The sequence below is a fragment of the Nicotiana sylvestris genome, chromosome 6, assembly GCF_000393655.2.
Source record: "Nicotiana sylvestris chromosome 6, ASM39365v2, whole genome shotgun sequence".
In the NCBI taxonomy this organism is placed as follows: Eukaryota; Viridiplantae; Streptophyta; class Magnoliopsida; order Solanales; family Solanaceae; genus Nicotiana; species Nicotiana sylvestris.
The window spans coordinates 20186441-20258529 of NC_091062.1; the positions used below are offsets into that span (position 1 = coordinate 20186441).

The 72089-nt window shown below is 38.2% G+C and overlaps 3 protein-coding genes across 3 annotated transcripts; 2 read left to right on the forward strand and 1 right to left on the reverse strand.

Moving 5' to 3' along the window:
• The first annotated feature begins 5198 nt into the window (after positions 1-5198).
• On the forward strand, positions 5199-8328 carry LOC104217468 (septum-promoting GTP-binding protein 1-like). The gene is made up of 5 exons (XM_009767737.2): positions 5199-5705; positions 6350-6473; positions 6622-6718; positions 6942-7065; positions 7949-8328. The coding sequence occupies exons 1-5, from the start codon at positions 5343-5345 to the stop codon at positions 8111-8113; spliced, it is 873 nt and encodes a 290-aa protein (XP_009766039.1). The 5' UTR covers positions 5199-5342; the 3' UTR covers positions 8114-8328.
• A 6998-nt stretch (positions 8329-15326) lies between these two features.
• Positions 15327-16410, forward strand: LOC138870343 (uncharacterized). Its single transcript, XM_070148140.1, has 2 exons — positions 15327-15677; positions 16273-16410. The coding sequence occupies exons 1-2, from the start codon at positions 15327-15329 to the stop codon at positions 16408-16410; spliced, it is 489 nt and encodes a 162-aa protein (XP_070004241.1).
• A 37730-nt stretch (positions 16411-54140) lies between these two features.
• LOC138870344 (uncharacterized) lies at positions 54141-54641 on the reverse strand. The gene has a single exon (XM_070148141.1). It carries the CDS (start codon positions 54639-54641, stop codon positions 54141-54143), a length of 501 nt encoding a protein of 166 aa, XP_070004242.1.
• Positions 54642-72089: the final 17448 nt, after the last annotated feature.

The window sequence follows — 72089 nt, forward strand, 5'->3', positions numbered from 1 at the left end:
GCGAACATCTCGCCTTTTCCGTTATCAGGCTATGTTGATGCCACTCGAGGTCTGCCTCTTTCTGGTTGCAATCGATGTCTACTTCGATCCGGACTCGACGTCCCAGCTCCTCGATATGATGTTCCTACCCCGACCAAAGAGTGAAATCGGGTAACTCCGATTTCTACCATGTACACATAGGTTTAAATAAACTAAATGAAAGAATTTTGTTAATCAAGAAATATATTTAGTCAAATTTAATAAATGCATTTACAAACAAGCAATGTAGGAGCATATATATAATACGTTAAATATCTGTGCTGATGGATGGGCCAAGAGAAACCCAAAGAGATCAAATAGAAGAAATAAGAGTTTTTAACATATTTGGACGATCGGTCAAGAATAACTACAACCGCTAGCTAAATTTATAAAATCTGCACATTAATTATATAATGATCAAATAAACTTCTTGATAAAGAAGATGAGAAAATGATCAAAAAGATCATAATAAGGAGGTAAGTGTTCTAGAAGATCACATGAATAACACTTCATAAAATCTCAGGAGAGATTTAGGTACCTGAATATATGAATGAAGAGATCTCTATGTTATGTCTTTATGAAAAATAAGGAGATTGGAAACGATATATAATATTCGCCGACGACATCTATAATAGCGCTAAATATATATATGAGAATCTTAAGCCTGGAGAAACAATTCAAGTAGAATTTAGTTTCATATGAAATACATGTAATTTTGGACATGTAGTTCAAACACTAGAAAGTATAAAGTCAATGGTGTGTGCAATCACTTTCATGTATCTTAGGCATGACATAAAAAATTGATGCAAATCTAAAGTCTATTTAAATGGCTTATTTGACTATACTTATATGATAATCCCTGAAGGATATAAATTGCTTGAAGCATATACAATTCTTGATCTTGAAGTACCACATCCTCAGTGCAATTTGTGCATATATGTATCTTGCTATAACTATAAGTATGATAATGTGATAGCGAAAATACCTCTATGGAGATATTAAAAAGGCTATTCCACGACATTATATGAAGACATTACATATCAATCAAGAATGATGATTTGAAGGTTTAACATATTCATTCAAGTTACTATGGCTGATTTGTTTATCAAATCTCTATCAATGATCTTTTGAAGATGGTGCACAAGATTGGAATGCAAATGCTTAAAGATGTGAATTGATGCTCTCATCAGGGGTGTTAATACGCATTGTACTCTTTTTCCCTTATAAGGTTTTGTCCCACTGGATTTTCCTTGCAAGGTTTTTAACGAGGCAACCAAAAGGCGTATTATTAGATATGTGTACTCTTTTTCCTTTACTAGAAGTTTTTTCCCATTGGGTTTTATTTTAGTTAAGGTTTTAACGAAGCACATTATTTGTTGAATAGACATTCAAGGGAGAGTGTTATAAATAGAATTCTATTTAAGGTGAATGCCTATATTTTAGAGAGATTGTAGGGATTTTACTTGGTGGCTAAGTCACTATTTTCCTATAAATAGAGGGGTCTTATTCCATTGTAATTCATCCCAAAATCAATAAGAATTCTCTCTCTCCACGTTTCTCTGCAATGTTCTTCTTCTTTTATTGTTCCATAACAATACAAGTAGAGTTAAGCATATTCTGGAGGAAAATATTATTGAAAATACTCATCAAGTACCAGTACGTACTATACAGTTTCCTTTTTTAAAAAATTATTGGAATCGCTGATTAAATTATTTTAGGAATATATTTGTTATTTAAATGCTAAAACGATTATAAGCTCCATGTTTTGTCTTATTAAAGTGGAAATTTGTTCAAAAAGAAAATTAGAAAACAGCTTTTGTAAAAATAAAATAATTCTAATTTTTGCAAAAGCTGGGTTTCAAACAAACTTCATCAAATTTTCTTATTATTTTTCTAAAACGTCAAAAACTTTTCTTTGGTAGAATTTTGTTGAAACATAGTTTCAGAAAAAGGAATGTTTTTATTTATTTATAAAAACTGTTTTCTAATATTTTTTGAAGCAAATGCCACCTAGTTGCTGATACCTAATAACATAAGGAAGAAGCAACGAGCTTTCTTTTATTTATTCAAAAATATAACTCACAATGAAACATCTACATGTGTGCACGCACATGGGACATTATTAGCTACATGCAAAATTAAAATTCCACCTTAGTATATATATCTTTTTGGTTTTCCCTTTAATGTCCAATACTCGTATTAAAGTCACGATTAATTCAAATTTACATTGCTTTAGACCAATTAAAGAGGGAAATATTACCTATTAGGATTTTGTCTATTTCTAGGGCTCGTACCCGATGCTCTAATTAGGGTGAAGATGTCATATCCATCTAACCACAACCCTTGACTGACCACCTTAGCATGTTTGCTATACACAGGGGTGGAGGCACAAGCCGAACTAGGGGTAAATTCGATAGCTTTTGTTCAAACAATGTATTTGGTCTTTAGAATTTATTAAATATATATAAATATTAAATTTAGAACAGAGTTCTGTAAGGTTGAAATCATGACTCCTCCGCAGGGGCCTTGTGCAGTAAACCCCCTACGGACGGTCGTCCGTCGTCCTAAAGTAGTCTCCGCGAAGCTTTCGGGAAGAGGGGTAGTCTTGTGTGTAAGCATAGCATTTTTGGTTGAACCCGCCTTGAGCTACACAGGATATGAAAAAGGTCATTTTATAAAATTTGGTAGAAAAAGATAAAGTTGAGCAGAGATATAGATATATTTTCGAATCAATGACCCTCACATGCTATATATATTTTTTTAAATGGAAAATTATTAGATGGCCTGCCAATTTGTTAACGGTTAAGTTTTCTAATGTCAAATTGCCTAACAATTCCCAAACCAAACGAATATCGTCCAATAATTTTAATCAATAAAATCAGTTCAATGTCTCCTTCATTAGGTTTTGCGGGCCACCACAGAGAATCATTAAACACGCTCTCAATTGATAAACACGTATGTTTGTGGGGTCCAATAGTTTATTTCTCTTTTTTAAATCTTTTCATATTATTTTAAAGAAGAATGACATTATTACTCTTTTTTAAAGAAGTTCATAGTACAAGTATTAAACCTTTTAAATTTTTATTTCGGCCAATGATCTCTTATTATCTTTTATAAATAAAATGTACATCATTAGAAACAAGATGAAAAGGAGTACAAACAATTGTAAATTCTTATGATTAGAAAATTTTAAAATTTGATAAAATTTGGTTAAAGAAAAAATTATTTGACTCTTTAAAATTACAATAATGTCGTGTAAAGTGCAATGAGAATAATATTTAAAATGTTCGTAGAACATTTAGTTGCAATTCTAAACAAATTTATTTTAACCTTGATTTATTTTTATAACATTTATATATGAATATGTAAATTTAATTTCAAGATAATTTTAAAGTTAAAAGTGCAAAATCTAAACTTTAAATTAGATGAGTTGATTTGTATACTTCAAATTTTATCATTACCTTTCTGGAAGAAGCGATGATTTTTTAACCACCAAAATATTGCAGTGGGGTGGTAAGTAGACGTTCACCCTTAATCAGCAGTTGAGATGTAAGTGTTGAGGATAAAATTACTTTTATTATGGAGCAGTTTACTTTAAAGTAAGATTTTTAGGTGCGAATTTAAATTAGTTGGGCCACAAAACGGATAGTTGAACCGAGTTAAAAACCAACAAGTTGGAGTTCTGAGGATGAATGTCGCTTTTGTTATGGAGTGATTTACCTTTAAAATAGAATTTATTTTTTTTACGCAAATTCAAATTAGTTAAGCTCAAAGCGGATAGGATAGGGGAACCAGGTTAAAAACCAAAAAAAAAAAAAAAGGAGGGAGTTATTGTTTATAACGACTAACATGAGTGGGGCTCCTCTCACCTTACATGGATGCATGATTATTGGCTAACTAATTTGCTACACGTGAAAATTGACTCTTTCCTCTCACACTTGTCGGTTTTCTCTGAAATTTGAATTTTCAATATAAGCCTGACCTGATTGACTTATGATTTGTCTTTGTTGTGATTATTTAATTAATTACTACCACAATAATCCCTGGATAATTCATAGATTAGTGCAACATTATTGGGACTGATAAATGCTAATGTGGAAGAGCGTCAAAGGATGTATAATATTCTGATAAAACCCAATTGAAAGAATATAAAAATAAAAAATGGTTTTGGATTAATCCTTAAAGCCTCAGAAGAAAACAAAAATAATTGCCCTATTTATCCCGATTTGCTTAATAATATCACTCAAACACGTGTTTTAACATTCAATGAGGTGGGATGAAAATCGTGAGAGTTCATAGGTCGGATTCCAGCAATGCAAATAATTACAAGTAATTTTTTCTTATCTGTCAAATCGTTGATAAGTATTATTCGATATTTGTAAAATCAAAAAAGAAATGGCAAAAGAATATGCTTTAGAATATTAGCCAAAATATGTTTACATAAATAGAATATTAAAAAATGAGTAGTGTACAGAGTAAGTACAAAGCTAATTTGGTGAACTTGAATTTTTTACGTGTAACAATTCTCGCGGTTAAGCAATATACTTGTTCTTAAATACAACTTTTTAACAAAAAAATATTAAAGAGTAAATTTTATTTCACCATCTTAACCTTTAATGTTTGGAAAATAATACCCCATTTACTTTTTGAATGGACATAATAACCTCCTTGAACAATAATTGTCGATAAGAGTTTGAATTTTAATAAGAAGAAAAAAGTATTTTTGTTTTTTTTTATTATTTTCTTCCAAAGTTAGTCAAAAATCAATAAATAAAAGCACCAACGCAAAGTTTCCAATAAAAAACTGAAAATAAATGGCAACCAAAAACTCAAAAAATAAATGTGGATCTTCCCTTTTAGTAGGAATAATAACTAAAGCTCAACAAACATTTTGCTGATCCCTAAGATGAACCAAAACAGAAAAAAAAAAAATCTCTCACCAACCTATAGGCAACCATATTTGAAATTAATTAAAAAACAGAAGGAAAAAAATGACAACCACATTTGAACAAAAATTCTGATATTTTAAACCTATTAAAACGGTCAACCGTCCCTCAATACACGGCCATAGTTACAATGCTAATAGCCGTTAACCACACAAAATATTAAAACAAGAATTAAAAAAATTGAATGGTAAAAATTCAAAGTAAATCCCAAAAAACACTTTTAAAAAAAGAAATATGATTAATATTCCAAAAGAGACTTCCCTTTACTTTTGAGGCCAAAAGAAGAAGCTACTAGCATTTAGCAGCTCCCTCTTTAGGCCATTTTCTCTATAATTCCCTCTCTTAAAACTCAAAACAAAACAAACCAAAACCAAAAAAATGACAAAACGTTTGCTCCTTTGTTATAGAAGAATGCTTCATTTGAATATGAAAAGGAAAATCATTTGCAAATTCACAATCCTAAACAAATATTTTAGTTCATTTTGGAACAAAATTCTTGCTTGTTGGATAGGTAAGTCTATTAATTATAGACAATTGTCACATAATCAATCTTTTCCGAGCACCACCACCGGGAATATGGCTTCTCCGCCGTCGTCCGCCGTCACGAGTTCGGAGAGTGGATTTTCGGGGAGTTTAGCATCTACATGTTGTTGTGACCATTCTAAGGATTCGTCTGAGGATGTTGTTGCGTTGAAGATTAGCCTTTTGGGTGATAATCAAATTGGAAAGACAAGTTTCTTGGTTAGTTTTTTCTCTTTCTATTCTTGATTTTATTGAATCTTGGCCTCATTTCTGAGGCGAATCCCAAATTTAAATTTGATGGACTCAATTTTTAGATTTTTATTATTGAACTCATTATACTTCTAAAATTATGATTTCAAAATTTAATATTTATTGAAATTTTGATGATTTTTGTCGTATATATCTATAATCCGTGTCGAAATACTAGGCTCTGCCCATGTCGAGCTGATTACCTCCAGATGCCTAGTTTTGGGTATCTAGGCGGATCCAGGATTTAAACCATGTGAGTTCAACTTTTAAAGTTTTTAGAATGGATTCCTATGGGTTCATATCTACTATTTTTACAATTTTAATAAATTTTTACATAAAAATTTTTCGCTCTGCGTCGAAAGTTATGGATTCAGTTGAACATGTGGGTGATACAGTACATCCGCCTCTGCAATTGGCCGAGGAATGAGTTGTTGTTTTATATTATCTTGGATTTATAATTTTCGGTTCATGAGCTAACTTTTGGATTTGAGTAACGCAATATGTCAATTTTATAAACAATAATTAGGATTCTCTCAATTTCTAGTTTATGTATTTATAATTTTCCATTTTTCAAGCTTGGTTTTGACTTTTCTTGTGTGTATTTTCAATTGAAGACAAAGTATGTAGGAAAAGAGAAAGCAGCAGATGAAGACTTTTCAACAAAAGGGTTAAATCAGATGGATAAAACTTTGTGTGTGAGAGGGACAAGAATCTCATATAGCATTTGGGAAGTTAAAGGTAATATATGCATTCGATCTTCTTTTATTTTCTTTTAATAGAACAGAGAAAAGGGTATTAGAAAATACCAATTTAGATCTAAAACGATGTGAATTTAATCAAAATATTTTATTTTCGATTTTTTCTGAAATGATTATTAATAATGCAGATGATGTTTCTGCCCCAACTAATATTCCAATGGCTTGCAAGGATTCGGTTGCTATGTGTTTCATGTTTGATCTCACAAGTCGATGTACACTCAATAGGTATGAGTTATTATTATTTTTTTTTTTTTTTTGAATTAGAAGGTAGGATTTTTTTTTAAGTTTACATTTCCTTTATAATCGATCCCAATTTGCTTAGAGAGAACAAGAAGCTAAGGATGATAATTCTAAAGTTTACGTTTGCTTTATAGTCGACTCCAATTTGCTTAGAGTTAACGCGGCGTTTTTTTTTATTGTCTAAAATTATTTTGGTGTTGAATTGCAGTGTCATTAGCTGGTATCAACAAGCAAGACAATATAATCAGACAGCAATTCCTGTAATGATAGGAACAAAGTTTGATGACTTTGTGAAATTGCCATTGGATCTGCAATGGACAATTGCAAGTCAGGTATTTTTCTCATTCTTTCTTGACTCTCCGAATACTATAATTCTGATAAATAAACAGACGAGAAATAAAAAACATTAATAATAGTACTTGATTAAGAGAGACATATTTTGAATTGATCACATTCTGGAACTGAAAGCGAAAATACCAGATTTATAGCCTTTTGGCCAAGCAGCAAAAATCAGTTTTTTTTTGGAAGTGTATTTTTTAAATGGTTTTCTCAAAAATACTTTTCATAATAAGCAGTTTGTGTTTGACTAATTAATTTAAAAATTACTTTTGAGGAGCAATTAGTATTTAACCAAGTTTTTAAAAACTGTTTTAAGTCTATTTTTCCCAAAAATGTTTTTGGAGAAAAACTACTTTTTTCTGCTTCTCCAAAACTGCTTCAACTTCTACTTAAAAGCATTTTTTGTCCTTCTAAAAGCTTGGCCAAACACTTTTTTTTTTTTGATTTCTCACTCGGTATCCAGTACGCACATTGGGGCCCGACTAATCCGGATTCGCGCCGGAAAGTCTCACATTGGGGTGTAAAGTTGGCCAAACACTTCTACTTTGAAAAATAAAACACTTTCTTTTACAAAAAAATGTTTTTTGCTTTGTAGAAACTTGGCCACATAGGTTATTAAAACTCTATGGAGTTCTATTTTAAATTTTCTGCCTCGAACCTATTATATTTTTAAAATTATTAGTTCATATCTATTTGGAGTATATGTTACAATTTTTTTTTCTTTTAGAATTTTCAGTGTGAACTCATGTTCATGACTCCAAGATTTTATAATATATTTTTGCATCTGGTTTTTTTTATGTCCTCATATCTTCTTTTCCTAATCACATGTCTTGGAGATTTTTGATATTCATAGTGTTCTAATATCATTTTCAACAGGCAAGAGCATATGCAAAGGCAATAAATGCAACACTATTTTTCTCAAGTGCAACCTACAATATCAATGTGAATAAAATCTTCAAGTTCATTACAGCAAAGCTCTTCAATTTGCCATGGACATTGGAGCGTAATCTTACCATTGGAGAACCAATTATTGATTTTTAGGTTTTTTTTCTTCTATTCTGTAATTAAGGGAAAAAAAAAGAGTTTGCGTTTTTATATTATTTGTAGATATGATGAGAGAATCCAAAAAAACCAGAGAGAAAGAAATGATTCACATAGTCAACCGGTCACTGGAAATTGTTTCAACCAGTGAAAATTCGGGTTGTCTTCATATGACATTTTTATGCATTGGAGAAATTTCAATTTTCTTTTTCTCATTTCCTTTGAACTACACAATGGCAGTTTTAATTTCTATTTATCATTTCCTTTCAAAGGTGTGATCCAACGAACAATGAAGTGAGACAAAAACTATAGTAACGCCAGAGTTCAAGTCTCAACATAGGCAAAAACCTAGGTGATTGTTTTCTAGGTGACTTCTTTCGATTTGTCTAAACCTTGCAGGCAAAGTTATACAATATCTATATTGGTAGAAAGTAACAATCATACGGTGAAATAGTCAAGTGTGAGCAAGTTAGCTGAGAAAGCTGTGGGAAGCTCAATTACTAAAGGAGCAACAACTATAAAAAAATATGCTAAAAAATTAAGGGATCGTTTGGTTTGAGAACAAGTTATGCTGGGATTAGTTATCCTGATATTATTTTTTATTGATTGTTTAGTATGTTGTATTAATCATGAGATTGTCAATTTTACTGCTTTATCCCGGGATAACTTATCCGGGAATTACTATTTCACCTGCTGACAAATATAAGTTATCCTAGTACTATTTTCAATCCTGAGATAATTTATCCCAAAATTAATAACCAAACAAAGAATAAGACGGTACTAAATTTTTATATTTTTGCTTATCCATCATACCAAATGACCCCTGAGAGGTTAAATTAACTAGGACTGAGCTTATCCAAAGAGGGATGAAAGACCATATCAAACTCTTCTCAGAAAACCAACAGACCATTTAAACAGGATAAAACACAGCGTTCCCATATGGAAAAGTTACTAGAAAGTGAGTATTACATCTTTAAGCAATACAATATCGTCAAGAATCTGCATTCTAGAAAATCATACTATGTATCTTTAATAGAAATCAAAAGTAATCCAGTATTTAAATTGTGATGACCCAAAAGTCATCACTTGATTTACAAGTAAATTATGTGTTTCCAGGTCCTAAAAACTTCCTTTTATTTTACATCAATTTGCGTGCGCAATCTGGGCGTATATCCGGAACGCTTTTATGTGAACATTTGATGAAAATGCTAATTTGGCCTTTAAAATTGAATTTAAGTTGACTTCGATCAACATTTTGGGTAAACGGACCCAGACCCATGATTTGACAGTCCCGGAGGGTCTTAGAAAAATATGGAACTTGGGCGTAGCCCGAAATTGAATTTCGAGGTCATAAGCCCGAGAAATGAATTTTTGAAGAAAATTATTTAACTGAAATTTTAAGAGTTTTTGGAAATTTGAATGTATTTGAAATTGATGGTATCGGGCCCGTATTTTGGTTCCGGAGCCTGGTACAGGTCTTATATGGTATTTAGGTTGAGCCTGTAAAATTTGATAAGAAACGGACTTGAAATGACGTGAATCGGACCCTCAGTTGTTAAAATTTGAACTTAAGAGTTCTTGGGATTCTTCTTTGATTTTAATGCTAAATTAGCTGTTAAAGGTGTTAATTTGGAGATTTGATCGCATGAGTAAGTCCATATGATGTTGTTAGGTTAGTATGCATGTTTGGTTTGGAACCCCGAGGACTCGGGTGAGTTTCGGATAGGTTTCGGGATGTTTTTACACTTAGAAAAGTTGTAGGTTTTGCTGTCTCAGGTGCACAAAAATTTTGTTCTTTGCGTTCGCGTGGCTTCACTCGCGAACGCGTAAGGCAAGTTTCCTCATATGCCAGTTTGGTCTTCGTGAACGCGGAGTTCAGGACGCGAACGTGAAGCTGGGGGGGGGGGGAGTCACCCTACGCAAATGCGTTCAGGCTCTCGCGAACGCGTATGATTAATGGGCCTGGGGGAGGGATTTCAAATTGCTCTACGCGAATGCGGCCACTTGACGACGAACGTGAAGGCTTGAGGAGCTAAAGCTCCGTGAACGCGATGGCCATCTGGGCCTAACCCATCGCGAACACGCCAAGCCCATCACGAACACGATGAAGGCTTGCCCAGTCATTTTTAAAACATTAGCAAAAAAACGGGCAGAACCCATTTACTTCATATTTTCAAAACTAGAGAGCATTGAGGCGATTTTCAAGAGACAAGTTCTTCCCTAAAGCATTGATATATGATTCTAAACCTTTTTCTTGCGATTTCCCATTGCATTTCAGCAATCTTCACCCAAAAATCTAGGGTTTTTATGGTAGAAATTGGGGATTTGGGTAGAGTTAGGGCTTTTTGAATAATTGGAATTTAGACCTTGTTTTGGGGTCGAATTTCAAAACTAATTGCATATTTAGGCTCGGGGGTGAATGGGTGATCGGGTTTTAGTCCAAACCTCAAGTTTTGACCAACCGTGCCCGGGGTCGATTTTTGACTTTTTGGGGAAAATGATAGAAATCATATAATTAAGCATTGGTTATGAATTCTTTAGCATTTATTGATGTTGTTAAATTAATTTGGAGGCGAATTCTAAAGGAAAAGCAGTGTTTGAGGCTTGAGTTGGTTGTGGAAGTTCGAGGTAAGTGTTTGGTCTAACCTTAGCTTGAGGGAATAGGTATTGTGCTATATTTGCTAAGTGCTAGTGTAGTGTACGACGTATATGTGTGGTGACGAGTATCTATACGTCATTGTCAATCATGCTCGTGAGTCTTAAATTGTAATCGTTGTGTTTCTTAATAAGTACTAAAAATGCCTAAGTTGTTGATTCTTCGTGTCAGACAAGAATTATGGCTATTCTCGTGGTATTTGATTATGGTTGAGTATTGGTTCTAGTTGAGGTTTCTTTTGTGAAGTTAAATGTTGGAACAAAATTGGTTATAGCTGACTCCTTTACCGAGATGTGTTTATTCTTATTGATGATTCCCTTGTCGGGATATTATTTTGTCCTTATTGTTCAATTGCCGGGATTCTTTGTGATTGGTGTTGATTTGTGTATTGGGATCGGGTTGCACGCTGCAACAACATTATATGAGATCGGGTTGCACGCCGCAACATGAAGTAACAAGGGAGGACATAAGGGGTCGGGTTGCACGCCGCAACAGTGATATATGATTGGATGGGGTGGCATGCCGCAATAATAATATATAATTGGATCAGGTTGCACGCCGCAATAACGTTATATGATTTGGATCGGGTTGTGTGCCGTAACAATAAATAATAAAAGTGGATATTTATTTATTATTGTTTCCTTACTCTTACTGATGCAATCCTTAAGATGTTCTTTATGTTTTTCTCCTGAGTTACTGTTGTTACTTGATATTCCCCCGTAGCATGTTCCCCTTCCCAGCTTTAACTACTAGTTTCCGTTATTACTGCTTGTCGTATATGCTTTAACTGCATAGGTTTATTTGGTAGTCTCGTCCTAGCCTCGTCACTACTTCACCGAGGTTAGGCTCGACACTTACCAGCACATGGGGTCGGTTGTGCTGATACTACACTCTGCACTTTGTGCAGATCTCGGTACTGGAGCATACGAACCTTAGCTAGGGGTTGCTGCCTTCAGTCCATCAGGAGATCCGAGGTAGACTTGCAGGCGTCCGCAGGCCTTGGCATCCCCTCCTTATCTAGTTTCTTTCTGTTCTTTATTATTCCAAAGACAGACATGTACTTTATTTGTAGTTTTTTTAGATAGTCCGTGAGATTGTGACACCTGTTCTGGGTAGTTTATGTTATGAATTTGTATCGGTATTTGCTTCAATTATTACATTTTATTCTTTCGCTTTAATATTTATGCTATTTATAAAGTGTTAATTTAAAACTGTTAAGGGATTTAAAATGAAAAGGGTTAAATAAATGGAATAATCGGCCTGCCTAGCTTTCACTAGTAGGCGCCATCACGACTCTCGGGGGTGGAAAATCTGGTCGTGACATAAATAGCAAACATAACTAACAAGAAAAAATGAAACGACGACTTTTCTGAAATGGTTATTTTCTCTCTCGGTGTATGTTAGCTTAACCTGCGCCTACCATGGGTAAGAGAGCTTGTATCCCATCTCAAAAAGCACTAATGGCGAAGGAGGCAGCTGATTCACAGAGTAACGCTCAACGAGGAACCAAAGGAAGGATAACAACAACTGAAAATTCTAGAAGTAAGCAATCGAGCACTAATGTCAATGAAACAGTACCAAAAATTCCGGAAAATGAGAAACTTAAGCAAATTGAAGCAATTCAAGTATGGAATGAAGTTCAGCAAGCATCAACAAGCACCAATCCAATGGTGCATGTGAGCATTGGAAGGAAATCATGGGCAGATGAGGTCAATGAGACGAATTAAGTGTAGGGGAAGAAGAGCTCATTGTGGGATAACTTTGATATTATAAAAATATCAAATGTTGGGTACAAATTGGAGTTTGTTCAACCTAAATCAACAGATGAGTCTACTTTTGTTGAAATTGAGCTGGATGACATTAGTACATAAATTGATTACTGGGGAAATGTCGTGATCTGCTATGTGTTTGGGGCTCGTCCATTGTTTGCAGTAATTCAAGGCTACATATAGATACTGTAGGGTAAACATGGTATAGATAGAATAACAATGTTAAAAAATAGGGTAATTGTTGTACGATTTGATACTGCAAGAGGAAAATAGGAGGCAATTGAGGGTGACATCTATCACTTTGACAACAAACCTCTCATTGTCAAAGCTTGGACACCTGATTTAGAGTTCACTCTTTAGGAGCCCCTTACAGTACCAATTTGGATCAAATTGCCAGCATTGGACTTCAAATATTGGATTCCAAAAGGGCTAAGTAAGATAGGGAGTCCAGTTGGTAAACCCCTAATGGTTGACCAGAACAGAGAAAAGAGGATTAGTCTGAATTTTGCTCGACTGTAGTGGAGCTTGAAATGGATGCTAAACTACCTGATGTGGTGATATTTAGGAATAAGAAGTGCAAGATAATAGCGCAAAGAGTTAGCTATGATTGGAAGCCAACTCTTTGTACCCATTGCTTAAAGTATGAGCATGAAGGAGTATGCAGACTAAAGAATTGAAGAAAGCTCCAAGGAATGAACAAATGAACAAAGAACAGACAGCAGACACTCAGGTGGAGAAGCAAGGTAAAGTACAAAGGGAGAAGAACCATGAAGCTCAGAAAACAAATTTAAATGCAATAAGGATTACTGCAGGAAAAGGAACTCTAGGAAAAACATAGCAATATGTAGCAAAGTAGTAGGTGGTAACAAAGGAAAGAAATGCAGAACAAGGTTGGCAAACACCTAATAGATATGGAAAGACTGTGGTAAGGCAGAAGGAAAAAATGGAGAAATCCAATTCATTCCAGATTCTTAATAAGCATGAGGTTCTCAATCTGTCCAAGGAGGGGGGAAAAGGAAGCGGTGTGAGTGGTATAATTATCCCGCATAATGGGGATGGTTAGTATACTAAGTTGGAACACTATGTGGCTTAATTCTCCTAATAAGCAAAAGGAGATTAAGCTCCTTTGCAATGAGGAAAGAGTAGGTTTAATAGGCCTGCTAGAAACAAAAGTTAAAAAAGAAATGATAGATCAGTTAGCAGAGAAGATGTTTGTTGGATGGAAGTTTGTAACAAACCTTGAATATCATTACAATGGGAGAATCTGGATCACCTGAAGGCCAGATTACTACCAGATAATACCTAGACAAAGGACTGCTCAACTAATAACCTGTGAAGTATTGTATGTTCCTCTCCAACTATCATTTGATGTAACCTATGTATATGCTTTTAATACAAAAGATGAGAGGAAGAGACTGTGGGAAGATTTAATTACTCACAGTAAATGATGTAGAAAACCATGGATGGTAATATGTGATTTTAATTCAGTTCTGAATGCAGAGGATAGAATAGGAGGAAATAAAGTGACATGGGCTGAAGTGGTAGATTTCTATAATTGTGTAGTGGAGTATGGATTGATGGAATTACCTGCACAAGAAAATAGATACACTTGGAGTGATAAATATGAAGAGCACAGAATCTTTTCAAAAATTGATTGGATTGTTTTAATGAGCAATGGTTTGATACCATTCCAGAATGCAATGCAAGATTTTTTGACAGAAGGGATTAATGATCACTGTCCTGTAAATGTGACTTTTGTGGAGGAGAGGCAGAGGAGTAGGCGATCCTTTCAATTTTGTAATATGTGGACTCAACATCCACAATTCATGAGCATAGTCAATGAGGGTTTGAAATATAATGTGGAAGGGTGCAAAATCTTTACAGTAGTGAGAAGATTAAAAATGTTAAAGAAGAGCTTGAAATCTTTAAACAAACAGGCATTTCATAACATAATAAATGAAGCAAATGAGGATAAGAACACACTAAAGCAGACCCAAGTTCAACTGCAGAGATGTCCTACTAATTCAGAATATTAACAAGCTGAAGTTAGTACATATCAAAAGTTCAGGCAGTCATCTTACCTAGCTAAAGTGTATTTACAACAAAGGAGTAAAGCAACATGGATTAGATTGGGAGATGATAATACCAAATACTTCCACTCAGTAATCAAGCACATGAAACTAAAGCATGTTATTGTTGACTATTGTGAAAATTTACTAGGGAGGAAAGCAACAGAAATGGTGCAAGCTTTTAGTAGTATAATCAGAAATGGGAACAAGCTATCAGAAGCTCAACAACAAGAGATAATGCAACCTCTTTTGGAAAGAGAAGTAAAGCAGGCTATGTTTAACAGTAATAAGAGTCCTGGTCCTGGTAGATTTGGGAGTGGATTTTACAAAGCAGCATAGCCAATTGTGGGAAGAGATATCATTACAGCAGTCCTGGAATTTTTTCAGAATGGTAACATGCTCAAGCAGATAAATGCCACTAACATTGCCTTGATATCTAAAGTGGAAGTTCCAGAAAATGCAGCTCAATACATGCCTATCTATTGTTGTAATATTCTGTAAAAGTGTATATCTAAAATGATATGTTCCAGGTTAAAGCCAGCAGTCAGTCAAATAGTAGCAGATAACTAGTCAGCTTTTGTACAAGGAAGGTCCATGATGCATAATGTTTTGATATGCCATGACTTACTAAGGCACACAATAGGAGGATAACTCCTAGATTCTTAACTCTTAGATGCACAATAGGATGACTTACCAATTATGGCTCAATAAATGGAGTAATGGAAACTCTTGATCACTTCAGTAAAGTATATGGTCTGATAGCCAATATGGAAAAATCTAGCATCTTTATAGTTGGGGTTGAAGATGGTATCAAGGATAAATTGCTGGAAAGAACAGGTTTTACTTTTGGAACATTTCCTATCAGATACTTAGGATTGCCTCTATCTTCAAGGAAATGGAACAAGATGGATTGTCAAATGTTGATTAGGAAGATCACTCACAGAATCAATGTTATATATGCTAACCAATTGTTATATGCAGGAAGGCTTCAAATAGTTAATGATATGCTCTTCTCTATACATAGCTTCTGGGGGAATGTCTTCATTTTACCACAAAGTGTAGTGAAAGGAGTAGATAGGCTATATAGGGAGTATATGTGGGCAAAAATGAGGGACAGAAGAAAGTGGCTCTAGTTGCATGGGATAAGGCATGTTGTCCAAAGAATTTGGGGGGTCTAAATATCAAAGGGTGTAAAGAATGAAATATAGCCTCGGTAGGTAAACTAATATGGCAGTTGGTTTTGAATAAGGAATCCCTATGGGTAAGGTGGGTTCATGGTGTATACATGAAAGATGATCATGACATATGGGCTTATACACCTCCAATAGATAGTAGCTAGTATTGGAGGAAGCTAAACTCAATTAAAGAACTGATGAAGGAATGGTACTCCCAGGGCAGATATACATTAACTCCAGAAGGGAGTTGCTCAATCACTCAAAGCTATCTTGCAATAATTGGTCGACAACAGAAACTGAAGGTTGCAGACTTAATCTGGACATCAGTAGCACAACCTAAACACAGGTTTATTGGTTGGCTTGCAAAACTTGGGAGGTTGCTAACTAAGGAGAGGTTGATTGGGATGCAATTATAAGTTAAAAATATTAATTTTAATTTGTGTAGTGAGGATAAGCTTGAAACACAGGACCACCTGTTTGTTGAATGCAGCTGGATCAATGCAGTAAGGCAAGAGTTAAACCTATAACTAGGGCAGACAGTGCAAATTGCAGGAATCAAACAAATGCTGGAACTGATCAAAAGAAAGCATTGGAAGCAATTCAAAAAGGAAGTGATAGTTGCAGCTAATATAGCAGTGATATACCATATATGGAAAGCTAGGAACATAAAAAAAATTCAAGGAAGAATTGTTAATAGAGCAGAGGTAGTTGAACAAATTAAGAGAGCAGTTATAGAAAGGATAAAATTACTTCAGAAGTCAAAGAAAGCATAGAAATGTAGAAGTTTAGTTAGACAAATTATCTATAATTAGTTATTTTTTCTGTTTGTTGGAGGCCTAAAAGTCTGTGGTCAGATATTTAGGTGCTCTATAAGTGTAATTTTTTTATGTTGTCAATGGTAATATTCACATTGTTACCAAAAAAAAGAAAAAAAATGAAATAATATGCACAATCGACCAAACTGTGTATTCCCGACATAAAAGACAATCTAGATTCTTAGGAAAATACAATATCACTACAAGTTTAAATACATTTATAGAAGCAAGGCTGTATTCTGGTTGAACTTCTCTATTAGGGGGATCCAGCTACAAGTAATAAAATGGCTCAGGAGGTTCCTCCCTGACCCTGCACACAGGGGCTGATGTAGAGTAGCAGCTATGGGTTCATTTGAAACCATAAATTTAAAGATATAATGGGTTCAATGTTAAGAGGCTTAAAGGTTAGAACCCATAAAGTTTAAATCCTGAATCCGTCTCTGCCTGCACATTGATTAAGCAGGTGAAACATGTTATCAAAACAAGCGGGAAAATTAACAAACTCAGCCTTTTGAAAAGAGAAGATGAACAAGTATAACATGCATATGATGCACATGTCATGTTGATGGTAGGCTATAATTATGTATTTTAATCGCTTATCGTACTCTAATTCACTACACTTTAATTGTGTTTGAGCTTTAATCGCTAGTGTTTTGCACTTATTGTGTGTTTTATACCTTGTAGGAGCAATTTTGAGTTATGTAGATGTTGTGGAACTAATTCAAGCTATTTGGAGCTTTGAAGTCTGAGTAAAAGCCCAAGGGATTAAGTCGGGATTGTGTTTGGGGGTCGAGGATCAATTCTGGACGTCAAAATTCAAGGAAGAAGCAACTGCTGAAGAAATGCACTAGTGCGAGGTACTGTGCGACGCATTAGTGCAAATTTTTGTTAGAAATTTTCAAAGTTCAGAGACTAGATTTTTTGTGGTCTGAGAGGAAAAAGCATTAGTGTGACGCATGGAAAGCATTAAGTTTGCAAGTTTTTTCTATTTCGGCTAGGAAAGGGAGATTTCGTCTAGGTCCGACCCTACTTGGTATAAATACATGGAAAGATGTTATTTTCTGGACTTTTGACATACTTTAGACCCAAGGAAAACACACCACACTTGGAGGAGGCTTCTAACTAGTTTTTCTTCTCTTCTCTTCCTTGAATTCATAGTTTATTAGTTTTAGAGACGTTGTTGGGTGCTACATGAACGTTGTTTTTGAAACTTGAATTGTTTTTATTAGTTTATCATACTGGTTTATTTATTCAATCTTGCGCTTAATTATTTGATTGTTTGATCACCAGTTAAATACTATCTACAAATCTAGGATCGAACTCGGGAGAGAGTATTTTAGATTACATGTAAGATTGAGTAGAATGAGATTTTGAACTCGAGCATCGAGAACGAATTTGCGGTTAGGATAGGGATACACCTAATCGCCTTGCTTGGTTATTATTCAAGAATTATTAATGCGTTCTTGTTAATCCTAATTCCATAGGAATATAGGCGTTAGGTTAGCTAGCTTGAATATGCGAGTAGTACTTCGGGAGAAGGCTACGAGTAATATTAACCCTGTCAATCAATAAACTAGATAAATTAATTAATTGATAGTTAATCACAAGTCCCTGTGGGTACAATATCTGGACTTAATCCTATATTAATAGTCGATCACATACTCTTGCGTGTGCGTTTTGGAGCAACACATGTGCTGAGAGATATTGATGCATCGGCTCCGGGGAGAAACCCATACATCGAAAAGACTTATGAATTGGACTGCGAAGAAGGAGATGGTGTAATGTAACAAAGGAATAGAAAGGAAGACCAGGATACTGAATTTATATCTCTGCTCTCCCACCCCCTCATATTTTATTTCTATAAGCTATTGGAGCAGCTATTTAGGATTATCTTGACCTTTAGATGAGGCAGGAGTAATTTGATACTTACTTCTGTATAGGGTGGAATAAATATATAGGAACCTTCTCCTTCCCTTTTTTGTTTTTCAGAGTCAAGGCATTCTGGTAACTTGATTGTTGGAAGTGAATTCATGAGGGATGTAGTAAATAGGTTTTTGGTAAGTGCATTCAGTTGGTGTTTTACTTGTACAAGTCACACAATATACCCTTGTTAGCTGTAAACTATATAGAGAAGTGAGCATTCATCAAGTGCACAAATTAAAGTTGACATCAATGACTTTTTGGTGAATCTTCTGTTGTTTCTGCTGAAGGGAGCCTTGGAGCAACAATAAGTTGTCTATGCGTGACTTATAGGTCACGGGTTCGAGTCGTGGAAGCATCAATAATGCTTGTATTAGAGTAGACTGTCTACATCACACCCCTTCTCGGACCCTGCGTGAACAGGGGTTGCCTTGTGCCGGGCTGCCCTGCCCTTCTGTTGTTTCTGCTGGGTTTTGTCATGCAACCTAGTTGACTGAACTTCTCCTGAGTCATTTCTGTATAAAAAAAGTAAGGCCTCCACATATTGCGTCATGGACATTTATCCTTTAGAAGTGGAGGAGCTTTAAAAGGTTCTTAAGTTGACTTCATGTTATAGAGGATATCACCCTTTAGTACAATATCTCTCAACTTAGCAGGCATATACAACTATTAGTTACAAAAATACTTTACCAACTTGGTCTAAGTGTAAAAAGATCATAAAATGACTTTGATAGTGAGTTTTGAGCCTTTCAGTTAGCTAGCAAACCTTGTTAGTATACTGTATTTGTAAAATAATTTTGAAGAAGAAAAATAACGTATAAAATAGAGATGTAGAAGAAACATAAATTAATTCAAGCCTACTGAATTCACAGTGTTTCCTGGAAGAAACTTAATCCCCTCTTAGTACTCGAGGTTATGGATTATTTCCTCCCAGAATAGAACGGATTACACACTGGTGTAGCAGTACTTCAAATCTCAGTGTTTCAGCGAACACAATGATCAGTAGCAAATCACACTTACTATTGCTTTCTTTGCAGTTAAAATAATGCAGAAGAAAGAAGGAGATTTCAGAATTTGGTAAGGAAAATCTGAGGAAATGGTCTACTATTTATAGCCAACAGGGTGAGTTTAAATGAAGAGGTGCAACTCTTCAGAGTGATTATTATGACTGTTCGCGTAAGAATAGCCATCACGTAAATGGCTATTTACACAAAATAAAACGGGAAAATCAAACGCGGAGGAAAATTAATTTACCGTTACAAAACGGCTAATCCTAATCCGAAATCGAGCGACAACGGCGCGAGACTTGCCTTCTTCTTAACTCTTTAAGACGTAGAAGAAGAGCAATTGTATATATATCCATCAAAACTAGGGATGTCAAATGGTGCGGGGCGGTGCGGTTGCAGGGCAAAGCCGTGCAAACCCGCGAAAACTTAAACCCACCCCGCCCCACAAAGCAAGATTTGACTTTTTAACCGCCCCGCGCAAACCCGCACCGCGCAAACTCGCTCCGCATAATTTCTTTTTAAAATTATTTAATTTGGGATAATTATATATTTTTTCCTTAAAACTTTTGTTTTCCCTGGTTGTTAATGCTGAAAAATATACCAGTTCTAACCCACCTCCCCTCCCCCCCAAAATAAAATAAAATAAAATATACCAGTTCTTATTAGCGGTAGTGAATGTACGCATACAACAGTGTATTTCATTCTATTAATTTCACTATAAAAAAGAATGGTCCTTTTACTCAAGTAGTCTTAGCGGAAAATTTTATAACCCAAGTTCCAAGCATAAAAAAATAATTAAAGACAGTGTAATAGAACAAATTAAAAGACATTTAAAAATATTTGCATACCACTTAAGTTTTATCTTTTTTTATTTAAAAAAAAAACTCTAACCCCCCTCCCCCCGCCCCGCAATCTCTCTAACCCGCACCGCCCGGACACCCCCAAACCCGCACCCATACCGCCTCATTGTCATCCCTAATCAAAACTCTTTTCCTCCTCCAATATGAGATAATGTTCCTTTGTCAAGGAGATCAGAAATTCAAATATTTCATAAGCTAACCAAGCTTAAACCCAACAAACCTTTTCCTTATATAAATAAGACAGTGTTCTAAAGTTGAAACATTCCCGAGTTCAACACCAAACCCTGAAGCTACATGAATTTATAACCTGGCTATCAACGAAGATGTAGAAATCGATTTTGCCATCACATATGTCGATAAACAACAAAGCTAAATCTTTCTTTTACCCACTCAAGATCCAATTTACAAGTGGTGCCGCTTCTTGCCACTTTTGTTTGCTGAGAGATGTTAAACAGAATAAGCGTAAGGCTTTTTCCTTTGTCAATCAAAACATGTCGTTAATTACCTTTATAGCCACATGATATGAACAGAAGAAATTCAAAGAATCACCATCTGGAGATGTTTTAATCATACAATGGCCCACTTAATCAAATTAAGATCTTTATTTTCAGGTGTAAAAGGTCAATGGGTCGATCTTATTCATTGCTAGGAAATGACTCAATGACTCCAACACGTAACAAACTGCATCAAAGCAAATTCTCTCTTCAAAATTTAGCCTCAGCACATACCCAATCTTAGTGGTTCAGAACCTAAAAAGTTACAAATACATCAATTTGAATAAAAAATTTCGAGTCGGCAATCTCCTCCATTAAATTGAGGATACCACAACAACACCGTCAACATCATCAACAACAACAACATCACCACGTCAATGCATCGGCTATATGAATCCTCTATATCCATCGAGCGCTTACGTTACGGGGATGACATCATCATCATAACGTGAAAATCGAGGCTCAAATCGTTTCTTATCATCTTATTCTAAGAAACGCGGGGACTATCTATATACAGTCAAAATAAGGTATGCCTGATTAGGTGGGCTCGAGGAATCACTTCAAGAATAAGTCCGAAATAGACTGGGCTCGAGCCCGATTGCGGAGTTCGAGGCTTGAAGATCGAAGTGCTCGATGAACATCGAGGCCGAATATGGCCAGCCTCGAGATAATGCAGTTGTGGTTTTGTAACAGAAAAAGGAAGATTCCCCCAACGGCCCTAAGATCAAGACGTAAATTCCGGAACGGATTTGTACTAGGCGGTTAGACAGTTGTCCCAATAAGATTCCCTACTAAAAATGAAAATGTACCTTGTTAAGGACTCCCCTATTATATAAAGGGGAGCCCATTCATTTGTAACATGATCAATCATTGGAAAGGAGTATACATTCTTCACTTTCTTGCTTATTGCTCATGAGAATTGTCTTTTAGCTTTATTGTTCTTACTGGCCTACCTCGAGACCACCTTAGCTCGAGGTCGAGACTGGCTTGCACACTGGTTTGATTCAACTTATTTCTTTAATTTATACGTTTGATTCCTTGATTATCAGTTGGTATTGGACTAAATCACATATCTTTACGACCTCAATACAAATTTAATTGTTACTCAGATTTTAGGGGTAAACAGTTTAGCACCCACCGTGCGGCTAAAGATTATAGTGATTGTTTCAATACTGATTTCGATAACAAACATTATTTTCACACTTGTTCTTATCAAAGATTCTTTGTTCTCAGGTTAAAACATGTCAAACTCAGAGAACGCACCCGTACATGGTGATGACGGTCTTGGATTTCACGGGGAAAACGGCAACATAATTGCTCCAAGAGTCGGGGTGCCAGCGATTAACCCTGGGGAAGTGCCTGCTGCCGACCCAGTCGATGTCAGTTCACATATTGCTCTGAACGCGAACTTAGGTGCGGACCCCGGAGGGAGTGTACGCAGGGAAGGCCGAACTGGTGGCCAAGGAACTTAGGGCGTAGGAGACGGGGGAGTTAGTATCCAGGTGATATTCGAGATGAATGGCAGAACTCCGAGTGTGGTTAAGCCAGAAATCGCTCCCCGTACCGAGCTAGTGCCGAAAAGAATGAATGGCAGCAGATCAGGGGCTGATTCTACGATTATGAAGATGCTCGAGAGGTCACCAAAAGAACTGAGTCAGGAGAAACAAAAATCGAAGATAATGACAAAAAAGTGGAAACATACAACTCCCGAGTTGATCAAATATCAAGGGCACCCCCGATCTTAAAGGGTGTAGATTCAAAAAAGTTCGTGTAGAAGCCTTTTCCCCAGAGTGCGACTCCGAAGCCCATCCCAAAGAAGTTCTGTATGCTAGATATACCAAAATACAATGGGACCACCGATCCTAATGAACATATCACTACGTACACATGCGGTATAAAGGGAAATGACTTAGAAGACAATGTGATCGAGTCCGTTTTGTTGAAAAAATTTGGGGAAACTCTATCAAAAGGAGCAATAATTTGGTATCACAACTTTCCCCTGAATTCCATAGATTCATTTGCCATGCTAGCAGATTCATTTGTGAAAGCACATGACGGGGCCATAAAGGTCGCAACAAGGAAATCAGACGTTTTCAAGGTAAGACAAAGGGATAACGATATGCTGAGGGAGCTTGTGTCCTGATTTCAAATGGAACGTATGGAGTTACCACTGGTCTCCGATGATTGGGCCATTCAAGCTTTCACCCAGGGGTTAAACGAGCGGAGTTCGATAGCATCACGACAGTTGAAGCAAAATCTAATTGAGTATCCGGCTGTAACTTGGGCAGATGTGCACAATCGATATCAATCGAGATCAGGGTCGAGGACAATCAGTTAGGAGCCCCTTAGGGTTCAGTTCGTCCAAACAGGTTAGTAGTGAATGCCCCGAGGGATACCGACAAGGAACCGAGGTCGAACAGGGAATGATATCAACCATATACCGTAGATCGAAGGAACAATGGCTCAGGACGCAATACATCCCGGAATGATCGGAGAAACGATTGAGGACAGAATCCTCGGAGACTTATGAGCTAAAGTGGTTTTGATAAGCAAGCTGATCCCGTGGAGGCACCTCGGTTATCAGAGTATAACTTTAGCATCGACGCATTGTATCGGCAATCGGAAATATCAAGGATACTAGGTAGCCCAGACCCATACAAACCGATCCTTCCCAAAGAAATCCAAATTTGATGTGTAAGTATCATGGCACATATGGTCACAAGACCGAGGCTTGCAGGCAATTAAGAAAGGAGGTGGCCCGTCTGTTCAACAAAGGCCATCTTTGAGAGTTCCTTAGTGATCGAGCTAAGAATCAGTTCAGAGACAGGGACGCCAACAGGAAAAATGAATAGGAAAAACCACAACGTGTCATTCATATGATCGTTGGAGGGGTTGATATTCCACAAGGGCCCGTGTTCAAGCGCACTAAGGTATCGATTACCAGGGAGAAATAGACCACGGATTGTGTGCCCGTGGGTTCCTTGTCATTCAACAACGAAAAAGCGGAAGGAATTTCTCAACCACACAATTGTGTGGGTCAAAATCTGATCACAAGTGGGTAATCATTAAAAGTAAGGGTAAGGGGTCGACCAAGCCATAGTCATACCCACAAGGCGTAATAGCTACGAGTATCTCGTCCACTGCCGAGATCGAGCTATCAGAAGGCTTACACGGCAGAACATATTTCGTAATACTTGGGCGAGTAAGGAAGAGTATAGTCAAGAGAGGGTACGCTGGTTAAAGACCATTAGATAAAGGGGAATATTGGTAATATATATATATATGACAGAAGAAAGTAAGAGGGGGGTTCCCATTCAAGAAAAAAAAAGGAACAATGTATCAAAGATGAGAACATAAGAGGACCTCCAACAACAAAGCAAAAGCCTAAATTTTGGCTACAGCCCTTTGTAACCATCCTTGTTGAATGAAAAAAGATAGATCTCATAGTTATCAATGACTTTCCCTCTTTTCCTTCCTTGCTCTTACAAGCGCAGAACAATGTATCAAAGATGTAAGCTTATCATTTATGTTTGATGTCTTTTAATCATCTTAATAAATGTTATATAAGCTCGGCCTCCTTCAATTCTCATGTTCAATATGCTTAGATCTAGAGTTAGTTATATTTGGCTAATATTTATCCTCCATTTTCTTTATTAATTGGTATAACGAAAAGCTTAGTACTTTTTGGTCAAACAATTTGGCACCATGTGTGGGGATTTCTTAGCCAAATCTTTTAGTTTCCTTTAGATCTAGAACAAACCAAGTATCACTTCCAGGCTATCATAGCCTCACCATCTCGATATAAATACCAACTCGAAAGAATAGTAGATAAGCTTTTGAGATAACCATACAAATCTAGGTCAGATCTCTGTATAAAATAGAAATTGTGACCGATGTCTATGCAAAACCCATGCCTCACCTGTAGCGATGGGTTTGTCACGTCATATGCATATTTAAAGTAGAATCATGATCACTTTTTGCTTGGCATGACCGCAAACCCATTTGACGTATTCACCTTGTATATCGGTCTGTACTTCCACCTCTTAGGAAGGGACGATAGCCTACAGTGTGATCCTTTGAAATAGCGGGCATATCCTGCCTTATTTTTGTACCCACATGCACTGGGTGATTTATGAACAAAGCATGACATGTTTCCCTTATTGTTTGCGCATATCTGACGGGGTCGGACTGGGACTCGGTCTCGACATTCCAACGGGCAAGGTAAGTCCAACCCACGAGAAGCCTAGATGCGATTAACGACGAAGCCGAACATGGCTACCGAATCTGAAACCATCATTCGAGTATGAGACGAAACGAGCGACCCTACAACGCTTTTCCTCCTTTCGCCGACTTGTAAGGCCAAGGTAAAAGGAAATTTCGTTTGGGTTTAACTTATTACGTTCTCTTGTTGGTTTAGCACAGGAACACGAGTACTCTCATAGGTAAGCCAACAAGGAACGAATGCCACCAAAACACCCCAGGAAAAGGTTCTGTACCATGCCATCTAGCAAGCAACGACCGAGCAAACCCCTTTAAGTCGTACCATGCTACAAATAATAGAAACAGTTCGGCACAGGTCGACTATTGAGAAATAATCTCTAGAACAGGGGACTCACCTATGAAACGCACAGTATTCTCCAATGAAAGCAAAGTTAAGCAAACTGGGACTCACCCATGAAAAACACAATATTCTCCAATGAAAGCAAAGTTAAGCAAACTGGGACTCACCCATGAAAAGCACAGTATTCTCCAATGAAAGCAAAGTTAAGCAAACTGGGAGTCACCCATGAAACGCACACTATTCTCCAATGAAAGCAAAGTTAAGCAAACTAGGACTCACCCATGAAACGCACAGTATTCTCCAATTAAAGCAAAATTAAGTGAACCGGGACTTTCCCTGACGCACACATAAACAATATAACGATGAGTAATGTTCTCCAATAAAAATAATGCAATGGGTTACAATTCGACTATACTCGAATCAAAACCCTCATGGCCATCAGCCATCACCAAACGAAAGGAAAATTCGACCTCGCTCGAATCAACACCCTTATGGCAATTATCCATCGCCAAACGAAAGGAAAGTTTGACTTCGCTCGAATTTACAATGGGTTACAATTCGACCTTACTCGAATTAAAACCCTTATGGCCATCAGCCATCGCCAAAAGAAAGGAAAGTTCGACCTCGCTCAAATTTACAACGGGTTACAATTCGACCTCACTCAAATCAACACCCTTATAGCCATCAGCCATCGCCAAACCAAAAAAAAAGGTCGACTTTGCTCGAATTTACAACGGGTTACAATTTGACATCACTTGAATCAACACCCATATGGCCATCAACCATCGCCAAATGAAAGGAAAGTTCGACCTCGCTCGAATTTACAACGGGTTACAATTCAACCTCGCTTGAATTTATAATGGGTTACAATTCGACCTTGCTCGAATTTACAACGGGTTACAATTCGACCTCACCCTGGTTAACACCTTACGGTCCGACCATCGTCAAATGGGTTACAATTCCACCTCGCTCGAGTTAACACCTTACGGTCATCGGCCACCGTCAAATAAATTAAAATTTTGACCTCGCTCGAATTTATAACGGACTACAATTTCGATCTCTCGAATTTTCATCTTTACGGCCGTCGGCCACTACCAAGTGAAAGTAAAAATTTGCCCACCTGAATCGAAAAATTGAAGTTCGATCTCATTCGAATATATAAGTCAGAAGCTGACTTCGCCCAAGTTGGAGACTCCAAGTTCGAACTCGTACGAATAGATAAGTCAGAAACTAACTTTGCCCAAGATGGCAACTCCAAGTTCGACCTCGTTTGAATATATAAGTCAGAAACTGACTTCGCCCAAGATGGCGACTCCAAGTTCGACTTCGGTTGAATATATAATTTAGAAACTGACTTCGCCCAAAATGGACACTCCAAGTTCAACCTCGTTTGAATATATAAGTCACAAACTGACTTCGCCCAAGATGGTGACTCCATCTTTCACCTCATTCGAATATATAGGTCAGAAACTGACTTCACCCAAGATGGCGACTCCAAGTTGGACCTCGTTTGAATATATAGGTCAGAAACTGACTTCGCCCAAGATGGCAACTCCAAGTTCGACCTTGTTCGAATATATAAGTCAGAAACTGACTTCGCCTAAGATGGAGACTCCAAGTTTGACCTCGTTCGAAAATATATGTCAGAAACTTTCGCCCAATATGGAAATTCTAGGTTCGACCTCATTCGAATATATAAGTCAGAAACTGACTTTGCCCAAGATGGCGACTCCAAGTTCGACCTTGTTCGAATATATAGGTCAGAAACTAACTTCCCCCAAGATGGCGACTCCAAGTTCGACCTCGTTCGAATATACAAGTCAGAAATTGACTTCGCCCAAAATGGCGACTCCAAGTTTGACCTCGTTCGAATATATAGGTCAGAAACTGACTTTGCCCAAGATGGCGACTCCAAGTTCGACCTCGTTCGAATATATATGTCAGAAACTGACTTCGCCCAAGATGGCAACTCCAAGTTCGACCTCGTTCGAATATATATGTCAGAAACTGACTTCGCCAAAGATGGCGACTATAAGTTCGACCTCGTTCGAATATATGTCATAAACTTTCGCCCAATATGGCAACTACGAGTTCGACCTCACTCGAATACATATGGAAAAATTGACTTTACCTAAATTGGTAAGTGAATTCAACCCCTCGAATATACAAGTTGAAAATGACTTCGCCCAAGATGGAGAGTCTGATTTTGACCTCGTTTGAATTGAGGATGATTCCGCCTAAATGGACAAATCAGAAGTCAACCTCAGCCGAACTTATAGATCTAAAGTGACTTCATTCGGACTCACACGACGAGGTCCTACTTGATCTGGGCAAGGTCGGTTTCCCAATTAAAAAGATCAGGGACTCATCACAAAGAAACCCGAAGGTCTACGCCAAAAAAAATAGAATAACAAATGGGGGGGGGGAAGGAAAAAGAAAGTCAACAGATACACAAACGAAGGCGAAGCAACTATTTCATTCAAATATACGTGCACAACAACTGCACCTTACAAAAGGCCAAAACAGGCCCTCAAGGAAAGATAAAAATAAACAATAACAAAAATCAAATACAAAAGTTTCAGCAAAAGTTTCACTCGGCATCATCCCCACCGCTGTTATCCCTAACATCATCAGAATGGAGCCCATCCTCAACATCGATGGCCTCACCAGCCTCCGGCGTCGTAGGGTTGTAACCGTAGGCAGCACGAGTATCGCGTGCCTTTGCCCGAGCATCTTCAAAGGCGGCCTCTGGGGCATTCCCCGCCTCTCATAAACCCTTGTATATATCACGTTGGGCCTCAGCATGGACCTATAACGCACACAGGTAGCAGGGAACAGTGGCTGAAATAGACTCTTGAGGGGGAGCTTGAGCCAATAATTGCGCCTTCTCGGCTTTAAGAGCCGCAACTTGGTCTCCCAAGATCGAAGTGTACCGATCAAGCTCACCAATTCTCTCCTTGAGATGTGCCTCCCTTAGCGTGGAAGTCGCTCTCTCAGACTCCTGCTCGGACTTGAGGATGCGGATAGTATCCTCTAGTGCAGCTGCTCTCGCCAAAGCTGACATTCGAGCATTCTCAGCTCTCTCTATCTCGGCCACTTTCTTTTCTAGCTCGGCCACCTTGTCCGTCCATCTTGTACTCAGGGCGTTGACCTTAACAGGATTTTTCTCAAGCTCAGCTGGTAAAGATAGCACCTTCGCTTGAAGGTCCTCACACTCTGTGGTAGCCCCTTTGCCCACCTTAAGCTCTCTTTCCTTGGTATGAAGCAACTCTTCAAGCTCACTACATCTGCGGATAGACCACATCAGTTTGTCATTTCTTCTCTCCAAATCGTCCCTAGTAGATTGGGTACTGGCACCCGCTTTGAGATGTTCGTGCATCTGATGACATCTGTTGTGATACCGTCGATACTTCTCGGCCATCTTCAAAAAAATCTCGACCCGTGTCTCGGCCCTACGGGCACTCTTGACCTTCAGCATGTAAGTCTAAGAAAAAAAAGAGAAGAAGAGAGAGAAGAAAGGAGTCAGTAAGGACAAGGTCGTAAAGCAAAGAAAACAAAAAGGAACTCACCCCCAGGCCCATCGCGGCCACATTGCATGACAACTCGAAGTCGCTGACATCCTGAGGAGCTCCGCTTTCAGTGGCGAAACATAGAATATTGAACTGCGGTACAAAATCCACTGTGTCTTGCAGCAGGTTGAGATTCGACCGAATTTTGAGTATTCGGGAAGGGCCTCCAGCTCTTACTACAGTCCAGGAAAAGCCCTCCTCGAACATCCTCATATCCTCAGGGTCAATGTCGGACTCGGATTCATAATCCTTAACCATGACACCCTTCCCCCACTCATTTGCCGAAGAGGGGGTGCGATTTTGCTGGAATTCCGAAGGGCCGCCCGAAACAATAATGGTAGCCTCGAAACTCCATCTCTCCGCCACATTAGCCCCTTGAACGCTCGCAACGGGCATCGTCACCACGACCGGGTTGGCATCACCACCGGTTTCGGGCATCGCCAGGACAAGGTCGCCCCTCGAAGTTGTTTCAACTGGAAAAGCCTCCTATAACACTACCCTTCGTCTCTTTGATGTGGCCTCTCCACTACCCACGCAGGAAGATTCACTTGTTGAACGGACTGCGGGGATCAGACTCTCTGGCTAAGGAGTAAACTCCAAACGCACGGCTTCAGCAGCAGACATAGGTCAGGTAGTACTCGGCACAGGTCGGGCAGCAGCCCTCGGCGTAGGTCAGGGAGAGGGCGCCGGTTGACGGAATTCTAGAGGAGGAGCCCTCGTCCTTCTCACTCCTCTCCGACCTGTCAACAAGGAGGGATTAGATCATATAACAACAAGGTTAAAAAAACTATGAAGTGGAGAATAAAGAAAAACTACAACAAGCCGACTCACCAGTAAGAGGCTTGCGCCCAAGCTTCTCATGAAAAAGCTCCCACTCACAAATCCCCACCGTGTAGGGGAGAATTACGCTCACCCATTCACAGATATCAGCAACTAGTGGGGAAGGTAGTCTCTCGGATGTAAAATCAAACAAAAAAAATAAGTCCTCAGCAAAGTCTCTAAAAGGAAGACAATCGACAACCAAATTAAGAAAAATCACAAAGTAAACAAGTGAACACTTACGAGCGAAGTTCCACATTTCTGAAAACCCTGCCAAGTCGCCACGCGGTGCTCTGTCCGCACATAGAAGTAGCTTTCCCAAAATTGTAGATAGGCCTTATCGTCCATCTTTACCACCAAACTCTTGGTTCCTCGATGGCGCATATGAATCATCTTACCCCGAAGAAAATGAGGGGCAAAGATGTGGAATATGTGCCCTAGGGAAATTTCTTGGCCGGCCAGCTACGCATACTTGATGTGCATAAGAAAGAGCTTGTACACATATGGAGAGAGTTGAGCTGGGCACACTTCATAGAAACGGTAAAAATCCACCACCAGAGAAGGAAGGGGGAGCGTGTACCTGATAACAAAGGGATACGCAAAACGTACAGTAGTCCGGACGGTGCAAATGTACTATGTCCTTCCCCGCCGGCACCATTTCGATATGATTAGGGATTCCCCAGTTGTCTTTAAGTGTCATGATCGCCGCATCATCCATGGTGGAAGGAACGGGCTCCGGTTCATTTCCAAAAGAGCTGTTAAAATTAGTCCTCGTCTTCCCTGAACGGAGGATTATCTCATCCTTCGTCGGAAACCCTTCATCTTTCACTAACTCCACTCCCTCTTCGAGTAGGGATACGTCACTTTTCGGCACCGGAGCACCAACAACTTTATCAAATTGGGAAGGAGCACTAGCCATTTTTCTTCTTTCATTGAAATAAACGAGAACGAAGAAGGAAGAAAGGTAATGGTCACTGTGAATTCTAGTGAAAGCTGAAGTATGAAAGACTAGAGAAGGAAGAGTAAGTTTGCAAAATTCTTTCTTAGATAATTTAAAATCACAACAATCAAATGAGAGGTTTTTCCCCTATTTATAGGGACATAAATGCCTTGAGCGGGAAAACCAAGAGCCGCCAATCAGAAAATGGAAAGGGCACATGAAACGATACGGTGCATGGGGAACGTGCGCCATAATGATATATAATAAGCATTCATGATATCCTGAATTGGTGTGATGATCCAATTCTGAACCGACGTAATGGACCAATGAAACTCTTCAAGCGTTACATCTCTACCTCGCCATAAGGACCTTTTTCCTCGCATAACATGTCCAGATTTCTCATAATTTTTGAATCAACATAATTCGCCCATCGATCTCTCCAAGAGGCAACCCCGACAGGCGAAAGGACTAACTGTATGGATCAAAATCTGACCACGAGTGGGTTATCATTAAAAGGAAGGGTAAGGGGTCGACCAAGCCATAGTCGTACCCACGAGGTGTAATAGCAACGAGTATCTCGACCACTGCCTAGATTGAGCCATCAGAAGGCTTACACGGTAGAACATATTTTGTAATACTAAGGCGAGTAAGGAAAAGTATAGTAAAAAGAGGGTACGCTGGTTAAAGATAGTTGGATAAAGTGGAAGATTTGTAATATATATATGATAGAAGAAAGCAAGAGGGGGGGGGGAGTTCCTATTCAAGAAAAAAGAGGAACAATGTATCAAAGATGAGAACAAGAGAGGACCTCCAACAACAAAGCAAAAGCCTAGATTTTGGTTACAACCCTTTGTAACCATCATTGTTGAATGAAAAAAGATAGATATCATTGTTATCAACGACTTTCCCTATTTTTCTTCCTTGCTCGTACAAGTACGGAACGATGTATCAAAGATGTAAGCTTATCATTTATGTTTTATGTCTTTTAATCATCTTAAGAAATGTTATATAAGCTCGGCCTCCTTCGATTCTCATGTTCAATATGCTTAGATCTAGAGTTAATTATGTTTGACTAAGATTTATCCTCCATTTTCTTTATTAATTGGTTTAACGAAAAACTTAGCACCTTTTGGTCAAACAATAATGACACTCTGGTAATTTCTGTCTTGTTAAATAATGTTCAAGTTAAGCATGTTTTAGTGGATCCAGGTAGCTCGACAAACATCATCCGATCGAGGGTCGTGAAACAGCTCGGCCTGCAAGGACAAATTGTGTCCGCAGCTTGGGTCTTAAACGGCTTGAACATGGATAGTGAAATAACTAAAGGGGAGATTACTCTACCAGTGAACGTGGCTGGAACCATTCAAGATACCAAATTCCACGTGATCGAAGGCGATATGAGATACAATGCCCTACTCGGAAGGCTATGGATTTACAACATGAGGCGGTTCCCTCAACTCTCCAACAAATGATAAAATTCCTGACATCTAATGGTGTGAAAACGGTGTTCGGGGAGCAGCATGTGGCAAAGGAAATGCTTGTAGTTGACAAGGTGATACCAGTATCGACTTTATCAAATCTGGAGAGGTCGAGCATCGAAAGAAAAAAGAAAACCAAATAGCAATCACAGCCACAACCTCGACCGAATTGGGAAAGCAGGAGGAAGAAGAAGAAGAGGAGGAGGATTTTCTAACTCCTCGAACCTTTATTGTTCTCGAAGACTCCGACGCTATCAAATCAACTATCGAGGAGCTAGAACGGGTTATATTGATCGAACATTTGCCTGAGAGAAAGGTATACTTGGGAACGAGATTAACCCCCAAACTCAGGAATAAACTTATTCAATTTCTTATTAATAACATAGATTGTTTTATTTGGTCCCATTTAGACATGACAGGGATCCCACCGGAGATAACAACACATCGGCTAAGCCTCGACCCCAAGTACAAACCAGGTAAACAAAAGAGAAGGCCCCAATCCGAGGTAAAGCATGCATTCATAAAGGATGAGGTAACTAAACTTCTCAAAATAGGGTCCATTAGGGAGGTAAAATACCCCAAATGGTTAGCCAATGTAGTCGTAGTCCCTAAAAAAGGGAACAAACGTAGAATGTGTGTGGATTACAAGGATTTTAAAAAGGCATGTCCTAAAGACTCTTTTCCACTGCCTAACATCAAAGACATGGCTGGCCACGAGATCCTTACTTTTCTCGACTCCTATTTCAGGTACAATCAAATTCAGATGAACCCGGAAGACAAGGAAAAGACCTCATTTATCACCAAGTATGGAACATATTGTTACAATGTAATGCCCTTCGGGCTAAAAAATGTAGGAGCTACTTACCAATGCCTAGTAAATAAGATATTCGAAAAACAAATAGGTAAGTCAATGGAAGTTTATATTGATGACATGCTAGTTAAGTCCCTGCACGCAGAGGACCATTTGGCTCATTTGCAGGCAATGTTTGAGATTTTGAGAAAATACAACATGAAACTCAACCCCAATAAATGTGCTTTTGGAGTTGGCTCGGGCAAGTTCCTAGGCTTCATGGTGTTAAATAGGGGGATCGAGCTCAACCCCGACAAAATCAAGGCCATCAAAGACATTACCGTCGTGGATAGTGTAAAAGTCGTACAAAGGCTAACTGGACGGATAGCTGCCTTAGGCCGATTCATCTCAAGGTTGTCAGATCGAAGTCATATGTTTTTTTCCTTACTCAAAAGAAAAATAATTTTGCATGGACCCCAGATCGTCAGTAAGCATTGGAGGAATTGAAGCGATACCTATCGAGCCCAGCTCTGCTCCACACTCCGAAGGCAGTTGAGAAGCTGTACTTATGCTTAGCAGTGTACGAAGTAGCGGTAAGAGGTGTACTAGTTCGAGAAGAGAAAGGTACGTAGTTCCCTGTTTACTACGTAAGTCGGACCTTACGAGATGCTGAAACTAGACATCCACACTTAGAGAAATTGGCACTTGCATTAATAAGTGCATCTAGAAAATTAAAGCCATATTTTCAGTGTCACCCCATATGTGTGTTAACCACTTATCCACTCCGAAATGTTTTGTACAAGCCTAAGTTGTCGGTCCGATTGGCCAAATAGGCCCTCGAACTTGGCGGGTACGATATCGAATATCAACCCCGAACGACCATCAAGTCTCAAATTTTAGTAGACTTTGTGGCTGATTTTATGCGGACCCACAGGTAGCACAATCAGACAATCTATCAAAACTTCTAGGTTGACTAACAATGAGGTCGAGTACGAGGCCATGATTTCAGGTCTCGAGCTAGCTAAAAGCTTGGGGGCAGAAGTCATCGAAGCCAAGTTTGACTCTTTATTGGCGGTGAATCAAGTAAACAAGAGCTTCGAAGTTCGAGATGATAGAATGCAAAGGTCTTTGGACAAGCTATAGGTAACATTGCACCGATTCCAGGAGTGGACTCTAGATCATGTGCCTCGAGAACAAAACAGTGAGGCCGATGCACTTGCAAATTTGGGGTCATCAGTCAAAGAAGACGATATTATCTCGAGGACTATCGTCCAGCTATCGAGATTTGTGGTCGAGGAGGGTCACGCCGAGATAAACTCTACAAGCTTGACCTGGGATTGGAGGAATAAATATATTGAATATATAAAGAATGAAAATCTCCCAACGGACCCTAAAGAGTCAAGAGCTCTACGAGCCAAAGTCGCCCGATTCACATTAGATGAAGATGGAACGTTGTACAAGAGGACTTCTGATGGACCATTGGTGGTATGCTTAGGGTCGAGGGACATCGATTATGTTTTACGAGAAGTCCACGAAGGCACTTGTAGGAACCACTCCGGTGCTGATTCTTTGATTCACAAAATCATCAGAGCACGATACTACTGGGATAGGATGGAAAAAGACATCAAGGAGTTTGTTCGAAAATGTGATAAATGCCAAAGGTTTGCACCGATGATCCATCAACCCGGAGAACAACTTCACTCAGTCCTATCCCCGTGGCCATTCATGAAATAGGAGATGGATATCGTTGTCCCTCTACCAACGGCCCCAGGTAAAGCTAAATTTATTTTGTTTATGACTGACTACTTTTCTAAATGGGTGGAAGCATAGGCCTTCGAGAAGGTCAGAGAAAAAGAAGTTATAGACTTCATCTGGGATCACATCGTGTGTCGATTCGGGATACCTGCTGAAATCGTATGCGACAACGGAAAGCAATTCATCGGCAGCAATGTAGTAAAAATGTTCCTCGAAGAACACAAGATAAAAAGGATCTTATCGATGCCATATCACCCAAGCGAAAACGGACAGGCCGAATCGACGAACAAGACCATTGTCCAAAACATAAAGAAGAGGTGGAGCAATGCTAAGGGGAAATGGAGAGAAGCCCTACCCGAAGTCCTTTGGGCATATCGAATGACGTAAAAATCTAGCACGGGGGAAACCCCGTTCTCCTTAGTATATGGCTCCGAGGCCTTAATCCAAGTCGAGGTCGGGGAACCTAGCACCAAATTTTGGCATGCAATGGAAGAATCAAATCACAAGGCTATGAATACTATCCTAGAGTTATTGGATGAAAACGAGAAGCTGTGCTTGTTCGGATGGTTGCACAGAAGCAAACAATCGAGAGATATTACAATAGAAGGGCCAACCTTCACCACTTCAGAATCGGGGACTTAATTCTAAGGAAAGTCAGCCTAAATACTCGAGACCCAAACAAAGGGAAACTAAGACCGAATTGGGAAGGACCATATCAAGTCATTGGTATCATCGGAAAGGGATCTTACAAATATGGCACGATGGAAGGCGAATAATTGCCGAACAATTGGAACGTGTCACTACTCAAATGATATTATTGCTGAGGTGTGGCTTTTTCTCTTTTTTATTTGTATTCGATACTAACTTATTACAGGTGTTCGATCGAGGAATCGAGGAAACTATTTAACATGAAGATCTTAGGGTTTAAAGCACGCGTTGCACTCTTTTTACCTTAATCCGATTTTTATCCCAAATGGGTTTTTCCGGCGAGGTTTTTAACGAGGCAACAACTATGTGCTACCTAAGGAGAATTCAACAATATCCAAGGATTCTTTTCAATCAACCTCAAATAATGGGGGGCATCACCCTCGGAGGTTATATTTTCGAGAAAAATACTTCACGACAAAGAAGGTCTCGATAGAAAAACTTTTTAATGGGACAAACAGTCCGATGAACCGTGTTCGTATATAATAGTCGAGTCCTGATGGAAAAACACGTACGGATGTATGAATTATTCAAAGAAGCATTCTTTCTATATCAATCACTTTGTGCCTCAAAGAAATTTGCTATTATACGAGCTTCATACTTGTGATTCTGTGAGAAAAGTCTCAAGGGCCAAAACACAAATACACCTCGAATACTCGGGGACTATCATTGACAGTCAACACATTCAAGTTATCTAAATTCGGATTCACAAGACCTCAAAGAGGCACCCCATACATCATACTCGGGGACTTACATTTCGAACAAGTTCAAAATGTTATCGGGAAACAAGTCCAAGAGGCATACCCGAAGTCTACGGCCATACTAAAGGCTATGACCGAAATAAAGCAGCTCAGAGAGGTCTGAATCTCGCAATAAAAACAGGCCTTCGAATTCTCTGAAAATCGGTTAAGAAAGGCTATCCTCGGTAAAATAATCAAAGGGCTTTGATAAAATCAGCCCTCGAAAAACCTTAAGAGGTATCGAATTGTTCAAATACAAACTTATGCTAAGGCACAAGAAACAAAAGGTTTCGATCGACACTAAACCCTGAAAAAACCTAATGGGTAAAAAATGCATGCCAAGGGATCTCACCCGATCCGAACCCAAGGGTTTCAAAATCCCGAGTGTCGCGCCCCCTTTTTCTCACGAATCGAGTTTATGACATTTGGGAGGACAACTCGTTCCCTTTCGGGAATTGGGTTTGAATTGAAGAGTCGCCACCCAATGATTAAAGTGCATTAGGACACTAGGAGGGGTTTGTTTTGAGTAACCAGAGATTGGGTAAGGGCTTCAAATTATCCCAAGGGGATGTTAGGCACCCCTCAGGATCCACTAGTGTGGTTCCTGGCCAAACTATTGTTGTGACTTAAATGCACATAGGCAAATAAAGACTTCAGATAAGAGTAGATTTTCACGTAATGGTTACAAATAAACAAAAGTAAGAAAAAGGAACTAAAAAGAGTTGATGTTTTTGAACGAAACAATTTAAAAAAAGATTTAAAAGAAACAAAGAAAACAAATGAAAGGGGGGTCCTAGGTTTATTAATAATATGGATCACCCCACACAACATCCGGTAATCACTCCTTAGTGAGGGGCTACACACGATGTTATTGCATGGTCATCATATCCATATATACCCATTCCTACCCCGTTAAGGTATTAAAGAGCGGATTGGTCTCATTTATTTATTGCATGCTATTACCCTCCCCAATCCTATCAGCCCCGGAGGTACTTGGGACTACTAATCCTAAAGGGAGGAGGTACTAGGCTTATTTGTGGTTTAAAAAGTTAAAATACTAAGGCAACAAACGAAACACATATAGAAAGTTTTGGGAAGCATATAAACAAATAAAAAGGCTCAAACGGACCTCCTTTAAACCAAAGAAAGCACATTATGTAGCATGACTTGCATGTACTATTTAAGGTCTGACTAAAACTTAAAGGGTCGAGGCAGACTAATGTATTACATCGTTCAGATAAGGAGCCCGAATCAGGCCTGCCTGTTGGTTGTAGCTGATAAAAAGTCTGATTCAGTTTATAAGTTTACCCTATGGCTTGCCTAAGTGCTGGACGAAGACCTATGGGCATGATATCTACTGATTCCAGAAACAATGAAGTAAACATGAATACATACTGATTTTAGAAAAATCGTCTGTTATTAAAAAAAGGCGAGTTTTAGCAAAAGAGCATGCATTACAGTTACTGGTTTTAGACTTATAAGCGAGTGAAATGATTCAGACTAGATTAATAGCTCCTATAAGCATGCTTTCTACGCATTGTTGATTTTAAACCCCTTTTAACATACATGGTAAAATGCGAAAACCCTATAAACATGATATCTAGTGCTGAATTTCACTTAAGGCCTATGAACATGATATCCAATTGCGGCTGATTGATTAAGACCTATAAACATGATTGCCTAATGAAGAATGTATATGAAAGATTCAAAAAGACCGATTGGCATTATTTTCTATATGCATATGCAGGATTCGGATTTCCAGGTAATTATAGACATGGTATCTATATAAGAGAATGCAGAATTCCTATAGACATGGTATTTGTATGAGAAATGCAGAATTCAAGAAGTAACCTATAGGCAGGATATCTATATGAGAGTGTAGAAATTCAGCAATAACCTATAGGCAGGATATCTATATGAGAATGCAGAAATTTAAAAATACACCTATAGACATGGTATCTACCCTTCACATAGTTATCCCTCCCTTTTCACTAGTCATCCCCAAGAGTTTATTACAAAATTATTACAGCCCAGAAAAAAGAAAAATACATCAGAAATTAAAAGGTACAACCAAGGAGAGCCTAATTCAGACTTCATGTCTGAAATATGAAGTAAACCAACTCCAAGAGATCATATTTTAAAGCCTTTCTCCCATTTAGATGTGTCAGAGTTCCCTAAGAATTTCATAAGAACTACAGGCAGTGCTTATTCCCAAATGTATCATCAGATTAGGACATAGTGCAATGTGGAAGAACCAACCCTCAAGTGTCCAAGTTCAGAGGGAACTTAAGGTCCCAAGGAAAGGCTCACCAGAGGGGGGGGGGGCAGAACTTATGAACTAAGAGAGAGTGCAAGTGCAAAAGTAGAATTCTGAAAGGGAAAAGGGAAAAGGGGAATAACTTAAAATCAGTACACATAAGGGTATAGGGGAATGGGGGAATTTGCAAGAGCAAAAGAAAAGTAGGCTGATGGGCACACCCAGTAATGGGAGATGCTGGCACACCCTCCAGCCTATTTACTTAGAGGTTAAGACCCCATTGGTTCAAACTTAATTCATGGGCAACAACTCATATTGCCATGCGTTAAGTCACAACTTTCAAACACATAGGGGTAATGGGGTAGGGAGCAAGGATTCACAGCAGAAACAAGCAGAAAGATACGAGAATACTAACTTAAATATTGAACTTTACAGAAACAGTACAGTAGACATGGATATAAAAGCTGTAAAGGAACACATTATGATGATGCAAAGAATTAAACCCGAACATACCAGTTTTCAGGGAAACAAGTAAAGAAAAGTAGTAGGTCTTGTAAAACAAGCCATAGTGCAGACAAAAAGAGAATATTATTATGAGAGAGTATGAGTTCAGAAGGATTCTGAAAGTGTGTTGTGTCTGTGAAGAGAGTCGTGCCTCTTATAGTGCAAAATCTGGCAGAAATAAGGTAACAAAATAGTTGAGGAACTGATTGTCAATTAAGAATCAATTACACAAGTCTTCTATTAATTAAGGGATTCAGATTCAAACGGGTAAAAATTATTTAAGGAAAGAAATTGAGTAAGCACTTTGTGCACAACATGCAATTAGGGGCAAATACAAAAAAGGTTATTTAAGGATAGGGTTTTGAAGTACATGGTTGTACAAATAAGGTTAGAAAATCAATCAGTAGCCAGTAAATAAAATGGTCAGAGATCTTGTAATTACTGATCCATGAATGAACCTAGTCAGAAAAGATGAAGAAGGGTTTTAACTTAGGTTGAGTCATAGAGAAAATCAACAAATAATGGAAAGAAATCAATCAAGCCATATTCAGAAGGAAGTTTGAAATAATTGCAAATTTGAAAGTCACTTGAGAGGGAAGTGCATCATATATAAGGAGCATGTGAGCATGTTAAGCATGAAAGAAAGAAAAAAAAGAGATTGTCGTGTCATTATGAAATCAGTAGGAAAATCCAGTGTAGAAGAGTTTAGTAAAAAGCCAAAATTGTATGAAAACAAAGATGTCCAAACTCAGTTCAGAGACTCAAAGTTAGTCTGAAAGAATTAGGGTTTTTTGAAACAAGACCCTAGTCAAGCAAACCACAAAGCAGAGATAAGAGGGCAAGCAATTGAATCGAAACATGTGTAGAGGTTTCAGAAAAGAACTGAAACTTCCAACATGCTTCTTTCAGCAACAAAACTCATGAGTAACATGCAAACACAGTAGAAGGGTTCAAAGCAAACAGAGTGAAGAAACTAACTAGAAGCATAATGAGAAAAGTCTAATAAGAACAGTAGAAGAAGCATGCTTAAGAAGATCTTTTAGAAGAAACTTAAACAGAGCTCAGTAGAAGGAAAATAGTAAGAACACTTAAGAACACAGTAGAAAAATATAGTAGGAGAACATACCAGAACATGGTAGAAGAAAATACCAGAATATAGTAGAAAAGTATACGAAAACATAGTATAGAAAAACACAGTAAGAGATGCTTATAAGAACATGGTAGAAGAAAATACAAGAACACAGTAGAGGCAAATACGAGAACACAGTAGGAAAAACATACAAGAACATGGTAAAAAAAATACAAGAACACAGTAGAGGCAAATACACATGAAAGACAAAGAAAGTCAGAAAAACACTTAAACACTTTGAGAAAAACCCTTGATCGGAAAAGAATGATTTTAAAAGTAGGTTTTTTTTTTTGAAAGAAGAGTCAGGAAAATCGTTTGAAAACTCAAGGAAAGCATAGATACACAACGGATCTAAAGGAATCGAAGAAACCTCGAAGGGTTAGAGTTTCAGAAGAACCCTAAAAATGAGAAAGGCTTTGAAAAGTCACTGATCTGAGTCGGAGAGGTCAGAATCAAGCTCACACAACCATGGTACCCCGGAGCAAGGCTGGAGATGACCGTGGAACTCGAATCGACGGAGGTCTGGACACAAACCTTCATGGTCGAGTCATGGAGATTCAATTAACCAGGCGTAAGGAGCCATAAGTGGCTTGGTGGGTGGTGAAACCAACATGAATCAAGGTTAGGGGGTGGCTGGAGAAAGTGAAAAGGATTCATCGGAGAGGAGGGGATAGGGGAAGGTTCTAGAGAGAACCAGGGGTTAGAGAGATAGAGATGAGTGAGGGGAAATGAGGGGTATTGGGGTGGTCGTTTGATTAAAAAAAGGTAAGGGCAGATCTAGACAGTTGATCAAAATTGATCAACAGCCAAGATCTGATCCGGGTTGGGCCAGGTAGTTTTAAGAATTGGGCTAGGTGATTTGGATATTGAAATTGGTTTGGATTAGGGGTGCAAGGCTAGGTTTTAAATAACCATTTTTTCCCATTTATTTTATAAAAAATAGCAAATTAATTTCTGGAAACAAATTAAAGGTACTAAATTAATTAATAACATATAAATATTAAATTAAAAATACTGAATCAATTTTGTAATTATAAACGCAATTAAATCTAAAATAGGCTAATATTGCAATTATATGCAATTTAGCTTTAAAATACTAAATAAATTTGTAAAAAAATGTGCGAAAATTACCTTAGCTATATTTAATATATATATGAGAATTGAATAAATGAATTACCAAAATGCCTATTTTGGGAACATTTATTGGGTTTTTTCTTGATAAAATAAGGCAATAAAATTGATTTTAAAAGCCTTAAAGATTAAGGAAAAATAATAAAAATATTTGTAAATACTTATATATACGTATATGTGCTATTTTGAAATTATTTTGCATATAAAAAATATACAAGGAAAAATTGGGTATCAACAGCTGCCCCTCTTTACCCGGGAAGGATGATAGAGTTGTCGGGTAAAGATATGATGGCCAATTTTGACCGAACAAAATGATTTGAAGAGGTTGACCGTTCTCTGGTTCCTGAGCTGCCTACATATTCCTGGTCTTACAGGAATCAGCCATATGTAGTTCAGGATTCGTCGGTGAGGTATGCCGATGGAGGTTTTTCAAGAACGGACGCAATGGGATGAGCGGTTAAGGTCTAATAGGGCTTGCGGGAATTAGAGCAGGACTGCTCCTGCTGAGACGACTCTTGCTCACCGGTTTACCTGCAAATAAGCAATAAAAGTGTATATTGTGCGGAAATTTAAACATGATGCAAATTCCTGTCGGACCATGAATGTTGTCTTTGGACGGTTAGGATGACGTCCTCAGACCATGACGTCCCAGGCCATGAAGCATATGATAAGGGATTCGCATGCCTTGAAATGATGCTCTCGGGCTATGAGAATGATGCCTCCAAACTATGACGCCTTTGAATAATGATATGCAAAAGATAAAAGGGGTCCTCAGGCTATGGCATGACGTTCTTGGGCTATGAAAATGGTGTCTCTAAACAATGACGCCTTTGGATAGATTGGCAATCTTTCAGCCCATAAGATGCAGAGGGTGGCGATCTTTCAGCCGATGTAAGATGTAAATGATGTGGTGATCTTTCAGCCCATGCAAGATGTAAATGCAGTGGCGATCTTTCAGCCGATGCAAGATGTAAATAAAGTGGCGATATTTCAGCCATGCATGATGTAAATAAAGTGGCGATCTTTGAGCCCATGAGATGCAGAAGGTGGCGGTCTTTTAGCCATGCAAGATGTAAAGGTGGCTATCTTTTAGCCATGCAAATGTAAATAAGGTGGTGATTTTTCAGCCAATACAAATGTAAAGGTGGCAATCATTCAGCCGATGCAAAATGTAAAATAAGTGGCAATCTTTCAGTCAATGCAAGATGTAAATAAAGTGGCGATATTTCAGCCCATGAGATGTAGAAGGTGGCGGTCTTTTAGCCATGCAAGATTTAAAGGTGGCGATCTTTCAGCCATGCAAATGTAAATAAGGTGCAATCTTTCAGCCAATGCAAATGTAAAGGTGGCGATCTTTCAGCCATGCAGATGTAGAGGTAGTGATCTTTCAGCCATGCAGATGGAGGTAGAGCTTAACCTCGGAAGGCAGAATGGTAGCCTTATGCGATGTAAAGATGCAGATGGAGATAGTTCTTAGTCTCGAAAGGCAGAATGGTAGCCTTATGCAATGCAAAAATGCAAATTGAGACAGTGCTTAGTCTCGGAAGGCATAATGGTAGCCTTATGCGATGCAAAGATGCAGATGGAGACAGTGCTTAGTCTCGGAAGGAAGAATGGTAGCCTTATGCAATGTAGAGAATGCAGATGGAGACAGTGCTTAGTCTCGGAAGGCAAAATGGTAGCCTTATGCAATATAAAATGCAGATGGAGACAGAGCTTAGTCTCGGATGGCAGAATGGTAGCCTTATGCAATGCAGAGAATGCAGATGGAGACAGAGCTTAGTCTTGAAAGGCATAATGGTAGCCTTATGCGGTGCAGAGATGCAGATGGAGACAATGCTTAGTCTCGAAAGGAAGAATGGTAGACTTATGCAATGCAGAGAATGCAGATGGAGACAGTGCTTAGTCTTGGAAGGCAGAATGGTAGCCTTATACAATGCAGAAATGCAGATGGAGACAGTGCTTAGTCTCGGAAGGCAGAATGGTAGCCTTATGCAATGCAGAAAATATAGATAGAGACAGGGCTTAGTCTCGGAAGGCATAATGGTAGCCTTATACAATGTAGAGAACGTAGATGGAGATAGAGCTTAGTCTCGGAAGGCATAATGGTAGCCTTATGCAGGAAGTAAAAAGGGAAAACGGCAATAGAGTTTTCTTAGCTAATAGCGGATTGCGGTATCATGATTGCTGGGGATATCGTGCCTGCTGGGGACACTGTTGTGTGCGGATAACAATTGCGAGCAAGTGCAATGGTTCGGAGAGTTGTATTCCTGAACTTTGTGAGTGAGCGTATGGTATATTTGATGATTTTGCAACTAAAGTGCCTGCATTTAAAGAAAATCGTGAGTTTTGTAAAGGGGGAGGTTAGTTCGTATCCTCGCTGGCTTTGCTTGACCTTCTCGATTTTCATCTGGTGATACTACCCGTATCATTAGGGTAAATAGAGCGATTTCAAAAATAAACATGCATGATTTTAGTTAAGAAAAATGTAACATAAATACATAATTGAGAATAGTTTTCTTTAGATGAACCGACGATTGCGATGTGGTTCAAGATATTTCAACTTCTCTTGATCCGGAATTTTGAGGGTCCTCCTCAAAATTCTGCCCCAATTTACTGGGTTGCTGCTTCTGACGGCTGTTTGCGGCAAATGGCTGAAATCACTTCAGAATTTTGAGGGTCCTCCTCAAAATTCTGCCCCAGTTTTCAATTGTGGGGGGAAATGAAAATTTTATTGAATTGTGACTAAACACATAGGGTTGCCTACGTTTCCCCTCTTGAACGGGAATCAGGTCAGGCGTAGTTCAAATTACATCATGAAAGAAAGCATAAAGTTTACACATAGTATCGCTTGATTGTGTCTGAATTGATCGGCTTTGGCCAAACTTCCCCATCCATTTCTGCAAGTATGAGGGCTCCTCCTATTAGAACCCGGTGAACCATGTACGGACCCTGCCAGTTTGGAGAGAATTTCCCTTTGGCTTCATCTTGATGCGGGAAAATCTTCTTTAATACCAGCTGCCCTGGTGTGAATTGTCTTGGCTTGACTCTTTTGTTGAAGGCTCTGGACATTCTGTTCTGATAAAGCTGACCATGGCAAACTGCATTCATTCTCTTGCCATCTATAAGAGCCAGCTGCTCGTAACGACTCTTCACCTACTCTGCATCGTCGAGTTCTGCTTCCTGTATGATCCTCAAGGAAGGGATTTCTACTTCGGCGGGAATGACTGCTTCCGCACCGTAAACCAACATATAGGGGGTTGCCCCAGTTGATGTGAGGATTGTGGTGCGGTACCCCAATAAAGCAAATGATAGTTTCTCGTGTCACTGCTTATGCTTCTCTATCATTTTCCTTAGTATCTTCTTGATATTTTGTTGGCGACCTCTACGACTCCGTTCATTTGAGGCCTGTAGGCTGTAAAATTCTTTTGTTTAATCTTGAAGGTTTTACACATAGCTTTCATCAAGTCACTGTTGAGATTGGAGCCATTATCAGTGATTGACTCCGGAATCCCGAATCGGCAAACAATGCAGTCGCGGACAAAGTGTGCCACGACTTTCTTAGTCACTGCTCTGTAAGATGTTGCTTCAACCCATTTGGTGAAATAATCAATTACTACTAGGATGAACCTGTGCCCGTTTGATGCGGCAGGTTCGATTGGTCCAATAACACCCATTCCCCATGCGGCGAACGGCCACGAAGAGCTTGTTGCATTAAGCTCGTTTGGAGGCACCTTTATCATGTCTGCGTGTATCTAGTAGCGGTGACACTTTCGGACATACTGGATGCAGTCTGTTTCCATATTCATCCAAAAGTAACTAGCTCAGAGTATTTTCTTTGCTAAGACAAAACCATTCATATGTGGACTGCAGGTCCCTGCATGTAATTCCTCTAATAGCCTGGATGCTTCCTTTGTGTCGACACACCTTAGTAATCCCAAATCAGGAGTCCTCCTGTATAGGATTCCTCCTCTGCGAAAGAAATTGTTGGATAACCTCCGAAGCGTGCACTTCTGAGTAGCGTTTGCGAGTTCTGGGTATTCTCCTTATGCCAAGTATTCCTTGATATCATGAAACCAAGGCTTTCCGTCTGTTTATTCTTCGACATGAGCACAGTAAGCTGGTTGATCATGGATCTTTACCGAAATGGGATCAATGAAATTCTTGTCTGGATGTTGTATCATGGATGATAGGGTAGCCAGTGCATCGGCGAATTCATTCTAGACTCTGGGAACATGCTAGAACTCTGTCTTTGTGAACCTCTTTCTCAATTCCTGTACGTGATGTAGATAAAGGAGTATTTTGGAGTTCTTGGTTGCCCATTTTTCTCGGACCTGATGCATAAGCAAATATGAATCCCCAATCACTAGCAACTCTTAAATGTTCATGTCAATAGCCATCTTGAGCCCTAAGATGCAGGCTTTGTATTTGGCCATGTTATTGGTACACGGGAATCTGAGTTTGGCAGAGACCGGATAAGGCTGACCGGTTTCTGATACCACGACCGCTCCTATGACAACTCCTTTGAAATTCGTTGCTCCATCGAAAAACATTCTCCAACCGTCATAGGATTCTACAATATCTTCTCCTATGAACAATACCTCTTCGTCGGGAAAATACGTTTTCAAGGGTTCGTATTCTCCGTCCACGGGATTTTCAGCGAGGTGATCTGCTAGTGCTTGTCCCTTGATTGCCTTCTGAGTCACGTAGACAGTGTCAAATTCACTCAATAGGATTTGCCACTTGGCTAGCTTGCCAGTGGGCATGAGCTTCTGAAAGATGTACTTCAAAAGATCCATTCTTGATATGAGATATGTAATATAGGCACAGAAATAGAGCCTCAGCTTCTGCGCCACCCAAGCCAAAGCACAACAGGTGCGCTCTAACAGAGAATACCGAGCCTCGTACGGGGTGAACTTCTTACTGAGGTAATAGATGGCCTGCTCCTTCCTCCCCGTTTTATTATGCTGACCCAGAACACAACTGAACGCTCCATCAAATACTGCGAGGTAGAGTAATAGAGGTCTACCTGGCTCAGGCGGGACCAAAACTGGTGGTGTTGATAGGTACTCCTTGATCTGTCGAAGGCCTTTTGGAAGTCATCGGTCCATTTGGTAGCAGCATCCTTCTTCAACATCTTAAAAATGGGCTCACAGATAACTGTAGATTGTGCTATGAACCGGCTGATGTAGTTGAGTCTCCCCAAGAAACTCATTACGTCCTTCTTGTTCTTTGGCGGAGGCAGTTCTTGAATAGATTTGACCTTTGATGGATCCAGTTCTATCCCTCGGTGACTCACAATGAACCTAAGTAGTTTTCTGGTACGAACCCCAAATACACATTTTGCGAGATTCAGTTTCAGGTTGTACCTTCTCAGTTTGTTGAAGAACTTCCTCAAATCTTCCATGTGATTAGTGTCTTTCTTGGACTTTATGATGACATCATCTACATACACCTCAATCTCCTTGTGTATCATATCATGGAAAACAGTCGTCATGGCCCTCATGTAGGTGGCCCCTGCATTCTTCAACCCGAATGGCATCATCTTGTAGCAGTACATCCCCCATAGTGTAATGAAAGCCATTTTCTTAGCATCTTCTTCATCCATCCAGATCTGATGATAACCAGCGAAACAATCTACAAATGATTGCAACTCATGCTTGGCACAATTGTCAATCCAGATGTGTATGTTCGGCAAGGGGAAGTCATCTTTTGGACTGGCCTAGTTGAGATCCCGGTAGTCGTCACAGACTCTGACCTTCCCATCCTTCTTTGGCACCGACACAAAATTGGCTAACCATCATATATTCTACTACCTTGAGAACCTTAGCTTTGACCTGCTTAGTGACTTTTTCTTTGATTTTCAAGCTCATATCAGGCTTGAACTTTCTAAGTTTTTGCTTTACCGGCGGGCATGTCGGATCAGTTGGCAGTTTGTGTGCCACAGTAGATGTACTCAGACCATTCATGTCATCATACGATCAAGCGAACATGTCTTCATATTCCCTTAGAAATTCTGTATATTCCTTCTTTTCTGATAGCGATAAGTGGACACTGATTCTCGTTTCTTTGACGTTCTCTACATCTCCCAGGTTAACAATCTCGGTCTCGTCCAGGTTGGACTTAGATCTATTCTCAAAATTCTCAACTTCGTTAACAATCTCTTCCGGTATTTCATCTTCCTCCGAATCTATGTCCGTTTGTTGTGTTATCTCATTGCATGTCACAACCATTGGTTCATCAAGATAGGTAATAGTAATGTTGTATCAATAAAGTAATGAGAGAAAATAATAAGAGTAAGATTTGTAAGGAAACCGAAATGCTTTGATAAATTTCATAACTGTTTTGAACATTGGAAGATCTTATTGCAAAAATTCAAAATGCGAAAGGAAAATCAACTAGTAAAGATAGTGCATGGTGCTTTGTTCAACCTTGCTACCCCGAGGTTCGTCGGGCTCTGATTTGTTCTGATGGTCCAGTTATTGAGGCGCGCCTCTTTGCTTACAGCCTGTATGGAAGGGCCTTTGGATCTTGTGAAATAAGATGATGATGCCAGAGTGCACAAACTAACCTTTGGGGAGGGGAATAAAACAAAAAGGTAACAAGTTAGTGAGGATCATAAAAAGTATTACAGTGTTTAAACACATAGTGCGGGAATTTAAATTGTGTCCTAATTTGGGAGCCTCGTTGTGCCTGAGGTAGGCCTAGCGAAAAATTGTTTTAGAGAACTTAGAATGCTAAATGCCTCATTTTATTGATAGAAAATAAGACGAATCCCAAATCGACACTAAATAAACAAGAAATGAAAATCACTAATGGCCATTGGCCTTATTACATTTTATAAAGTGAAAAGATAAACTCCTATCTACTTGGTCCCTGAAGGACCTTCCTTAGGTTGAATGCTCTCGTTGATCAGATCCTCCAGTTCGCGTAGGTTCACCAGTAAAATTACCTTTGCCAGGTGTTCTCCTTCGTTTCCCTCAGCGTTCTGGCAGTCGGTGACTCTTTTCCTCACTTTTCCTTCCAATTCCAGCAGACTGTATTCCAGATATTCCAACTTTTCGCTAGCTTTGGAGGCCCTCTCTTTCCACTCGTTGATTTGGTTATTTGATGGAAGACTCCTCCACCAATCTAGCAAGAGTGGGCGTGTGCTAATCATACCGAAACTGGGGACCTCGTGCCTCATATTACTGCAAGACAAAAGGGTTAGGCCCTTACCCCTACCAGACTCGACTATTTAATACCAACAATTAGCATAAAGCATTTAGTTCTCCAAATAAATGCACAGAACGTGGTGATGTCCGTTTGGGTTCAGGGAAACCTGGTGGGCTTTGGACAAGGCTATCTTAAAGAGTCATTATGTAGACCGCATAACTGACTCGGCTAGGTTTGACCATGATGCATGCACAGTTAAACAGAGTAAGGTTTCTATGGGGTTTTAGACTGGTACCCTTTAGCGGACAACTCAAAGGGGAAAGACACGAAACCATCGACTACACCGTTGATCGACTGGTTTTACCGCAAATACGCCTTTTCTGGATTTAGGGGTGATAATATCGGAAGAGCGCAACCATTCTTTATAAGCGTTGCTATGGTATTTTGTTTGGCACGAGTAGAATATAATGTTGAAAACATGCAGTTGCAATAATTAAAACAAGTTGTCAAGTATTTGCACGTTCATAAAGTAATAATTACAATAATTTAAAACAGTAATAAAGGAGTGCAGTAAAGGAAAGCAGTAAAGAAATAAGGGAAAGAAACAAGAGACAATTCAGTTTTTGCAGTAGAAGAGGGAATTAAATGCTTAAAGGTAAATAAAGGCACATAAGGAATGTAAAGTCGCAGTAATAGCTTGAAATGGTAAAAGCCTAAAAGAATTTCCCTAGCAGAGTCGCCACACTGTCGCGCCCCCTTTTTCTCGCGAAATCGGGTTTATGACATTTGGGAGGACAACTCGTTCCCTTTCGAGAATTGGGTTTGAATTGAACAGTCGCCACCTAATGATTAAAGTGCATTAGAACAGTATGAGGGATTTGTTTTGAGTAATCAGAGATTGGGTAAGGGCTTGAAATTATCCCAAGGGGAAGGTGTTAGGCACCCCTTAGGATCCACTAGTGTGCTTCCCGGCCAAACTATTATTGTGAATTAAATACACATAGGCAAATAAAGGCTTCAGATAAGAGGGAATTTTCACGTAATGGTTACAAATAAACAAAAGTAAGAAAAAGGAACTAAAAAGTGTTGATGTTCTCGAAAGAAACGGTTAAAAAAAGATTTAAAAGAAACAAAGAAAACAAAGGAAGGGTGGGGGGGTCCTAGGTTTATTAATAATATGGATCACCCCACACAACATCCGGTAATCACTCCTCAGTGAGGAGCTACACGTGATGTTATTGCGTGATCATCATATCCATATCTACCCTTTCCCGCCCCGTTAAGGTATTAAAGCGCGGAATGGTCTCGTTTACTTATTGCATGTTATTACCTGCCCCAATCCTATCAGCCGCGGAGGTACTTGGGACTACTAATCCAAAAGGGATGAGGTATTGGGCTTATTTGTGATTTAAAAAGGTAAAATACTAAGGCGACAAACGAAACACATATAGAAAGTTTGGGGAAGCATATAAACAAATAAAATGGCTCAAACGGACCTCCTTTAAACCAAAGAAAGTACATAATATAGCATGACTTGCATGTACTGTTTAAGGTCTGATTAAAACTTAAAGGGTCGAGACAGACTGATTTATTACATAGTTCAGATAAGAAGCCCGAATCAAGCCTGCCTGTTGGTTGTAGCTGATAAAAAGTCTGATTCAGTTTATAAGTTTACCCTATGGCTTGCCTAAGTGCGGGATGAAGACCTATGGGCATGATATCTACTGATTCCAGAAACAATGAAGTAAACATGAATACATACTGTTTTAAGAAAAATCGTTTGTTATTAAATAAAGGCGAGTTTTAGCAAAAGAGCATGCGTCACTGTTACTGGTTTTAAACTTATAAGCGAGTGAAATGATTCATACTTGATTAATAGCTCCTATAGGTATGATTTCTACGCGTTGTTGATTTTAAACCCCTTTTAACAGACATGGTAAAATGCGAAAACCCTATAAACATGATATCTAGGTGCTGAATTTCATTTAAGGCCTATGAACACGATATCTAATTGCAGCTGATTGATTAAGACCTATAAACATGATTGCCTAATGAAGAATGTATATGCAAGATTCAGAAAGACCTATAAGCATTATTTTCTATATGCATATGCAGGATTCGGATTTCCAGGTAATTATAGACATGGTATCTATATGAGAGAATACAGAATTTCTACAGACATGGTATCTATATGAGAAATGCAGAATTCAAGAAGTAACCTATAGGAATGATATCTATATGAGAGTGCAGAAATTCAGCAATAACCTATAGGCATGATATCTATATGAGAGTGCAGAAATTCAGAAATACACCTATAGACCGGATATCTACCCTTCACATAGTTATCCCTCCCATTTCACTAGTCATCCCTAAGAGTTTATTACAAAATTATTACAACCCAAAAAAAAATACATCAGAAATTAAAAGGTACTACCAAGGAAAGCCTGATTTAGACTTCCTGTTTGAAATATAAAGTAAACAAACTCCAAGAGATCATTTTTAAAGCCTTTCTCCCATTTGGATGTGTCAGAGTTCCCTAAGAATTTCATAAGAACTATGGGCAGTGCTTACACCCAAATGTATCACCAGATTAGGACATAGTGCAGTGTGGAAGGACCAGCCCTCAAGTGTCCAAGTTCAGAGGGAACTCAAGGTCCCAAGGCAAGGCTCACCAGAGGGGGGGGCAGAACTGATGAACTAAAAGAGAGTGCAATTACAAAAGTAGAATTCTGAAAGGGGAAAGGGAAAAGGGAGAATAACTTAAAATCAGTACACATAAGGGTGTAGGGGAATGGGGGAATTTGCAAGAGCAAAAGAAAAGTAGGCTGATGGGTACACCCAGCAATGGGAGATGCTGGCACACCCTCCAGCCTGTTTACTTAGAGGTTAAGACCCTATTGGTTCAAACTTAATTCATGGGCAACAACTCACATTGTCGTGCCTTAAGTCACAACTCTTAAACACATAGGGGTAATGGGGGTAGGGACAAGGATTCACAGCAGAAACAAGCAGAAAGATATGAGCATACTAACTTAAATATTGAACTTTACAGAAACAGTACAGTAGACATGGATATAAAAGCTGTAAATGAACACATTGTGATCATGCTAAGAATTAAACCCGGACATACCAGTTTTCAGGGATACAAGTAAAGAAAAACAGTAGGTCTTGTAAAACAGGCCACAGTGCAGACAAGAAGAGAATATTATTATGCGAGAGTATGAGTTCAGAAGGATTCTAAAAGTGTGTTGTGTCTGTGAAGAGGGTCATGCCTCTTATAGTGCAAAATCTGGCAGAAATAAGGTAACAAAATAGTTGAGGAACTGATTGTCAATTAAGAATCAATTACACAAGACTTCCCTTAACTAAGTGATTCAGATTCAAACGGGTAAAAGTCATTTAAGGAAAGAAATTGAGTAAGCACTTTGTGCACATGCAATTAGGGGTAAATACATAAAAAGGTTATTTTAAGGACAGGGTTTTGAAGTACACAGTTGTACAAATAAGGTAAGAAAATCAATTAGTAACCAGTAAATCAAATGGTCAGGGATCTTGTAATTACTGATCCATGAATGAACCAAGTCAGAAAAGATGAAGAAGGGTTTTAACTTAGGCCGAGTCACAGAGAAAATCAGCAAACAATAAAAAGAAATCAATCAAGCCATATTCAGAAGGAAGTTTGAACTAATTGCAAATTTTAAAGTCACTTGAAAAGGAAGTGCATCATATATAAGGAACATGTGAGCATTTTAAGCATGAAATAAAGAAAAAAAGAGAGATTGTCGTGTCACTATGAAATCAGTAGGAAAATCAAGTGTAGAAGAGTTTAGTAAAAAGCTAGAAATGTATGAAAACAAAGATGTCCAAACTCAGTTCAGAGACTCGAAGTTAGTCTGAAAGAATTAGGGTTTTTTAAACAAGACCCTAGTCAAGCAAACCACAAAGCAGAGATAAGAGGGCAAGCAATTGAATCGAAACATGTTTAGAGGCTTCAGAAAAGAACTGAAACTTCCAACATGCTTCTTTCAGCAATAGAACTCATGAGTAATATACAAACACAGTAGAAGGGTACAAAGCAAACAGAGTGAAGAAACTAATTCGAAGCATAATAAGAAAAGACTGATAAGAACAGTAGAAGAAGCATGCTTAAGAAGATCTTTTAGAAGAAACTTAAATAGAGCTCAGTAGAAGGAAAATAGTAAGAACACTTAAGAACACAGTAGAAAAATATAGTAGGAGAACATACCAGAACATGGTAGAAGAAAATACCAGAACATAGTAGAAAAGCATATGAAAATATAGTATAGGAAAACACAGAAAGAGATGCTTATAAGAACATGGTAGAAGAAAATACAAGAACACAGTAGAGGAAAATACGAGAACACAGTAGAAAAAGCATAGAACATGGTAAAAAAATACAAGAACACAATAGAGGTAAATACACATGAAAGACAAAGAAAGTCAGAAAAACACTTTACACTTTCAGAAAAACCCTAGATCGGGAAAAAAAGATTTTAAAAGTATGTTTTTTTTTTGAAAGAAGAGTCAGGAAATTCGTTTGAAAACTCAAGGAAATCATAGATACACAACGGATCTAAAGGAATCAGAGAAACCTCGAAGGGTTAAGATTTCAGAAGAACCCCAGAAATGAGAAAGGCTTTGAAAAGTCGCCGATCTAAGTCGGAGAGGTCAGAATCAGGCTCACACAACCATGGTACGCCGGAGCAAGGCCGGAGATGACCGTGGAACTCGAATCGACGGAGGTCTGGACACAACCCTTCATGGTCGAGTCATGGAGCTTCAGTTAACCAGGCGTAAGGAGCCATAAGTGGCTTGGTGGGTGGTGAAACCACCATGGATCTTGGTTAGAGGGTGGCCGGAGAAGGTGAAAAGGATTCATCGGAAAGGAGGGTATGGGGGAAGTTTCTAGAAAGAACCAGGGGTTAGAGATATAGAGACGAGTGAGGGGAAATGAGGGGTATTGGGGGGAGGGGGTCGTTTGATTAAAAAAAGGTAAGGGCGGATCTAGACGGTTGATCAATTTTGTAAAATAGGCTAATATTGCAATTATATGCAATTTAGCTTTAAAATACTAAATAAATTTTTTAAAAAATGTGCGAAAATTGCCTTAGCTATATTTAGTATAAATATGAGAATTCAATAAATAAATTACCAAAATGCCAATTTTGGGAACACTTATTGGGTTTTCCTTGATAAAATAAGGCAATAAAATTTATTTTAAAAGCCTTTAAGATTAAGGAAAAATAATAAAAATATTTGTAAATACTTATATATGCATACATGTGCTATTTTGAATATATTTTGCATATAAAAAATATACAGGGAAAACTTGGGTATCAACATCGAGCCCAAATAAACAATAAATTGGCAATGGCTGGGAGACTTAACTTTATCCAGCACAAGCCCTTTAGGGTCTTTGCCCCAAAAGTTCGAACCTTATTCGAACTCGACCGCGACAACTTCAAGGAAAACATACGAGACATAATCTCGAACACACTATTCAAAAAATGAAATTATTGCAAGAATTTTGTAAGGCAAGAAATATTGAGAAGAGATTCAAGAATTTTATTCTTTTATAACAGGATATGTACAAGAGACTGACAAAAGGTCATACAAAAAGAGAAAGAAAATTCCTATCTATGCCTGGGGCCGATTTTTCCCTCGGGAGCAGCTTCCTCTTTGGGCCCCTCTTCATTGTCGGACCTAACTTAGTTAGCTTCATCATCACTGTCGTCATTGGAGAAGACGATAAATCTAACATCAGCTTCGAGCACCTTCGCTTGAGCTATCTCTTTAGTGAGGTCGAAACCTCGAGCATGGATTTCTTCGAGGGTCTCCCTCCGGGATTGGAACTTGGCCAAATCATTACTCCGTTTTTCTCGGTCGGAGTCTTCCCTTAGCTCCGTTTGAGTAGCCTCAGCATCCCTTAAGTATACGACAATGGTTTTATCAGCTGTGGCATTCGTCTTCTCGACCTCGGCCCTGGCCTCAGCAACCTCAGCCCCGGCTTCGGCAAGTTTGACCTCGAGTTCGTCGATCCTTTTGGCCTGGGTAGAATTTTTCTCTTTAGCACCCTGGAGCTGGGTCTCAGCCGATACCAAATTGGCTAGAGCAGCCTCCTTCTCCGTAGCAAGGTGGTCCATGTTTTCCTTCCACGGATTGCAGTTGGCCTTAACCTGATCGACCTCACCTCGAAGCTGCTCGATCATCTCCAGGTTTTTCTACAGCTGAGACACTGAAGTGTTAGCCTCCACAGTTGGGTCAAGTAGATCATACTCTTTCAAAATGACAGTTAGTTGTTTGTCTAGCTCGGCCTCATTTTTACGAGCCTTGACCAAGTCTGCCCGAAGGTCCTTGAGTTCCTCCTCCTTCTGACTGCAAAGGAACTTCAGGGCTTTCCCTTCATCCGAGGCCTTTTGGATCTCGGCCTTGCATTGGCTCATATAGTCCTTGAATTTGGCAAGAGCCTACACAAAAAGAGGATATCAGTTAGGGTGAGGAGAAGAAGAAGAAAAAGAAAATTGCAACAAGTAGGAGTTGATTCTTACTTGAGAGAAAAGACGTTGAGCCTCTTCGAAGAGGGTAGATGCGTGGTTGAGATTGGCGGCATCATTTAACCCCAGTAAAGCAATCTCGGAAAGTATCTTCTTCACCGGGGACTCCGCTCAATTCAGGCGTTCGCAGAGCTTAGGCTTCCCTTATTGCCTCCTCAGAATAAGTCGGTAGATGAGGAGAGTGACCTATTGTCATGGCCTCGAGCAAATCGCTTAGGGCGTTCTGTTTAGTGCTAGGGATTTTTGAACCTGCCCCCTCAGATATGCTTGTTGATGGCCGAAGAACAATCTCGACCTCGGGTGATTCTGGGGCTTTGCCTGCATCTTCTTCGGAGCCTCCTCAACACGAAGCAGGGTATCCGGTTCAGAGGGCTTGGCGGCTTCAACCGGCTTCCTGACTCGAGCCACCAGCGCCTCGCCCTCATCTTCTTCTGCATCATGAAACTGGTGGACTGAGTCTATGTCCATGGGAATGACGTTCCTCTTGCGTCTTCGAGTAGGATCCCTTTAATCTTGGGGGTATTAGAGCTTCGAAACCCTTTTCCTCTTATTATCTTTCCCCAATTTTGGACTCAGGGACTCGATCTCTTCCCTAGGAGGGGCCAGCCTCATTTTCGGAGAAATATCCAATGCCTGCAAAAATGAAAATTAGGTATGAGAAAAGAAATGTCTCCAATAAAGAGGAAAGCATCAAAAACTTACAAGAAAAACGTACCGTGGTGTTTGGCTTCCCATCTTCCCTCACCAAATCACGCCAGTGGCGTTCATCATACGAGAAGGTCGTAGCTAGTTTTCGGACCTAGTCTTCGAGATCGAGGACCGCATGGGGCATCCAAGCGACCGCTGCAAAAAAGATGAAGGCATCATTCAATGCATAAACAGAATACAGTAAATTACTGGGGAAACAACTTCACTTACGGTCGAGGTTCCACTCCTCTAGGAACGACATTTTATCCTCATGGATGATGTCGCATGTCCTCACTCGAATGAACCGGCTCATCCAGCCCTGTTCTTTATCCTCGTCATTGCTAGAAAAGAAGGACTTGGTCGACCGGCGTTGGAGCTTTATCAACCCTCAAAAAAGCTGAGGCCGGTATAATCGGATAAGATGACTGAGGGTGAACTCGAGCCCCTCGGTCTTGCTAGAGAAATAGCGAAGCATGATCACTATGCGCCAGAAAGAGGGGTGGATCTGGCCGAGGGTGACCTGATATCTTTTGCATAAGTCGATCACGATTGGATCGCGGGGACCCAGTGTGAAGGGTTAAGTGAAAACACTTAGGAACCCCTCCACATGAGTGGTGATACTCTCCTTGGGGGTGGGGATCTGTACCACAACCTCATCCCCCAGCCACAATCCTTTTTATGGCCTCGAGGTGTTTCTCTGTTATCGAATAGATATACCTCGATGCATGCTCACATCGGCCAGGAACCGCGTGGGGATTTTCAACTTTAAAGTCTTTTTTATGATGCAGGCGTCGGGAACGATCTCATGAAGGGCCGACTCTTTGTCACCGGACGGACGGGAAGAAAAGGAAAAAGTTTTCTCCTTTTGGGGAATAGTTTTGGAAGTTTTCGCCATTGATTCGGGCTAAAAGAAGCGGAAAGAGATGGAGTTTGATATTTTTTGACACTAAAGAGGGCAGAGCAGCAAGTAACAAAGGAGAGAGATGAAGAGAAGGAGAGATCAGAGAAATTGTAAGATGGAAGTAAAGTCCTTAATTCAAATAAGAAGACTTGTATTTATAGGTAAGCGGCGACGGTTCGGCAGAGCTAGTGGCCGACCACTACTGGCACACATTTAATATTTTTGGGAAGTGAACCGACGGGATGTTTCGGTCACCTTGAGCGCTTACATCACGGGGATGACATCCTCATCAGGGGATCCGGAAAATCGAGGTTCAAATCATTTCTTATCATCTTATTCTAAGAAACGGGGGACTATCTGTATACAATCAAAATCAGGTATGCCCAATTAGGTGAGCTCGAGGAATCGCTTCAAGAATAAGTCCGAAATAGACTGGGCTCGAGCCCGATGGCGGAGTTCAAGGCTTGAAGATCGAAGTGCTCGATAAACATCGAGGCCGAATATGGCCAGCCTCAAGATAATGTCGTTGTGATTTTGTAACAGAAAAAGCAAGATTCCCGTAACGGCCCTAATATCAAGGCACAAATTCCGGAACGAATTTGTACTAGGCGGTTAGACAGTTGTCTCAATAAGATTCCCTACTAAAAATGGAAATGTACCTTGTTAAGGACACCCCTATTAGATAAAGGGAGCCCATTCATTTGTAACATGATCAATCATTGAAAAGGGAATATACATTCTTCACTTTCTTGCTTATTACTCATCAGAATTGTCTTTTACACTACTACAAAAAAGACCTTTAGCAGCAATACAAAATGGCTTTAGCGGTAATAACAATAGCCGCTATATCTTTTACAAGCCAATAGTGTTTTGCCGGTGATGCTGGGGTCGGCAAAGCCTTTAGCGGCTTTTCTCTCAAAAGCTGGTAAAAGGTATGTTTTATTGCCGCTAAAACATATTATCTTTAATGGCTATTGTTTGTGGCAATTATAATGCATACTGAATCCAATCCAAAATGGCCAACTATACTTCTTTAGCATCCATTTTTATAGCCGCTAAATTGCCGCTAAAAATCAATATCTTTAAAAGTCACTAGCAATAATAGCAATAATTTGGCGACAATTAATAATAGGTATTACATTTGTATAAAATATGACCCAAATAATAAAATATATTAATATTAATTAAAAAAAACGTAATATATCTCATTAAATCTTAACAAACAAAAGGAAGTATTAATCAAAAATATTAATATCACGGTAACTTAAAACATAAAAATATATTGTTTGGACTAAATAACTAATGTCATCATAGTAATGATCCAGAATGATGGTCTTCAAATGATTTCCACAACTTTTCATCATTTTAAAATCTTCCAACCACTAAATTATCGAACATCAGATTGTATGACCTGAAATTATAAAATAATTGTGTTATAGGATAAATATAATATGAAAAAACATCTTGAAGATTCCATCAATGTTAGATACTTTGTCAGCCAACTCCCTCGCCTAACATCTAAAAGAAAAAACAACTACATTCTTTTGATCGTGCATAACGAAGAATCAAAATCTTAACATAACGAAGAACCATGGTCAAGCTTCAGCTATTATTTGAACATCAATGGCTTCATAGATGAATTTACAGTCCTATTCCCTTCATAAATTAGCTCTTCATGAGGATTCTCTAGAGGGACAACTGGATGAAAAAACTCGAATGATGCATATGTGAATTGGGAAAAGGTAAACTGAGTAACTCTAAACTTAGCCATAAACATGAAGTGCTGAAACAGGAGACTAGTGTTATAGCTAATAGTGCAGATTTTATAGCTAACAATGCATTTTCTTTTGCAGGAACAACTGAATTTTATTCTTTCTCACAGATTCCTAGTGCTGGAAGGAGGCTACTAAACCTCGACAAGTCACAAACTCCAAATCTAAGGATTAGAATTGCTAAAATAAGACCACCAGATTGAGAACTCGGCATGAGGGCATTTACACGACATATGGAGCACCACATGAAAGGAAGATCTTAACTGGAAAGCTAAAGGTTCACTGCGCAAGATATCCTATCACTCCAGTGAAGAGTCACACATTGATCTAAAATAATAGCAAACTGGTGGAGATAATAGGAGCTTTATTACGACAAAACTCATCAGTATTGCTAGCACCGAACAACCAAATGTCAGCCACTACAAACCAAAACATTTGGACACTCGAAATCAACTAATATCACTGAAGCATCTGAGCAAACATGGTCTGTTGCGATACTTTGTAGAACAACACACATCTTCAAAGACAAGTCAATCAACCTGAGAATAGTGAGCTTTGATTACTTAACTGTTTGGATTGGAAATATTTGGATGGAGTACTTACTGTATGGTACTGTGCATTTATCCAGTGGTATTAGCATTTTATGATGTTCATTCTGGAATTGCTTAGCTCTATATGGGAAACAAATGCAACTCTTTTTCTGATTTATCTTAAGGAAATATCATGGTACCTTCCAAGTGCTGTCCTCCAAGAGCTAATCCTGTAAGAGCTGTTAAGTTGCATCTCTCTCTCTCTCGGTACAGTTCCAGTGAAGTCGTTATTGGACAATAACAAGATTTGAAGCTTTATGCATTTTTTTAGGTTTGGTGGAATAATGCCATCTAGGATATTGTCTGAGAGGTAAAGCCCTTCGAAGTTTGGAGATGGTCACATATAGTTGTGGGACACTTACCAGTAAGATTGTTTTTGGAAAGAGCAATGACTTGCATCATTGTAATGTTAAATATTGATGGTGGTATAGGGCCTCTAAGCTGGTTATCTTGCATATCTAGGATAGTCATATAATTATCTTATATAATATAAAGACAATACACTAAATTCACAATCTCTTGATAGCCACTTATTGCTAATATATAATGTCTGACAATATTGTTATCTTTGAGTCTTTATAGCAAGTCGGTCACAATAATAAAATATATTCTCCTCTTCACATAGCCTTGAAAGGGTCTCGATGTATAAGTGAGTTCTAGTAGTGCTAGTGTCAATAAGGGCAAAACACTCAATTGTTATTTATTTAATGATCTCACCCAATTCAAAATATTTTGGTATTACATGCCTACGCATTTCAAAATCTGTTGAGAATTCTTTGTAGTCCCTGAATGTCTCCAAATTTAGTTAACTCCAGAACAACAACTATGCTGGAAATGATGCTCAAGTTAACAGCCTTACATAGCTGGAAAACAACAGGAAGTTTCAATCAAAAGGCATCCTAATGAGAAAAGCATAACATTTATTAGAAGCACAAATGTCTCAAATATTGGTTGCACGCACGCACCAATGCACTATTAGACAGTCACAGCTATCGAAGGTGTCCGTTAAACATTCAAATCTATTTGCTACTTTCTTTAAATCTGTTTGCTACTTTCTTTCCCTCTGTTTACAAGAAGGAAGCTCCTAGGCAGGCTCTAATAGAAACGTTTAATACAATAAAAATGATATCATATATGCATGACAAAAAAAGTTTAAAATATTATAGTTTGTAGTTTTCACAAGTTTACTTGCTCATTCATCAAGGTGGCAATACTTTTTGATCCTCTTGTGTGAGGCATCGTTTGCTTGGACCTATTGTTTCTATTTGCTTGGGTATGTCTCTGTCATTGAAATATTAAAATGATATCTTATAAACCTTAAACAAAAATTGAGCATACCTAAAATCAAAACGCTATGAAAATGACCAGGTAATAGAATATAATCTTATTACCAAGTTATAACACAATCATCCGTGCAAGTGTCCGAACAGAAAACCTCACACACGCTAGATAACACCCTCTTTGTTAATATGCATCAAGAAGAACAAAATTTTCTCCATCCAATCACCAAAAAAACTATACAACTACATGTACAATTGATATGGCAAATAATAAACAGTGAAAGTAACATGCTAAAAATTTAATGTGTTATTAACTATCATCTTTCTCTGTCAATATTCCAATTTTATCTTTACAGATTTGCCATGATACTTTATTGCAGCTACTATTGGGATATATAGCAACTTATCGTGACCTATGGTAAAAGGAGTTGACTGAGAGTCGATCAAAATATTCCAAAGCTAACAGAGGAGCTTCTACTAACCTTGCAAGCTGCCACTACCTTATAGTAATTCAAAGTTTTAACAGATGAATTTCTCCTACTATTCATTATGACTGCATATCAAGTAAAACTCTTTTATTTTAGATAGTCAGAAATTCAAGGAGAAAATATAAAAATTTAAGAGATTTCCTGGAATCAATACTAGTAGCAAAGTTAATCATCCACTAAGCCTACAAAAAACTAGTATATGGCTTTAACTATTTGAGGCAAATGCCTATTGCACTATAAGTTCTTCTACAACACTTACCTCATAGAAAAACTTTTTTTATGACAATAAAAAAAAGCATTTTGTGTTTAAAGGAAATTACAGAGCAGATAGAGCATGATTTACAGCAAACTCATCAAGATTTGAATTCTTCTCAGGAGACTCACCACTGTTTGGGAATATTAGTCTAAAAATTATTTGTATCTCCGAACTCCTGAGAAAGTATAACTTCAATAGTGACTTGAATTATAGTTTAGACTTGGTAATCAATTCTCAAACTACGAATTGACACTAACAAGTCTATATTTGCCTAATGTCTAAGTAAACCTCTTAATAGAGTTGGTAGAGGCTCTTGTAAAAGAAGGTTAGTTAATGAGATGTAATGAGCTTTTTGTTAATGAGATGTAATGATGGCTACCTTATCTACTGTGATTTTGATACAAGAACATCTAGGTGAACCTTCAGAAATTCTTTCCTATACATTCTCTCTTTCCTCTTGTCTCAATTACTTCATTAAATTCCACTTATAACGCTACAATCTTAAAGTGTACTCCAACCTCCTTTGTTCGTTCTATGTTCAAGTCTGCATTATTCTACCAAAATCTCAACTCTCAAATGTATGGTCATATATAAGCAACTCATGAAGGTGCAAACACTTGAATCTAAAACCTTGACGAACTAAGACTAAGGGAACAAAGCATCTTGAAGTTAAATCCCAGAAGTGCTCAAAATGATATTATACAGTACATTATATTTAATTATAAGAAAGATTGAGGAACAAATCATCTTGAAGTTAATTCCTAGTAGTCCTCTAAAATGTGATTATGTAGTACATTAAATTAAATATAATAGAAACTGTAGATATCAATAATTATGAAATAACATAAAAGAGTAGATGGGATATAAGTACTTTTTGCTAGATTATTCACAATACTGCAAATACAAAATAACAAGCTGGTCACTATAAGACAACAAAAATAAACTTTATTCAGCAAAAAGACACATTTTAGGCCATACCTCCAAATGTTGCACTTGTAGCAAAAAGCATCAAAAGAGGAGGAAGCTGCAGGACAAAATCTCAAAATAAAAAAGAATGAAATATATAAAACGAAACTGAATATTGCCTATCTACTCAAATTTAGAGAGAGCGAGAAGGGACAAATCTAGTATACAATTAAATGGGGGATTGGCAAAGAAAAAATGAGAAACAACTGAAAAGGATTAATAGCCCTATCCCAATAAAATAAAAGTCATCTTGGTCCCTTCACACATTTATTAACGAAAGTGATACCTGAAGAGCTTGTACATGAAAAACGTTTATCACAAATTCGTAGGATAAAAAAGAAACAAAATAAAAATTAAAGACAAGAAAGCACAGAATGAATTGACCAATTATTGCGCCCGTATTGAATCCATCAATTGCACAAAGCAATCCATCAATTTCTGAGCCATCCTATTCAATGGCACATCAGAAAAGACATCAGATCAAAGTCAACAAGAGCAGGATGAAAGTCATCATATTTAAGATAAAGTGTAATCCATTTGAAGTGACCTTAAAATAATAAGCACAACTAGTATATACTAGACTAAAAAATGGAATTTCACGATAGTGTTATCAGCTATATGCACCTCCTATGTCCTGCAAGCATTGTTTAAGAATAACAAAACAATTCTTATCTACTTAACGTTCAATGTTTCAAAAGGCCGATAGATCAATGCTAGCCGACTTGGTGAAAAATCATACCACATTACACCATCAGCAATACTCTTGGAGGTCATCCTCACCACCATTCTCATGTCTCAAATTCAAAACACATTTAAAGTATGATGTGGTATCCGATGAAACCTAGAAATTATCATGCTTCACAGCAAAATAACTTTTAAGTAATAAACCACCAAAATTACTGATAGGAAGTAACTACTCATTTCATGCCAAAAGCAGTAGCAATATGTGCTTCCATAATAATATTCTAACTTATTTTTTTGACAAGTAATCTGGCTAGCATTTTCACAAAAAGGTTAGCCGCGAAAATGATCGACTAAAATAACATATGAAACTTGACACAGAACACCTTAAAGACTTAGTAGCCTTTGATGCTTTTTGGCTATTAGAGAAATGAAGAGAAGAAAAAGTGTGTGATACGAGATTTATTTTTCTTTCTCTGTTTCTCAAATCAATCAAAAAAATTGTGGACTGTAACAACTTTAAATTTCGATACCCGATTTTCCTTCTCAAATCTTACTAGAGTTTTAAGTTTAAAATATAAAAGTACTACACCAGTTAAGTATTCATAAACATATGAATAACGATAAAACACACACAAAAAAATTAATATCATGAACCGTAAATAAGCAGATCAAAAACAAAAAAATAGACCAAAAAATGATCAGATATTAGAGAAAAGCACCGGCTAACATGATTCTGTTCGAGAATTTGTGTCACATAATAGAAAAGACGAGACTGATTGGGAAGATGCTCTTTTGGACTTTGTGTATTCGTGGTTTACAAAGAGGAAAGGTATGATTAGGGCAATGAGAGCAGATATATTATCCAGGGAAGGAACATTTAGAATGAAAAACTTGGAGGGAAATGAAATATTCTAAAAGGTTTGTTTCAATTATTGACTTTCACTGGCAATTTCTTTCAATTGACAGCAAAAGCCTGACTTTTTCTGGCTATAGCTTATCTGCCGGTAATATTTGGGTCTAGAGGAATAAATTAGCAGCAATTGTTATAAAATAAAGACTATAAAGTAAAGACAAGTATAGAGAGAAACTGATATATTATTCGAATTCAAACTAATGTACATAATGAACTGAAATCTCTTCTATTTATAGAAGAAAGGAAGCTGCTGTGTAAGTTGCTGTGTAAACTGCTACTACAAGCTGTTGTGTAAGCTGCTATTACAAGCTGATGTGTAAGCTGCTACGCAAGTTGCTGTGTAAGTTGCTACTGCAAGCTGCTGTGTAAGCTGCTACTATACCAGATATGGATAATCTTCTACTGAGAGCAATGTTTATCCATAACGGAGTACTGAATGGATAAGCTTATTATACCCGGTATGGATAATCTTCTACCTAGGGTAATGTTTATCCATAACCGGGTACCGAAGTGATAAGCTTCTTCAGGAAGCTTATTTCCAATAGAGTACTAAATAGATAAACATATTTACGGTGGAGTCCCATATGGATAAGCTTCTTCAGGAAGATTATTTACAACGGAGTACTAAATGAACATCCATAATATAATATATTTATAACACTCCCCTTGGATGTTCATTAAAAGATAATGTGTCTCATTAAAACCTTACTAGGAAAAAGCACGTGTGAAAAAATCCTAGTGTAGAAAAAAGAGTACACATATTTAGTAATACACATTGCTAGGTGCCTCATTAAAAACCTTATAAGGAAAACCCCATGGGAAAAAACCTTAGTAATGGAAAAAGAGTGCATCGCGTATTTTACTCCCCCTGATGAAAACCTTGTTTCAAATATTTGAGTCTCCGCATTCCAATCTTGTAGACCATCTTTTCAAAAGTTGAAGTTGGCAAAGATTTAGTGAATAAATCTGCTGGATTATCACTTGAATGGATTTGTTGCACATCAATGTCACCACTTTTCTGAAGATCGTGTGTGTAGAATAATTCTGGTGAAATGTTCTTCGTTCTATCTCCTTTTATAAATCCTCCCTTTAATAGTGTTATGCATAAAACATTGTCTCCGTATAATATTGTGGGTCTTTTATCACATTCCAACCCACATGTTTCTCGAATGAATCACTGATCTCAATCATATGCACTCCCTGCTTGCCGGTTTGAAATCGAGCTTTATGGGTATCGGATAAATAACCTGCATCTGCATTACCAATACGATCTGCACCACTTTTGTTAGCATTAGCAAGATAAATAAGTGCACCATCTACACCGAGATAGAGTATTTCAGGACCAAGGAGCTCCTCATCCTCTTCTAGAGGTTGGAACGGATCCTTATTCACTTCAAGTGATTGAATATTCATTGGTGTACTTAATGGGTACACTTTGTCCATGTAAAAGTATTTTTAAGACCCTCTTGGAGCTCTTCCGGAGTTCCAATAAGATTTATGTCACCAACATAAACAGCAAGTGTAACAAATTTTGATGACATTTTCTTTATAAAAATACATGGACAAATAACATAATTTATGTAACTTTCTTTCAGCAAATATTTACTGAGGCGATTATACCACACGCGCACAGATTGCTTTAAACCGTACAAAGATCTTTATAATTTGATCGAGTACATTTCTCAAGACTTTGAATTATATGCTTCGGGCATTTTCAATCCTTCAAGGATCTTCATATAGATTTAGCCAAATAAGTCATATAGGTTAAGACTTGTATCTAAATGGTATGACATCTTCAAGTGTCTGGACTGCTAGTCCGATCCTCACAATCTTTTACAATATTGTGCACTATATTGTATTAAATATATCGTCGACGATCATTTTGTGTCAGTTCCGAAGCGACATAACTTGTGGAGATCTCATCACTTTCTTTATTTTCAGGTACCTGAACTTTTTCGGGAGTTTCATGAAATGTTATGTCGTGGGCTCTTCTAGAGCTTATTTCCTCCTCATTTTGATCATTAGCTCCTACTATTTTTCAAGGATTGTTACCTTTGGAACCGATTGGTCTACCACGCTTCATGCGTACAGTAAACTCTATCCTTCAGGGACTTTAATTTTAATAGGAGCATTTGCAGCTGAAATATGATATTTAATTTTAGATCAGCAAATGCTTCTGGCATTCGACTTGAATTATCTTCTAAGTGAGGATCATGATAATTCGATTCATATAGCATATTTTTCAACTATTTATTCCATCCCCCAAATGTTAGAAAAACTAACATATATCCCCAATCATCTTTGGGAAACATATCTTTGTGTATTATGGTAGAGAAATTAATCATATACCACACAACAAAAGATAGTAAAAATATTTGGTTTCTGATCCTAAACCAATTGTGAAGGGAGGACTTATCATATATTGTTGATCTGATGCATACAAGTGCTGCTATATGCAATTTAGAAAATCTTAGACCAACACATGAAGCTTTGTTCTCATAAGCAATGGTTTAGCCATTAATAGGAGGTATTCAATGCTAAACCAGCTTGGATATAAACCAGCATTATCAAGATGAACTGTCTTGATTTCATAATCTGAAAATTATGCTCTTAATCGAGAAAAGCAATTCCAAATGCCAAACTGCAGGTTGACAATAATTACACATGTAACCATCTCATATATGCACCTATAAGTGGTTCACATGATAGGTGAACGGGCCCATATTCACCTTTTATATATTTCAGAATCAGGGGTCTTAGTCCCAACTTTAGCTGGTATAATCAATTCATTATGAGAACAAGCAACACATGAGAATTCCTGAAGAATCTTCTAGTTCTTTAGTATATGCTTATCTGAATTCTCAAATAGCTCATTTAAAAATGACAAATGAAAACTTCAAGTTTATCATGTCATGTGTTATCTCTTAGTAAACTTCTGGTTTACTATGGCATAAACTTTTGCTTTAGTAAACTTCTGGTTTACTGTGATACATGATATAGTACAAATTAAAGAATAAGGCGGGTAACTTCTCACATACATATTATTTTACCCCCTATGATTGTGGAAACATGAAGATTATCAATCTTCCAATCATTTGTAGTCTCAATATGATAGCCATTTGTATTAGTAAACTTCAGGTTTACTACAACATATGTTTTGACCATAATCATATAATATGAATGACATATTTGTATATAAGCTCTTCGAGAGCCTTCATTTATTATCCACAATCTAATATTTATCTGGCACTACTGGTGTCATGTATTCTTTAGGCAAACATTTAGCTCTTCAGGAGTTGTTGATACATTTTGTACTATCAAATATTGCTCAGACACTGCTGGTGTCATGAGAGAAAATCACAATCAAATAAACAATGTAAAACAATTGTTTAAGCACACGAAAACTCCTCTTCATAATATTTTTCCACTTCAGGAGGCAATTTCAATTGTGTTACTTCTTCAGGAGCAAATTTAAAATATGAAATATTGAGTATATATTCTCTCAATTATATTAACTCTTCTGGAGGTGAATTGTAATGTATTCAAATCAAGGGCGTGTTCATATTTACTCGACTTATTAGTATTGTCACATTTACTTCAGGGAATGGATTAATATTATCAAAAGTTCTCATCCTTCAGGAAATCAAACATAATTATCTGAATGCGCATTAATCACATCAAATTGTGATGCCTCAACATCTTTTAAAATATTTACTACTTCAGGAGCAAATCGAGGCGTGCATTTAATATAGAGAATATTTATGTAGTTTATCTTCAATTATAATCATAGAAAGCCTAAATTATCACTTCTGGTGATCATAGGCATATACCACTTTTGGTAGTTAACAAAATATAATTACAAAGAGATATACGAAATATAACCACTTCTTGTGGTTATATATTTCTTGCAAACTCTGCTAGAGTTTAAGTTGATTTAATAATGTTATCCATATTCTTCAAAATGACATAAACAAGATATATTATAGTAAACATCATTATCAAATCATAATTTTTCTTTATGTACAACAATTAAATAACCATACTATCTATTACAAATAACAAAAATTAAAATATTTACATTTCTACAAATTCACTACCGATTACATGACCTGTTTCTCCTTCTGGGAGTGGAAGGTAATCAGTTACATCCAAATGCATGAAGTCTAAATTATCTTCAGAAATAAAATTTGCTTCAGCATTTTTCTCTGTCTTCTTTAGGGAGGCTTGATAAAGCTCAACCAGGTGTTTTGGCGTACGACAGGTACGTGACTCGTGCCTTTTTTCTCCACATCTATAGCATGCATTTTCTGCATTTGGTGCTTGCACCACTTCATGCTTTTGTTCATTCCTTTTCCACTGCTGGTGGTGAGGAGTATTCTTTGGTGCATTATTATTACCATGATTAGAGTTTATTTCCCGACCATGACCATGACCACGACTGGGGCCACGGCCTTTTCCACGTTTAGCCTGGTGGAAGTTCGTCTCATTCACTTCAGGGAATGGACAAGAACCAGTAGGTCGGCTTTCATGATTTTTCATTAATAGCCCATTATGTTGCTCGGCTATAAGAAGATGTGAGATAAGTTCAGAATACTTTTTAAATCCCATCTCTCGATATTGCTGCTGCAGGAGCATATTCGAGGCATGAAAAGTGGTGAAAGTTTTCTCCAACATATCATGATCAGTAATATTATCACCACATAACTTCAATTGGGAAATAATTCTGAACATAGCAGAATTATACTCACTGATAGATTTAAAATCTTGTAGCCTTAGATGAGTCCAATCATATCGTGCCTGTGGAAGAACGACCATCTTCAGGTGGTCATATCTATCTTTCAAATTATTCCAAAGTATGACTGGATCTTTAACAGAAAGATATTCCATTTTCAGGCCCTCATCAAGGTGATGGCGTAGGAATATCATTGCTTTGGAACGGTCTTGGTTTGATGCCTGATTTTTGTCTTTGATGGTGTCTGCCAGACCCATCGCATCAAGATGAATTTCAGCATCAAGCACCCAAGACATGTAGCTTTTTCCCGAGATATCCAGGGCTACAAATTCAAGTTTAGAAAGATTTGACATTATTTAGGAAAAGAAAGTTCTTACCTCAGATACTTTTAAAATATTTGCTCGAGATGGCAGAGGCTCGTATTGATAACGTGTTATAAAATAAAGACTATAAAGTAAAGACAAGTATAGAGAGAAACTGATATATTATTCGAATTCAAACTGATGTACATAATGAACTGAAGGAAGTTGTTGTGTAAGCTGCTACGTAAGCTGCTACTACAAGCTGTTGTGTAAGCTGCTATTACAAGCTGTTGTGTAAGCTGCTACTGCAAGTTGCTGTGTAAGCTGCTACTGCAAGCTGCTGTGTAAGCTGCTACAACAAGCTGCTGTGTAAGCTGCTACTATACCAGATATGGATAATCTTCTAGTGAGAGCAATGTTTATCCATAACGGAGTACTGAATGGATAAGCTTATTATACCCGGTATGAATAATCTTCTACCTAGGGTAATGTTTATCCATAACCGGGTACCGAAGTGATAGGCTTCTTCAGGAAGCTTATTTCCAATAGAGTACTAAATAGATAAACATATTTACCGTGGAGTCCCATATGGATAAGCTTCTTCAGGAAGATTATTTACAACGGAGTACTAAATGAACATTCATAATATAATATATTTATAACAGCAATAATGTTATTGCCGCTCAATAATTGCCGGTAAATGCCATTTTTGTTGTAGTGTTAGCTTTATTGTTCTTACTAACCTACCTTGAAACCACCTTAGCTCGAGGTCGAGAATGGCTTGCACACTGGTTTAATTCAACTTATTTCTTTAATTTATACGTTTGATTCCTTGATTATCAGTTGGTATTGGATTAAATCACATATATTTAAGACCTAAATACAAACTTAATTGTTACTCAGATTTTAGAAGTAAACATGATTATCTAACATTAGAGGTTATCTGCATAATTCTAACATACAAAAATCTGAAAACAACAACTCCTCTCAAAGTCTATTACCCAACCGTATGTATAGGGCGAGCTATACAAAATAACCTATGAGTTCAATCGAACCCATATACGTTTTGCTCAAACACCTTATACATATGTATTAAGAAAGCTACAGAATATGTACAAATAATAAATTTTGAACCCAATAACTTAAATGGTCAACAAGTTCATTGACGTTTCTGATAAGTAGAGATTTTGACCGCTTATTTGCTCTCTTTTACTTGTGTTTTAGCTCAAAATACTTAAAGGTATTTCCGGAAACTATCGAAATATGCTTCCTTGCAGGAACATTGGGAAACAAGCCAAAGAAGTCAAAATCAACTCATAAAGGAGTCAAAAATGAATCGGGCCCAAAACAAGGCAAAAGGGCCAGCAGTGTGGACCGCACAATTATAGTGCAGCTGCAGAGGGTAGATTCAGAGAGTATCATTTAGGCTAGCTAAAGGCATGCAGACCGCACCAAAATTGTGCGGTTGCAGGAGGTCAAGTGTGGCCGCAATCATTATTATACGGTTCACAAGTTTGAAGAATTAGAGAGCTATTTCAAGTCCAAAAGCAGAGAGTGCGGACCGCATCACTTTTGTGCGACTGCATAATCAGAAGTTCGGTCGCACCCATTTTTATGCAGACCGCAGAACCCCTGAAGTTCCAAGCCCAAGTTTCTAAGAATGCAGACCACACGATAATGGTGCGGTCGCAGAAGCCCATTGTGCGGAATGCACCAAAATTATGCGGCCGCACAACCTTCGCAGGGGCATTTTTGTCAGATATTTTTAGCTTAGTATAAATAGAACTTTTTGTCATTTTTAGGTTAAGTTTATTTGCATAAGGCACCTAAGCCATTTTCTTTACTTCTTTGAGTAATTTTGTACTAGATTAACTTCTAAACATTAGATTTTCCTTATCTAATCAATTATTATGTGTTCTATCTTAATTTCTTCTTGTATTTCTTTATTTTTTAAGAGTATCTAAATCTTTAGCTAGGGTTGTGGCCCAACCCTAGTGTGGGTACTTAACGGGTATTTAATTTTATGGCTTGTTTGTGATTGGGTTAGTGATATTTAGCCTTGTTTATGCTTGAATTCTAGAATTAATGGTCGCAAACATTGATTCATGCCTATTTGACTTATTCTATACTTTAGAAAGAGAGACTAAGTCTAGGAAAACTTGGCAAACAAGGAATAGGGGTGAACTCAAGAAATTGACAGCCCCAATTAAAGGGTTAAATCTAGAGATAGTAAGACCCGACTTGAGCATATATCACTTGATTTGAGCAATACCCATTTGGACTTGAGAAAGCCAAATTGAGAAAAATCACTCAAACTACCAAGAGGTATAGAGTGGGTAACTGCGTGTGATTGTTATATTATGACCCCGACTAATCGAACTTGCCTTAGAGTTTACAACCCGTTAGGTAACAACCTAGGTGGAAGTCACAACCCTAAATCCTTTATCATTTGAAAAACAACCAAAATCAAAAACATTGTCTTCTAGTTTATTGATTGCAATAAATAGATTAAAGTGGAAATAGAAACAACCAACGTGAATGTGGAAGTGCAAATTGAGGCACATTGTGCAATTACACTAGGTGTATACCTAGTCCCATTTCTTACTCCATAAGGAATTGATCTCGACTTGCGTTGGGTTTTATTATTGCTTCGACCGCCTCACTACCTATAATTGTGGTGTGACTTTGGGCGAGATCAATTTTTGGCGCCGTTGCTGGGGAGTGAAACAGATTTAGCTATATATCTAGATTTTTGTGTGCTTTGTCTTATTTTCCTTCCGAGTCATTAATTTTGTTTTTGAATTTATTTTAGGTACGAAAATGGCTCTCAACAACGAGCCCATTGGAAATGTGCCATTGGGGGAGGAAGTGGATGATGGTCAAATGGATGAGGTTCCTCTTGAACCTCAAGCTAATAGATGAGGCCGCCTGCCTCACGATAATGTGCTCGCCCCTCCCCCACCTCCACCAAGAGCGGCAGCCCACCGACAATTACCAAACGAGGGTTATGCAAGTGCTATAGTCTCGTCTCGTATTAGGGCGTGCAAGTTCCAAATCACCAATGTGATGCTTACACTACTTGAGCAATGGGGTTTCTTCACCGAGGCTCCAAGTCAACATGCCTACAAGCATCTCAAGGGGTTTGTCGATACTTGTTGGGGGAGCAAGCAAACAAATATCTATGAGGACGCACTGAGGTTGAGGCTATTTCCCTTTTTCTACGGGGAAAAGCACTATACTGGTTAGAGAGGTTGCCCAATCATTCCATCCACACTTGGGATGAGTTAGTAGAGAAGTTCATTTCCAAATTCTTTTCTCCGGGATATATGGAGACGCTTCGGGATGAGATTATTGCTTTCAAGCAAGAACCCAATGGGCCATTGCACTAGATTTGGGAAATATATTGTACCACACTTAAAGAGTACCCGAACAATGATATGACTGAGGCCATGATCCAACAGACCTTCTACAGGGGCATCAACACAACTAATCAATGTGTGGTTAACCAACTCACCGGGGGGAACTTCATGAA

What these genes read in the sequence shown, in the direction of transcription:
- LOC104217468 (XM_009767737.2), top strand. Translation starts at nt 5,343, where the DNA reads ATGACAAAACGTTTGCTCCTTTGTTATAGAAGAATGCTTCATTTGAAT. An exon ending in TTGGAAAGACAAGTTTCTTG is followed by an intron (nt 5,706 to 6,349) that starts GTTAGTTTTTTC and finishes TTTCAATTGAAG; the next exon opens with ACAAAGTATGTAGGAAAAGA. An exon ending in TAGCATTTGGGAAGTTAAAG is followed by an intron (nt 6,474 to 6,621) that starts GTAATATATGCA and finishes TTAATAATGCAG; the next exon opens with ATGATGTTTCTGCCCCAACT.
- LOC138870343 (XM_070148140.1), top strand. Translation starts at nt 15,327, where the DNA reads ATGGAAACTCTTGATCACTTCAGTAAAGTATATGGTCTGATAGCCAAT. An exon ending in CACAAAGTGTAGTGAAAGGA is followed by an intron (nt 15,678 to 16,272) that starts GTAGATAGGCTA and finishes TGTTGAATGCAG; the next exon opens with CTGGATCAATGCAGTAAGGC.
- LOC138870344 (XM_070148141.1), bottom strand. Translation starts at nt 54,641, where the DNA reads ATGATCGAGCAGCTTCGAGGTGAGGTCGATCAGGTTAAGGCCAACTGC.